The sequence below is a fragment of the Mustela nivalis genome (genome assembly GCF_964662115.1).
Source record: "Mustela nivalis genome assembly, chromosome: 8".
NCBI classification, from domain to species: domain Eukaryota; kingdom Metazoa; phylum Chordata; class Mammalia; order Carnivora; family Mustelidae; genus Mustela; species Mustela nivalis.
In genome coordinates, this window is record NC_139027.1 from 118,387,827 (window position 1) to 118,443,514 (window position 55,688).

The window sequence follows — 55,688 nt, forward strand, 5'->3', positions numbered from 1 at the left end:
GTTTTTTTGTTTTTTAAGATTTTATTTATTTATTTGACAGAGAGAGATCACAAGTAGGCAGAGAGGCAGGCAGAGAGAGAGAGAAGGAAGTAGGCTCCCTGCTGAGCAGAGAGCCCAATGCGGGGCTCGATCCCAGGACCCTGAGATCATGACCTGAGCCGAAGGCAGCGGCTTAACCCACTGAGCCACCCAGGTGCCCCAAGTTTTTGTTTTTAAAAAAGTATTCTGCTGTCTGGTCCACCCCAGTGGCTCAGTGGGTTAAAGCCTCTGCCTTTGGCTCAGGTCATGATCCCAGGGTCCTGGGATCAAGCCCTGCATCGGGCTCTCTGCTCAGTGGGGAGCCTGCTTCCTCCTCTCTCTCTGCCTGCCTCTCTGCCTACTTGTGATCTCTGTCAAATAAACAAATAAAATCTTTAAAAAAAAAAAAAAACTTTCTGCTGTCTTGCTGTCAACAATAGGGAGCTTTTTTTTTTTTTTCATGTTTGAGCGTAGATTCTTCGAATTCAGAACTAAGAGGCTGTCTCATCTGTGCTGTATCAAAAGCAAAAATTCACTCTAAACAGCCCTCACCTTCTCTCTCAAAACACTTCCAGTGATGGGAAAATTAGTACATGGCAACATAGCACATCCCATCCCTGGACTCCTGTCATGTTAGGAGGTCGTTTCCACTGCACCAGAATATACCTTCCACAACGTTTCCCCATCATCCCGATTTCTGCCCTTGAACAGCTGCAGAGAGGGAAAGCAGAAACAGCTCCGTGTCAAATACTGGAAGACAGCTACCGTGGGTCTCTTGGGTCTTTTCTTCCCCCGCTCACCATCCCAAATTTCTTCTCTCCACACTGAAAGCAGGGCAGCATGCTCTCTTCTTCTGGTGAGATCTCTCAACATACTTCTCATCCTTGGAGAGGATTAAATCCTTGGAGGATTTAATAAAGGAGATGTTTAAAAAAGGAGACGGCCCAGTAGCTTGCTTATACAAGTCCTCCCTCCAAATGAGAATATATTCTGGGTCTGGGAGAAAACTTATGTGGTCCTTTGATGTGAACCCCCACTAGTAACCAGGAACCTAAGAAAACCAAGGCACAGGTCAGATCAGGTAGGATCCTGTCGTGGTTAAGAGCCAAGGCATTGAGAGTAGACCTAGCCGGGCAATCTCCTAGGTCTGCCCCCCTATTAAGTGTGTGATACATACATCACTTAGCTTCCTTGAAATTTTTCTATCAATCAAATAGGTTGTTTTAGGTCCTGGAGGCTGAATCTGAAAGAGGGATTTGGGTGCACGTGATTTCTTAAGGAAAAAGGAGAGTGAGGGAACAAGACAGGACAGGAGAAGGAGCTAAGGAAGGATGTGATCCCAGCTGGAGAGCATCTTCAGTCTAACCTCACAGGGAACCTGCAGTGTGAATTGTACCAGAGCTGGTCCTGCCTTGAGGCAAGGAGACCCTCCTCATGTATTTCTGTATCAGTCTGTCTTGGTGACACACTGCCCCTGAGGGGAAGGTGCTAGAAGCCTCAGGGCAAAGCAGCACCCAATGCCATCTGTCCAGGGGCAGTTCCGCTGAAAAGGGGGCAGCTGGGACCCTCACAGCAACACCCAATGCAGCATGGGGAATGGGTGCCCTAGGCCACAAAGGAGCCTGGTCAAAGCATCAGCAACATCCATCACTGCTGATAATAATATCAGTAATAAAACAATAGCATATATTGCAAAAAATCATTGTGTCAGTTAAACAAAGTGGCAAACACTCTCTCCTAGACCAAAACTCTGCTCAGCCTCCCCTGAACTCTTTCTCAATTGGGTCTCAACTTTTAGGCTTCCTGGTTTGAGAAGCTATTAAGGCCATGACAGTAGAATAAGATACTGTTTTTAAAAAGAAGAAAAAAATGAATGAGAAAAAAAACTTGAGTGAATAAAAGTACAAAAACAAAACTCCCAGATATTAGATTAAATGAGAGAGATCAAAACAGTAGGGAAAAATGGAAGAAAATGAGAGACTTAGACAGGGAATCCCACATTGGAAAAAAGAGAATTCCAGAAATTGGGATCAGGAAACACAAAGGGCAGGAAATCATCAAAGACATAAGTCAAGAAAAAAATGTCCTAGAATTGAAGGGCCTATGTTCCCAGACTGATGGGGAGAGCTCAGCAGAACTGATTAAATAATCCTACAAAAATATTAGAACCATCATCATGAAATTTCAATACCCTATAGTGAAGAGAACATCATAAAAACTTTCAGAGAGAAAGTACAGTTTATATACAAAAGATGAGCTTCAGAAGGGCCTCCAATTACTCCGTGATGATCCTAGTTGTAGGAAGGCCATGGAGTGGCCTTTTGAGAGGAAATCATTTCCAATATGGAATGCGCTACCATGCTATTAGCTAAGTGTGAGATTGGTCCCCCAAGGTCAGACAGTTTCCAGAAGCCATTAGGAGGTGCTCTGCCAAAAGTAAAGGACTAGATTAGGAAAGGCCTTGGATCCAGAAAGCAGGTGTTCTTCTCAGGAGGAAATCAAAGAGAATCTTCCAGGGTGATGTAAATGGAGACCCAGGAGGACCCCAGGTCAGCAGGCATGGAGGCACCCACCTCAATGAGGAGTAGGTGCAGGGGTCTGGGGGCCAAGTCTCCAGGCAGATAAAATTGATAAGATACTAATGAGTCTGGACATACTCAGAAGAGATGACAGATAGCTAAATTCTCTTTTTTCAGAGCAGGAATTCAATGGGTAATACCTAAAACTAAAAAAAAAAAAAAAATAACCATAGCAAGTAAGCATCTTATTTATAGATATGGAAGTGACATCCAAAGAAACAACCAGAAGATATGAACGTGGTTGTCTTTGGAGAGCAAGAAATGGAGAAAGAGAGATGTGAGGCACATATACTTTCTTATTCAAAAGCTGACTCTGAAATAAGTCTCTTATGCAAAGCTGACTCTGAAAAGCATCTGGGTGTGTAGGTTTGATGAAAATTTCAACTAAGTATAAAAATTAGGGGTGCCTGGGCTCAGTGGGTTAAAGCCTCTGCCTTCAGCTCAGGTCGTGATCTCAGGGTCCTGGGATAGAGCCCAGCATTGGGCTCTCTGCTCAGTGGGGAGCTTGCTTCCCCCTCTCTCTCTGCCTGCCTCTCTGCCTACCTGTGATCTCTCTGTCAAATAAACAAATAAAAATCTTTTAAAAAATTAAAATAAGGGGCGCCTGGGTAGTTCAGTTGGTTAAGCGTTCGTCATCATCTGCCAGGCTCTGTGCTCAGCAGGGATTCTGCTTACCCCTATCTCTCTCACCCCTCCCCTGACTCACTCTCTCTCTTTCCCTCTCTCTCGCTCTCAAATAAATAAACAAAATCCTTTTTTTAAAAATCTAAAATAATATACATGGAGAGAAACAATGGACTAAGAATTGGACCTGGAAATAAACACAATTTTCTGCTTAACTCTTCAGCTTCTATAACTATCCCAGAACATAGGACCCCCTTGTCACATTGTCTATGCCAGCTTTTTATTGGAGAGATAAATACATACATAATAATACATAATACATAAATACAATATGTGTTTCTAGTCATATCAGTGACAGTCCAGGAGGCAAGGAGCTATTTGCAAGCCTGTGTGCAGCCCAACAGGTAATCTTAGCATCTCCTCGTGTTAGTTGTGTGAATGGCTAATCACTTCACCTGTCTGAGTCTCAGTTTCCCTATGCATGGAATACAAGTGGCCATAACTACCTCTCAGGTTGGTCTAAAGGAATAGATAAGGGAACAGGTGCACCCAGCACATAGTAAGTCCATTTCCTCTCCTGTACGTACTTCCTTACCCAAGCTTCTTCTACCTGAGTTTGATTAGCTATACTAAGAGACAAATACAGAAAACAGCCAAAGGCATTTTAATAAAGCTCAAGAATCTGCAGAGGTCAGACTCAGGGCAGGGTCTTCTTCATTTTCGTGCCCTCTGGCATCGAGAATCTTTTTGCTTCTGCGACACATCTAGCTGGAACCTGGGCTTCAGATTGCCCGGTTTCCCACTCACACAGAGGTTCCCACTGTCAAGAAGAGGACAACGGCCATTTCAATAGAGATCGTCACAATAGATTGGACTCACAGCTTAGAGCCAGGAGTCCAAGATGATATTTAGGAAAAACTAACTTCTCCAACTGAGACTGACAGAAAATGAATTCAGTATTTTGCGAGCTGACAAGCGAAGACAGGGTCAAGCATTTAGCCTGCCTCTCCTCTCTGAACCTCTAAATCCAAACGTACCCAAATAGGAGATGCAGGGGAAGTTTCTCTTCTGTTAAGAGTTCAGCTCATAGGGGCCCCTGGGTGGCTCAGTGGGTTAAGCCTCTGCCTTCTGCTCAAGTCATGATCCCAGGGTCCTGGGATGGAACCCGGCATCGGGCTCTCTGCTCAACAGGGAGCCTGCTTCCCCTCCTCTCTCTCTCTCTCTCTCTCTCTGTCTGCCTCTCTGCCTACTTGTGATCTCTCTCTCTCTGTCAAATAAATAAATTAAATAAAGAGTTCAGCTCATATATGTTTATTAAAAAATAAAAAATTAATTAAAGAAAAAAAGAGTTAAGCTCATAAATGAATACTCTTTCCTACACATTTGGATGGCCTACCCCCTGCCTTCCTTCAAGTCTCTGTTCAGATGTTCTCTTTTCAGGGAGACATTCCAGTAATATCCCTTTTTGAATTGCAAATCTGCCTCCCTTGGCATTTGCTGCCTCTTTCCTACTTAACTCTGTTCACCGCCTTCCCCACAGAACCAAGAGAACAGAGATTAGGCCTGGTTAGTTGGTTGGTTGGTTGGTGGTTGGTTCATTGGTTAGTAGGTAGATAAGTTGGTTGGTTGGCAGTTAGTTGGTTGGTTGATGGATTGCCCGGTTAGTTGGGTGGTTCACTGCTCTGTCTGCGGCACCTATCCCAGTATTTATTGAACAAATAAATTATTTAACCAAAAAAAGGCATATTCACTACCCCCAAAATTCAGCTGCAGTCATGGGAAGGAGAAGGGGAACAGGTAAAAGGAGAGCCCCTGGAAGACTAAACATTTACCCCAAGCAGAATAAATTCATCTAAGGGCTGCTTTAAACTGGAAAAGATGGATATAATTATCTTCTGAGTTTATGTACCATGGCACCCACCCACCCAGTGCCATGTCAACCTCCAACTGTCCCATCAGTGGGAGGGAAGTTCCTGGAAAATTCAGATGAGTTCTAGAAAATAGAGAAGCTACATTTGTTGCACAGCAGAATTTCAGTCTTGACCCCTCAACCTAATATAGGATTTCAAATTAGGAAATGAGTAAATTGGGGACACCTGGGTGGCTCAGTCAGTTAAGCATCAGACACTTGATTTCAGCTCAGGTCATGATCTCAGGGTTGTGAGACTGAGCCTTGTGTCTGGCTCCGTGCTGGGCGTGGAGTCTGTTTAAGAGTCTCTCTCTCTCTCTCTCTCTCTCTCTCATCCTCTGCCCCTCCCCCACCCTGACTTTCCCTTTCTCTAAAAGAGAAAAGGAAAAAAGAAATGAGTAAATTAGAACAGAATTAATAAATGGTGGAGCAAGGTCTAACTCGGGATTTGGAGGTGCTTCCCTCTTCCCCACGTGAGTGGTGTTTCATGCATGTGTCTACCATGAGCAAACACAAGCCGTCCATTCAGACCCTGACCCTGTCGAAAGATTGGAGTGATGCCGGGGGTGGCAAGAGTAGAAGCTTCTGTCAGACGGGAAAGAGGACTTGGTGCTAGCACCCTGGGCTGGGCGAGTTTGACAAGGACTCTTCGCTACTTAAAACCTTTCCAAGGCTATGGTACAGGGTCTGGCACAGACAGGCAATGGTGGTTGTGAGATCCTGTCTTCCCTAAGGCAGCTATGAATGGTGTGAAAGCCAAGTGATTTCAGGGACTAGTGTGAGAAAAGGTCGCTATTGCCTCCCTTGTTTCTTGCTTTCTCTGTCCTCCCCCACTCTCCTCACACACCAGACCTCCTTCCCTGACCCCTGGAGCTGACCAAAGAGAGGAGGTCTTGGGGGAGTGGGGGCTGACAGAAAAATCTGGAATTTACCCTTGGCACGTAAGGCTGGGTGCCAGCTCTCCTCTTATCAGGGCTTAGAAAATAAAGAGGTTACATTTGTTGCATCAAATTTCAGACTGTTCCACGTTGAGCCCTCAACCTGATTTATTATTCTAAACCAAAGAATGAGACATTGAAATTCAGAGGAGCCAAATCATTTGCTGAGGATGTCCCAGAGCTGACAAATGGTAGGGCAGGATCTCTCCCGGGATTTGGGGGCTCTTCCTTCTTTCCCAGATGAGTGGTGTTTCACGTTGCCACCCCGCCAGCCCTTCCTCCCAGGCGTCGGAGTGCCCTGGCTGAGATCCACTCTCTACCCTATCCCTCCCCTGAAGAGCTCTGGGTTACCTGAAATGACCTGGGACAAGAGCACCAGGACAGCCAAAGTTGGCATAAAAGGGCTTCGTCACTTCAGGCTCAGAGACCAGTCTCTGGTCGGACGAAGTGACAAGCCAAGGAGGAGAGGTCTGGACTCTCAGCTCCTTCTAATCAACTGGAACACACGCCATTTACACCCGCCTCAGTTTCCCAGGTTGTGCTCCATCCTGGAACAGCCTGCGTCCCTCAGAGCTCTCAGTCATCACCCTGACCTCACACCCACAGTGGGACCAACACCCCAGAGCTGACACGCCCCCCTCTATCCACTTTCACCTTTTAGAGACCAGCAAGGAGAAATCCCACAACAGCCAGAAGGATTGTTTTAATATATGTCAGCCCTCTTTATAACTCAACTTAAAACCCTCCAAGACTCCACTCATACACAGTCTTTATTTACTATGGCCCCGGAGTCCTGCATTATCCAGTCTAGAATTCCACCATTACCGCAGCTGGAATGTACGTGAAGTAAGCTCCTTTTTTCAGACGTAGTTTTCCAATTTGGGAGCAAAAGAGCAGAGAAGGAAAGACATTCATTCAGACCTTGGGAGGAATATGTCTATCAAATTTTTTTCCTCTCTAAGTGGCCCCACCATCCCCTGCTCTGTGTCAGGGAGGATTTGGGTATTGAGGGGGAGAGAGAAGTGAAAATATTCAGTTCCCGGTGCTGGCTCACCGGCAGTGGGACCCAGGGAGGGACACTGGTTCCCTCTCTGGGCTTCGGTCTCACCGATGAGCAGATTGGAAGAGCTGGGTTGTAGGGATCAAGCCAGTCCTCATACTCCGTTGTTCTCTGGATGCTGAAAATCAGGGCGAATTGGAATGCTACTGAACGTCATGTTTTTGCCAACAGAGGTCCTGTCTTTTCACTTTTGCTGGGAATGCAATGTCTGGAACAAACAGTACGGGTCATCAACAGTACCCTGAACGGGAAGAGTGGTCGTATTTTGAGGAGTCCAGAGAGGCTGGCGCTTCCGTGTTTGTGTAAAGACCAGGTTGCCTGCCCCTGACACTTGTGGTTTCTTCATCACCTTAAGGTACCCCATGGGCTACCAGCTCCTCCCACAGTGCACCTGTGGTCGCCGGCAGATGCTGCCTCTGATAACACCGGCATCCCCAACAAGCTGGTGTTGGAGACCCAGGCAAATGTTTTAAGGGAGGCACCCCAGCCTGAGTATCTTTCTGGAAAAGCTATAAACAGCCCCTCATTACCACTACCAACAGCTGCCCATGATCTCTTCTCGCAGTCGGCTTCGTGGAATCTTGGAGCTGTCCAGACCACAGTGGCATTCAGTCCTAGAGGCTTCTGTGCAGCCCAAAGCATGCCCGGGTCCCACTTGGGGCATTTCCCAACATTAACCCTTAGCACCTCTCATTTCCATATTTATTCAAGACTTGAAAGATGAAACAGAAATGTCCTCTTTTTCAACAACTTCCTTGGCTGGAGTTGGAGATGGGGGCAGATGGGCTAGAAAATGCGATCCTTCTTTTTTTTTTTCTTTCTTTTTCATGTGTTCAGAGGTCATTTCAACGTCCCAAAGAAAGCAAGTGAATACACTAAAAGCTTGCGTGCCTCCAACACGCATGCACTCTCCCCCCACTCCCCAACCCCCCAACCCCCACTTCTGGTGCTGCTTGGGTGCTCGCTCAGGGAGGACTTGGGACACCTCTTTGGTCAAGTGACACCTGAGACTCTGGCACTCACCATGACCATCGTAAAGCCCAGAGAAGGAGTCAAGACTGAGAAACAACGGTCCTACTAACTTGATGGTGGTGAGGCAGGATGGTTCACGGTGCAGTTTAAGATTAAGAGGCTACACCACTCAGTAAACTCATGAAAGCCCATTGTCAACGACAGGGTTGGTCTATGCGGCAGATCAGGTTCCAATTTGATGGGCAGCCAATCAATGAAGCAGACCCATGCGCAGCTGGAAACAGAGGATGAAGATACAACTGATGTATTCCAGCAGCAGACAGGTGTCTACTAAGAAGGGAACCTGCTATTTTACTCGAAGATTCAACTCTGTTCTTCCAGACCAGGAAGACATTCTCCATGAGAGAACTGCGATTTGGTTCCACCACATCCTGACTTAGTATCATTTTCTTGATTCTTTTATTGTCCCCTTCCCCATTCCTTTATTGTACATGAGGTGACTATGTACATGCACAAGCATATTGCATTTTCTTAAACTAAATGGCCAAGGGTGTGTTTTAATCGACATCAAATAGAGAAGGGATCCGGAAAGTACCCCATAATATGGAGTATTTTCTGTCTGTATTTAGCATCTGTGAAAATACCCCCTCTCTCTATTCGTGGCATGTTCATTCAGCTCTTATCTTTTTATTCTGGTAAGTTATTTTTCTCTCACTGTATAACAACAAAAACAAAAAAAGAGCAACATAAAAATCCTTACATACCTTGTTCAATTGGAGAATTTTAATGGTTTTCATTTATCATTATAAAACCAAGGACAATGTTATAACTTTTTTGTACATAGCTGTTATATGTAAGGCAATGTCTTTAAGCATGGATGAATTACTCTAAAAGAAATGAATCCTAGATCATTTTCCCTTCAAGTCAAGCATCCTGTTGTTTAAACAAACTTCTTGCTAAAAAAGAAAAAAAGAGAGAGAGAGAGAGAAAGTTTGCATGCCTAAATGACCTGTAGCACATTTTTTTTTTTCTTTAGGAAAGAAGGAACAAGGGCACAGATGTTTCCATTTGGGCAGAAACAACAATGTTCCTTGTTCATTGTCATAAACACCTAAAGATACATTAATGTCTTAGTAATAATAAACTTGACATGATGATGTATCTGTCTCCCAGAACTGCCACTGCAAAGGACCACAACCTGGGTTACTTAAAAGAATAAAATTTGTTTTCTAAGATGTTTAATTTATATATTTGAAAGAGAGAGAGCATGAGCAGGGAAAGGGCAGAAAGAGAAGGAGAAGCAGACTCTCCACTGAGCTGCGAGCCCCATTTTGGGGCTCAATCCCAGGACCCCGGGATCATGACCTGAGCCAAAGGCAGACACTTAACTGACTGAGCCACCCTCTTTTTTTTCTGCAAGGTGCCCCTCCCTTTTTTCTCCCCTTTTTTAAAGAGTATTTATCTATTTATTTCAGAGAAAGAGAGAGCAGAATTTTCTTCTCTCACACTTCTGGAGACGAAGTTCAAAACCAGTGTTGGCAGAATCACTTCCTCCTTGGGGGCTCCAAGGGAAAAATCTGTTCTGTGCTTCTCTCCTAGCTTCTGGCGGTTGCCTAGTGTCCCCTGGCCTGCAGCTGTGTCACCCCAGTCTCTGCTTCCATTGTCACATGGCTTCTCCCTGAGGGTCTCTGTCCAAATTTTCCTCCTTTCCCCGCCCAGTCCAATCCAGTACAACTTCACTTTAATGCAATTACATCTGCAAAGACCCTATTTCCTGATAAGTCACATTCATAGGTGCTTAGCGTTGGGATTTGAACATCTCTCTTTTGGGGGCTGGGGCGGGGGCAGGGGGCACATGCAATTCAATCCACAACAGACAGCTTTTTAAAATTCTTATTCTGAATAATATTGAACACCTTTTCACATGTTCACATGTCTTTTAATTCTTTTTTGGGAATTGTCTATTCGTATTTTTGTCCATTGTCTTTCAGACTTCTACACCAGCTCCCTTGTGGACCCCACTACCATCCTGAACAGATCTTCACTTTCCCAGCTCCTTCTGCAATTGAATAGAGTTTAATTCTGGGACGCCTGAGTGTCTCAGTGGGTTAAGTCTCTGCCTTTGGCTCAGGTCATGATCTCAGGGTCCTGGGATGGAAACCCACATCGGGGTCTCTGCTAGGCAGGGAGCCTGCTTCCCTCTCTCTCTCTCTCTGCCTGCCTCTCTGCCTACTTATAATCTCTGTCTATCAAGTAAATAAATAAACTCTGAATAAAGTTTAATTCTCATAATAAATTCCTTGGCCCCTAATACTGATAACGGTTCTGCTCCTTAACAGATCGAACCTCAAGGAACACACTATTTAAAGAGATGAACCTCCTTAACGGAAGTGAACACGGTAGTGGCAGGTTTCTAGCCTGTAGGCACTGTGTCCCTTTCTCCCCACTGACTCCTCTTCATCATCAAGGTTTCAGAAGGAGTTGTTTGGAGGGTTCTGGGTGGCACAGTTGGTTGGGCCACCGACTCTTGGTTTCCGCTCAGGTGGCGACCTCTGGTCCTGATATGGGGGCTCTGGGATCATGTCCCATGTCATCAGTCCCACACTGGACTCTGCACTCAGCCGGGAGTCTGCTTGGGACTGTCTCTCTCTCCCTCAGCCCCTCCCCACCACACTCCCTAGCTCACTCTATAAAATAAATAATCTTAAAAAAAAAAAAAAAGTTGTTTATACTTCCTGACCTCATTATTTCTATTTTTCAGTCTTCAACCTCCTCATTCTGTTGCCCCTACGGAAATAGTTTTGGAGTCATTTTGTCTTGTAAACCCTATATATGCTTTTGTACCCTTGACGCCAGTGAGGGTAGCATCTAGTCAGGAAATGGAAGGCAACAGGACGTTTAACTCCAGGAATTGGTCACACGTTGTTGGAAGACTGAAAGAACAAGAGAACCCTGAAAACAGAAGAGTGACTACAGAAAGAAAGGGAGACAAAGGGACTTTCCGGACCTGGGAGTTCAGAGGAGGGACCCCAACAGCTGATTCCTGGATCTCTGGGGAAGGACTCTGCCCCGGGTCCAGAAGACCTGCCCCCAAGGGTAAAAGGCACACGGCGCGGTTGGCCCTCGGATGGCGGAGGGCACCGCCAGTCTGGTGCTGGGAGCTTCATCTCTCACCGTTCTCCCGGTTTCCCTCCGGTCACATCATATTTCTCACTCTCATCCCCAACGTAAGCCTCAGGGCCGACTTCTTCTGCCTGGGACTCCAGGTGGGCTCACCTGCAGGTGCCCTCACCCTCTGGGCGAGGTCTCCCCAGTCCCTCTGCGGTCCGCGTGCGTGGCGCCCCCTGGCGGTCCTTCGGTGCAGGCGGTTTAGAGCTGGTGGAAGGACCTTGGACGCGGTTGCCAGCCCCCCTGCCCGCCCCCTCCTACTCCACTCCACCCCCACTGACCAAATGACCGCAGGAGGCGTGCCAGCTCAAAGTGTGTGGCTGCAGACCCTGGGCTCCGGGAGCGCGGGGGCTGAAGCCGTGGGCGGCTGAGGGCACGTGCGGGTGACATAGGTCCCGCTGAACAAAGGGACCTCCAGCCAGAGACCGGAGCCCTGTCCCATTCGTTTTGCCATCCCCTCGGACTTGCAGCCTCACCTTGGGCCACTTCCAGCCATGAAGCTCCTGTTGCTGACTCTGGCCGCTCTGCTGCTCTTGTCCCAGCTCACGCCAGGTAACCTGGACCCCCTTGGGGAGGGGCAGGGTGTGCAGACTGAGACCTGGTCCTGGAATCCCCAGGCCCGGGAGGTTGGGCTGCCCAGTTTCGGGAGCTCCCCTTTTGGAAGCACGGAGAGGAGGCGCCCTCGCCCACAGCTGGTGCCAGAGCTTAGGTGCCAACCACGACACCTAGAGCTTCTGGCCCAGCCGTGCCATCCATCTGCGCTCTCTCAGGAAGCAGGTGCAGGGTCTTGCACCTGAAAAAGAATGGAAGGGGTGCGCGGGAGAAGCAAGAAGAAGAGGGCAACCGTGGACCTTTTAGCAATAGTCCCCAGAATGTTCTCGGCTTTGTAAAGATCACAACCACCTCAACCAGAGAGAAAAACTCACATACACTGTTGCTGCCTCTGTGCCAGACCCTGTGTGGGAGCCTAGGGCCACAGAGATAAATGACAATGGCCCTGGGGGAGACAACGAAGGACATTTACGACCCAGGGTGGCATGAGCTCTGACAGAGGGGGTCTAGGGATCTGAGGTGCACATGGGAGGGACCAGCCCGGTCTGAGGGCCAGGAGAGTCCTCCTGACGGGATACCCTGAGTCCTGAAAAGTATGCTGAGATTAGAAGGAGACAGAGAAGAGAAGGAAGCAGGAAAGGTGGCCCAGACAGAAATCAGCTTTTGCAAAGAAAGATCCAGCTGTGGAAGAGAGCATGGGGCCTTCAGAAAACTGGCACACCACTGGGGCAAGGGGCATGGTGAGGGGGAAACTGAGGAAACATTCAAGGTCCAGGTCTGGAGGGGCCTTGTCTACCAGATGAGGGGGCCATGGGAAGACTAACCGGGTTCAGGCCATGTTCAGACTTGCCCATCCCCCACCCCACTTCTGGCCTCACTATCCGCCCCTCCCGTTCAGCTGGCTGAAGCTTCCCCCAAATGTGACAAAATAGTTTTTAATATCTTTGATGAATTTTTATTCATTGCAATCTTTATTGCTGCAGAAAGTCAAGTTGTCCCATCTTTGACTTGTGGTAGCCTTATTACATATATCCCTGCTGGTTTGTGATAGTTTCCTTGTGAGAAAACCCAGCTTAGAGACACCACAAGAAACACATTTGCAGTCCGATGGAGTTAGACATATTAACTTGGCACAAAGGAAAATACACTATAAAGGAACTGTGGGACAAAAGACGGAACAAATAAGGTTTTTATAGGATTAAAGAGAGGGACGGAGTTTGGGTAAAATGTAAACGAAGTTATGTGTTTTGTTTTGTTTCAAGTTTTTATTTAAATTGTAGTTAACTTACAGTGTAATATTGGCTACAGGAGTAGAATTTAGTGATTCATCACTCACATACAACACCCAGTGCTCACCACTTAAGCCACTTAAGCCACTCCTTAATGCTCATCACCCAGTTAGCCCATTCCCCCCCCCCAAAAGCCCGTCGAGCAACTCTGTTTGTCTTCCATAGCCAAAAGTCTCTTATGATTTGCTCCCCTCTCTCTTCTTTTTTTCTTTCCCCTATGTTCATCTGTTTTGTTTCCTAAATTCCACATATGAGTGAAATCATACGACATTTGTCTTTCTCTGTGAAGTAATGTTTAATAGACTTCATGTGAAAAGGGTTTAACACCAGGCCAAGACTGAGAAACGGATTCAGGGTTTCATTTCCATGGAAAGTACAAAATGAAGAGAGATGTGGAATTTTGTATCCCAAAATCCCTTCTCTGACAATCTGCTCTTGGCTCTGAAATCAAGGATACTTTTCTGTTTTGAGAGAATGGCTCCTCAGGAAAGAATGTAATGTTCCAGTCCTGCCCCTATGATTTCAAACACAAAATTTCTGAAAGATGTGACTTGAGACTTTGTCCTTTTGTTAAGTGACAAAAGCAGTTTCACTGGTTTGTAGCTGGTTATCTGGGGTGACAAGACATTCTAGGCTCATCTTGTACAATTCCTGCCCGAGGTCTTGAAATCTTCATTTCTTCAAGAAGCTCTGTGGTTTTTGTTGTTGTTGTTGTTTTTCTAAATAGGGAAGTGGTACTTCAGAACCGTGATCTAGATGCTAAAGATATTCAATCCTACTAAATTAGTCTTTCATTCCACGTCTTTTCAGTAGACAGAACTGGGTGGGAAAATCAACACATTGAATACATATAAAATATCTCATGAATTCATATTAATACTTCCTATTCAAAGTGACCTTGATTAGACATGATAGGGCACACTTAATGAGTAATATTCCTTTTTTTTAAAGATTTTATTTATTTATTTATTTGACAGAGAGAGAGAGAGATCACAAGTAGGCAGAGAGCAGGCAGAGAAAGAGGAGGAAGCAGGCACTCCGTGGAGCCCAATGCAGGGCTCAATCCCAGGACCGTGGGATCATGACCTGAAGTGAAGGCAGAGGCTTAATCCATTGAGCCATCCAGGCGCCCCAATGAGTGCTATTCCTATCAGGAGAAAAAGCACCACTAACAAAAGTGTGCACCCGGGACCAGAGTCCTGTTGGGAATATCCAGGAAAAGCCACCGGAAATAAACTCATGAGTGTTAGAAGTCAGACTATATGGTTCACTCAACAAATGCTTTGGTTGCTTACGTGGATGCCTTCACTCACACACACACACATCAGAACGCTTTCTGAGGGGGCATCTGGGTGACTCAGTGGGTTAAAGCCTCTGCCTTCAGCTCAGGTCATGATCCCAGGGTCCTAAGATCGAGCTCTGCATGAGGCTCTCTGCTCTGCGGGGAGCCTGCTTCCCTTCCTCTCTCTCTGCCTGCCTCTCTGCCTACTTGTGATCTCTGTCTATCAAATAAATAAATAAATAAATATTTAAACAAAAAAAAAAAAAGAAAGAAAGAAAGCTTTCTGGGAAATATGAGTGTAGCAGACATTACCAACAATTCCACATGTGTCTCCTTCACATGGCAAGATGATGTCTAATCCAAGCTGATGATGGACAATGGCTTTCTGCAACTCCTAGAATTGTCAAAAGACTATGGTAGTATTTTTAGTGACACTGTCAGCGCTCTGATGACTTCACAAAGGAGCACGTGGAAAACTCGGGTGCTGCCCTGAACTTCTCCAGTGCCCTCCAGACTGTTTCCCTAGAAATTGCCATCATATAAAACCTATCTCCAGGGCTAGTAAGCCCATCTAGCTTGATTTCAAGTTCTTCAGCTTCTTCGCGCAATTCTTTTCATCACCACATGAGAACAGGTGTTTTGCAGAAGAATATACGCATCCCCAACCACTGAGTTCAAGAGCGAGAGTTTGATTCCTGACATCAAAAGGCAATAAATTGGGACGCCTGGGTGGCTCAGTTGGTTAAGCAGCTGCCTTCGGCTCAGGTCATGATCCCAGCGTCCTAGGATCAAGTCCCACATCGGGCTCTTTGCCCCGCGGGGAGCCTGCCTCTCCCTCTGACTCTGCCTGCCACTCTGTCTGTGCTCTCTCTCTCTCTCTGACAAATAAATAAATAAAATCTTAAAAAAAAAAAAAAAGTCAATAAATTGTTCCAACTTAATCCAACTGTACTGCAAGGAAAGAAAAAGGATCTGGGCAAGATATCGTGACCTTCTACAATTTGCTGGGGGGAGAAAAACAGTAAACATTGGACCCATGAACAAATTATGAGTCACTTAGGCTCTTCGGGGCCTTGTGTCAGTTTAGCAAGTTTTAATTTCAACATACGGCAAGTTCTTTCTATTTTTTCTGAGGGTTGAGAATGATAAGGACGGCATGATTTTTGGCAAAACTGCCCTTCCTTAATTAATATCCCAGGAAAAAGAGCACCTCAGTCACTGGAAAGGTGGGTAGGCTTTCCCAAATAGGAAGACAAACTACAATTGTTTTTTTTTTGTTTTTTTTGTTTTTTTAAAGATTTTATTTATTTATCAGAGAGAGGAGTGGGGAGAGAGCAAGCACAGGCAGGCAGAATGGTAGGCAGAGGCAGAGGGAGAAGCAGGCTCCCCGCTGAGCAAGGAGCCCGATGTGGGACTCGATCCCAGGACGCTGGGATCATGACCTGAGCTGAAGGCAGCTGCCTAACCAACTGAGCCACCCAGGTGTCCCACTACAATTGTTTTTAATCACAGGAAACACTGTTGCTTTCTGGCAAGGAAAAGCCTCTGGTCCTCCACAGAAAAGGCAGACAGAAGTGAGTACATATTCGAATCCTTGAGATTTAGGCAGCCATGCAGAGTCCGTGAGACAGTGGTTCCTTTTCCTGTCCCACTTTTGCTGTTTTTCCGGGGGTTATTAAGCTGAAGAAAGGGACATATACTGGCGCTGCCCTCACTGATCAGTTCAAACTTCTCCACCAGTGTCGTCTTAGGCAAGTTTCCGGGGCAGCAGCTGGCTCCGTCAGTGGAGCACGTGATTCCTGATGGGGTTGGGTTCAAGCCCCATGTTAGGTGTAGAGATTACTTAAAAACAAAATCTTTTAAAAAAAGAAGAACAAGAGTCTATGGGTTTTCTTTATTGTGATGGGTCAAATGTTCCACCAAGCTCCATTTCGTACAATCCGGAAAGAAGCACCCGTTAGCCATTTTAGTGTCTGCATCACACGTCAGATTTCTCTCAGTGTATTTTTTCAGAACCTAGTTCTTGTGATGGTAGTCTGCTCAGGGTTCAAAAGATGTTTTAAAAGATAATTAAAAAAAAAAAAAAAAAAAAAAAAACTAGGGTTGCCTGGGTGGCTCTGTCAGTTAAGCTTCTGCCTTCAGCTCAGGTCATAATCCCGGGGTCCTGGGATCAAGCCCCACGTTGGGCTCCCTGCTTCTCCCTCTTCTCCCCACTCAAGTTCTTTGTCGTTATTTCTGTCTCTCTTTCTCTCTCAAATAATAAAATAAATAAAACCTTGAAAAAAACAATTCCTGGCTCATATATATATGTATGTATACTTATATGTACATATGAGCTCGTGTTAAAGATTTTATATAACTCATAATGAAAGAACAAGAAGATTTTATAACTGGATCAAAGCATAAATAGGAACTGGTTTTCCTGGGCGCCTGGGTGGCTCAGTGGGTTAAGCCTCTGCCTTTGGCTCAGATCATGATCCCAGGGTCCTGGGATCGAGCCCTGCATCGGGCTCTCTGCTCAGCAGGGAGCCTGCTTCCTCCTCTCTCTCTGCCTGCCTCTCTGCCTACTTGTGATTTCTGTCTGTCAAATAAATAAATAAAATCTTTAAAAAAAAAAAAAAAAGAAAGAAAGAAAGAAACTGGTCCCCCACCCCGCCATGGTGCAGGGGAAGAGAGGGAATCCACTGAACCTCTATGCAAAAGAATATACTTGAAAATAGAGAGAAATAATTTTTTTAAAGATTTTATTTATTTATTTGACAGAGAGAGATCAGTAGGCAGAGAGGCAGGAAGGCAGAGAGAGACTGAGAAGCAGGATCCTTGCTTGCGGAGCAGAGAGCCCCATGCGGGCCTTGATCCCAGGACCCTGAGATCATGACCTGAGCCGAAGGTAGAGGTTTAACCCACTGAGCCACCCAGGCACTCCTAGAGAAATAATTATTTTTGCCCTTTATTGTTTATCAACAGCTCATAGAGTCGTAAAATAATTCCCACATAATCAAAATCAGATAACCCTAAAGACTGTGATCTACCTAGACCAAGCATGATTGACACTATTGATCATTATTGACCTTTTGGCACTTTGGGCTAGATAGTCCTTTGTTGTGGCTGTCCATTAGAGGATATCTAGCGGAATCCTTGGCCTCTACTGACTAATTGCCAATAGCACCTCTCGCCAGTTGCAGCAACTAAAAATGTCTCCACACAGTTCATTCCAAACATCCCCTCGGGAGCAAAATCACCCCAGCTGAGAACCCCTGCCCCAGACGATGCATTTTTTCAATGAAGCACAGATTTCTCCCAAGACTTTCTCCCCTGTATTGTTCAAAAGGTCGTCTCAAAGAAAGCTTACTCCCAATTACAAAATACACCTGGTCAAAACCTACAGCAGGAAGAAGGAAATAATAAAATTTACAAATTAATGAAACTTAAAATTAACCTACAAAGGAAGGAAACGGAGAAGAGTCAGGGCTTTAACTGTCCGAAGAAAGTGGCTTAACAGACACAACTGGAGGTCCCAGGCTTCGTTCAGCTGCCAGAGCCCCTGAAAACCGAGTCAGAGCAGGCGTGGGGCTTTTCAGAACAGAGAAGGGTGTATAGGTCCTCATTTGGTTCAAGCAAAGGATTTCACCTTTAACTGCTGCAAAACCTGTGGCTGGAATAGAAAAACTGTCCCATATTCGTGTGCCTCTAGGTTTAGGTCATAGGTGCCATCCCACCCCAAAACTGTCAGAACACTTCTTCCGGGAGCTGTTTTGGCAAGTCTTGCAATCTGTTGATTGAGCAAGATCCTGGGACAGGAAAGGCCCCCCCAAAATATGGAAGGGCTGTTGCCAGGGGCTCCAGGGAAGGGGAAAATGGGGGTTACTGTTGAATGAGTAAAAGAACTTCAGTCTTAATGAGATGAAGAGTTATGCAGGTGGCTGGCGATGATGGCTACCCACCATGTATTTAACACCGTCGAACTGTGTGCTTTAAAATGGCTATGATGGCAAATTTTATATTATGTGTTCATAACTGTAATTAATGAGAAAAAACCTAAGTGCAGCCACCTCTTAATGATAGACTTTTGCAAAAAATATAAAAAATAAATAAATAAATAAATAAATAAAATTATGAAGAAAGTGTTGGAATGTTAGCCAAAAACAAAGCCAAAAAACAACCAGTATGGATGACCCATGAACACTCACTGAGTGAAAGAAGCTAGACACAAAAGGCCACGTGGTATATAATTCTGTTGGCATAAAATGTCCATAGTAGGCCCATCAACAGAGTGGAGGGCAAACTGGTGATTGCCCAGTGCTGGGGAGAGGCGTGCAGGGTTTCTCTTTGGGATGATTAGAAAGTTCTGGAATTGGATGATGGTGATGGTTGCATAACACTGTTAATATACTTAATGCCCCTGAACCATGCACTTTGAAATGCTTGATAGGTACCTGGCTGGCTCAGTTGGAGGAGCATGCTATCTTGATCTCGGGGTCATGGGTTTGAGCCTCACATTGAGTGTGGAGATTACATAAATAAATAAACAAATAAACAAACTTAAAAAAAAATGCTTACACTATAAGTTTTACATTCTTTGTATTTTACCACAATGTTTAAAAAGGGAAAGAAAGAAAAAGGAGGCCAATGGTCAAAGGCAAGGGAAACTAAATACCTGCTTTAATACTTCTTCTCAGGGCTGACCCTGTCTCCATTCTTCTTTCTTTTTTATGTCAGGCGGCACCCAAAAATGCTGGAATCTTCACGGCAGATGCCGCCAGAAATGCTCCAAGAGGGAGAGGGCCTACGTTTACTGTACCAATAATAAACTGTGCTGTGTGAAGCCCAAGTTCCAGCCAAGAGAAAAGCTATGGCCATTTTAAGTTCTTTGAAGCCTCAAGCCATGAAAACGCAGATGGAGCTGCCCTGAGTCTGACCGCAGTGGATTCCTAAATTCTGTCAATAAACACGTGTGGGGCGCCTAGGTGGCTCAGTGGCTTAAGCCACTGCCTTCGGCTCAGGTCATGATCTCAGGGTCCTGGGATCGAGTCCCGCATCGGGCTCTCTGCTCCGCAGGGGGCCTGCTTCCCTTCCTCTCTCTCTGCCTGCCTCTCTGCCTACTTGTGATCTCTGTCTGTCAAATAAATAAATAAAATCTTTAAAAAAATAATAATAAATTAAAAAAAAAAAAAAACACGTGCGGCTGATCTCTGTGTCCGTCTCTTGTCTACCCCAGCAGTACTCAGGAAATCCCCTTTCAGGTGAAGTCAAAATATTTTCATAACAATAATAATAAAAGGGTATTTGCCTTTTTCAGTCTCGCTGTCTCACAAGTGTGCAGTGGAATCTTCCGGAATCTATATGACATATGATGATATCATTGTTCCATGGGTTGATGAAAAGTGTGTTTATGTATCCTGACGTTCCTGGAATTTTTTAAGGTAGCAGGGTGTTCATTTTCAGAGATTAACTCAGATTGTTCTCGATAATTCTATTGTGCTCTTACAGCCATCTTTAGTCATTATTAATCTCTGTAACCTCATGATCATCTAATAATAAATCATTACTTTGAAGAGCCTCCTGGGTGGCTCAGTCCACTAACCCTCTGCCCTTGGCTCAGGTTGTGATCCTGGGGTCCTGGGGTCCTGGGATCGAACCATATGGTCAGCTCCCTGCTCAGCGGGGAGCTCTCCCTCTCCCTCTGCTACTCCCTCTGCTTATGCTCTCTATCTCTCTCAAATAAATAAATAAAAATCTTTTAAAAATCATTACTTTAACATTCCAAAATGTTCCTTTGTACCTGTATGCAAACCTGAGGAGAACCGAGAACACTTCACTCTCTTGGTTTGCAGAAGCTACAGTCTCCCTGAGTGAAAACAACACTTACTCTACACTCCACAGTTCCTTTAAATACAATTTCTAGCATACAATTGAAAGATATTAAAAGACCTTGACAAAGGAAGGAAAATAAGATGCATAACATAACCAACTGACTAAAAATAGCCAATAGCAGCAAATCCAAACATGGAACAGGTGTTGGACTTCACAGACAACTTTAAAGTAACTATTACAAACATGTTAAACTAATTAGAGGGAAAGGTTAAAAGGATGAATAATTTAAACTAATACACAGAGAAATACTATATCATTTTTTATTGCTACATGACAAATCACTCTAAAACCTAGTAGGTTAAAATAACAACTATTCATTAATTCCCAGGTTTCTGTGTGTGAATTGAGTGATTCTTCTTGTATTCTCAGCTGGGGTCACCCATATGTATGACTGCATCTCTGTCCATGTGACCTTTCTGTTTCAAGGAAGTTAACCTTGGCTTCTCACACGGATAATTAAGTCTAAGAGGGTAAAAGCCCCAATATGCAGCATTTTCAAACTTCCATTATCATGCTTTCTTAAATCCCATTGACCAAAGCAATATTTGCTTTTTAACTTATATTTTAGTTAGTTAACATACAGTGCAATATTGGTTTCAGGAGTAGAATTTAGTGTTTCATCACTTATATATAATACCCAGTGCTCACCACAAGTGCCCCCTTTAAAGCCCAATGCATTTAGCTCATTACCCCTCACTGCCCACCCCCCCCACTATCACCTCCCCACTAGCAACCCAACTTTGTTCCCTATGATTAAGTGTATTACACTAAGTGAAATATGTCAGTCAGAGAAAGACAAACACTATATGATCCCACTCATATGTGGAATTCAAAAAGAAAACAGAGAACACATGGGAAGGGGGAAGGAAAAAAAGGAGAGAGGGAAAAAACCTAAGAGACTCTTACTGATCGGAAAGGGAAAGGGGAAGGGACAGAGGGAAAGGGAGAGAGAGAATCATCAAGCAGAGGCCTCGCTGAGCAGGGAGCCCCAGGCAGGGCTCAATCCTGGCACTCGGAGATCATAACCTGAGTGAAAGGCAGATGCTTAAAGGATGGAGCCATCCAAGCGCCCCCAACATGACTTTTACTAAGGCATCTTTTCAGCTTCTGCTCATATTACAAACTGCTTATTCTCTGCATTTCCCAAGTCTGTTCCCAATTTTTTTTTAAGATTTTATTTATTTATTTGACAGACAGAGATCACAAGTAGTCAGAAAGGCAGACAGAGAGAGAGGAGGAAGCAGGCCTTCCGCCAAGCAGAGAGCCTGACGCCAGGCTTGAACCCAGGACCCTGGGATCATGACTCGAGCGGAAGGCGGAGGCTTTAACCCTCTGAGCCACCCAGGTGCCCCATGTTCCCAAATTCTTGGAATAGAATCTTCCTGATATAGTTCATCATTTTGTACCAAGCCACCTGGTAGGTCGCTGGCTTGGGGAGATCCCCACCTCTTATCCAATCACCTGTGTCTGGGGCATGCAGATGGCAGGGGGAGTGGTCTCCTGGCCTGCATATGACTGTCACTTCATATGACTATCACTGCATATGACTGTCAAGGCTCTGAGCAGGGGTGCAAGAACATATATGGATGGTTCATGCTGTGTTCACATTTCCGTGTATCCTTGCTATAAACTCCTATAGGGAGGAATATGTCTTCGTGAAACACTGAGCCCCTAGCTTAAGGAGAAATAGGCATCAGTGAAACACAGGTCTTCCTGGTGGAATTCTGAGGAAGGTTACCTGTGGCCCCTCTCTCTATCCTCTCATGAGTTCCCACCAATCTATTAGTGAGAGCTCGATGTTCCCAGGGTCCTATTAGACCCAATGCTCCTTTTTATAATAAGTATTTTGCAGGGACACCTGGGTGGCTCCATCCCTTAAGCATTTGCCTTTGGCTCAGGTCATGATCCTGGGGTCCTGGCAAGGAGCTCCTCATCAAGGAACCTGCTTCTCCCTCTCTCCCACTGCTGCTGTCCCCCCACTCCCTGCTTATGCTCGCTCACTCTTGCTCTCTTTCAAGTTAAATAATTAATTAATTAATTTTGAATGGGTAAATAAATAAAGATTTTGCAGTGCCCCCTTTCTGTCCCAAAATAAAATTCATAAATATCGTAACCTATCTACTCATATAATTGCAAGGAAAAAATCAAAATAAGCTCTAACCATAATACAAAGGAGAAAAGAGACTGTTTCATAATAATATGTATTTTGATATGTAAATACATTTAAAGACATAATGAAATATGTCAGACCTTGCGCCTATACATAGCATGAGTGCAAGAGCTACAAATGCAGACTCAAATGCATGGGTCCATATGCACAATTCCAATACTACTCCAAGTGTTTGCTCTCCGTATCCTGACTTTCCAAAACGGAAAACAGCTTGGGTAAAGTTCTAACCAAAACAAAGTATAATCATTCCTTGATTTATGCAGTAGTTTCATTCCAGAAAAATTCGATATACAAAAACAAAGCAAAACAAAACAAAAACTTGCAAAACAGCCTTAGATTATGGGCTCAGAGAATTATAAATGGGTTTCTCACCTACATAAATGTCTAGCAGGAGATCTGAATTTTGTTTGGGAAATGGGTCAATACTTCATTTCCCAGGTCAGTCACACACATAACATGCCATCTTGCATCCCAGGTCCCCCACCCACTAAATTCCAAAAAGGACTCCATTAATTTTGACTACAAAAAGAAAAAAAAACAAAAACACCAAAAACAAAAATCCACCAGCAATTTTCAAAAATCACCCCTAGAGAGCAGTGTCTTCCCATTGAGAATCTTCCATCTGCCATGACCAGAGTCCTTTCTGTCTGGTGGGTCTGTTTGTAAAATAAATGCAGCTGCATCATAAGCTAGAATAACTTACCCCAATGTAATTAAATGTGCTCCAAAGAAAAGATAAAGGGAGAAATGAGATTTTGGGTGGGTTTTTTTTTTCCAAAATTTTTCTTACCTTTATTTTATTTAATATTTTTTGCGGGGGGGGGGGGGGTTATTTATTTGAGAGAGAGACCACATGGGCATATAGGGAAAGGGGCAGAGGGAAATAATCTTCAAGAGGACTCCCTGTTGAGCTCCGAGCTTGACAGGGGCTCATTTCAAGACCCTGAGATCCTGACCTGAGCCAAAGCCAAGAGTCAGACACAAGCAACTCAGCCCCCAGGCACCACGCCCCTCCCCTTACTTTTTAAATCAACCTAGTTTTGCCTTTCTGAACGTGGTATATAGAGTCATTCAGTATGTACATCTTTGTATATGGCTTCTTTTGCTTAACATAATGTTTTTGAGATTAACTCATGTCTATATCAGAGTATATTGTTACTGTTGTTTATTGTTTATTATTGTTAGTGTTGTACTGTATAGATATAATTCAATTTATCCAGTCACTTCCTGGACTTTTGGGTTGTTTCCAGTTACGGGATATTAGAAATAAAGCTGCTATAGGGGTGCCTGGGTGTCTTAGTTGTTAAGCGTCCGCCTTCAGCTCAGGTCTGATCCCAGAGTCCTGGGATTGAGCCCTGCATTGGGCTCCCTGCTCAGCAGGAAGCCTGCTTCTCCCTCTCCCACTCCCCCTGCTTGTGTTCCCTCTCTCATTATCTCTCTCTGTCAGAAATAAATAAAATCTTTAAAAAAGAGAGAAGAGGGGCGCCTGGGTGGCTCAGTGGGTTAAGCCTCTGCCTTCCACTCGAGTCATGATCCCAGGGTCCTGGGATCAAGCCCCACATCGGGCTCTCTGCTCAGCAGGGAGCCTGCTTCCCCCTCTCTCTGCCTGCCTCTCTGCCTACTTGTGATCTGTGTCTGTCAAATAAATAAAACATTTTTTAAAAATCTTGTTTTGGAAGACTATCTAAGCACATATGGAAATGCTCGTGAGACATTGGTAAGTAAAAAACAAAACAAAACAAAGACAAAAAAACCAGGACACCGAAAAGTATGTGCAGTTTTATTCCTTTTTATTTGCAAATCCCATTTTACATATATTTTATTTGTGGGTATTTATGTGTAGTGAAAATACTGATAATGTTTGCTTTCTTATTTGTGCTTCTGTTTCCCAAGTTCTCTCCAATGAACATATATTGCTTGTAAATTTTTAAAAACACAAGTTAAGGGTGAATCTGGAAGATAAAATCAAGTGCCAGAGGGCCAGTGTGGAGTCCCAGCAACACCATTTACTGGATGTATGACCTGGACAACACTTCACTAAAAGCTTCAGCTGCCTTCCAGAAAAGGAGGGGATAATAGTACCATGACTATGATAATTAAATGAGATGAGGTGTGTAAAGCCCTGGGTCCTTACTAATAATGACCCAGTGATAGTATTGTTATCACTAGCTCAGCCATTCGATGACTCCCTGGGGAATGTTTGTGCTCTGACCTAGTGCTCCTGAATGCCAATACACAGCACAAATCCCTTCTGTAGCACCGTCCACCCCCCTGGCTCACCTTGCATATCTCCAGGGCCAAGGAGCGCTCTTGCTCCCAAACCTTCCCCTTCACAATGGCCTGTCCTACCCCTGTGTGGCTACTGTTTATCTGGGAAGAAACCTTGACCTGAAGTTCAAAGATTTAAGTCCACATCCCAGCTCTGCGCCTCAGGAGCTGTGTGGCTTTAGACAAGTCACTCCCCGTCTCTGAGCTTGGGAGCTTCATCTGTGAAGTATCTTGAGGAACCTTCCACCCTAGAATTGCCTCATCTCCTTGGCCTGTTAGGTGCATCCGTATGACCTAGGCGGTGGGGTGTAGGCTTAGACGATGGTCTGTTAGGGTGCTGGGTGGGAAACTGTCCTGCACATGTGAGGTGTGAGCTTCCAAAAAAAACTATCTAGACTGTTGGGTCTCAGTTCAGTCCCTAGAAGGGTGATGGCTGCCTTCAACATGATGCTCTGAGAGAAACACAGCATTGCTTCTGGAATATTCCTGCCAAAAATGCAAAAACTGAATTCAGTCATGAGGACACATCAGACAAACTCAAACTGAGGGACGTTCCACAAAATAACTGGCCTGACCTCCTCCAAGACATCAGTGTCACAAAACACTGAAGAACGGCTCCAGGTTAAAGGTCAAAGAAATTGACAGCTGCTTGCACTATGTGATCCAGAGGTTTTGTTGGGCTATACAGGACTTTTTTGGAAAAGCTGGTAAAAGCTGAACAAGATCTGAAGATTAGACCATAGAATTTTGTCAATGTGAATGTCCCGAGTTTTGTCATCGTACTGCGGTTATATTAAAAAAATGCCTTTGTTTTTAGGAAAAACCCACTGAAGTATTTAGGCCTAAAGAAGCTCATGTCTGACATACAGATAAATACACACACATATATTTATATTTTTTACATACACGTATAGAGAGAGAGAGAAGAATTGATAAGGTAAAAGTGATAAAATGTTAATTTTGGGAAAACTGGGTGAAGGATCTACGGGAATTCCTCGCATTGTTCTTGCAGATTTTCTGAAGTCTGAAATGTGTGGAGAAGAAGGCCAGCGGCGTGCCTCTGGCTCTGGAGAAGAGACAGTTTTACGGAGCCCTGACAGAGTACGGGAGAATCTCATCTGACCCCACAGCCACCCCATTCAAAGCTAGGACGCCCATTTTGCCGGGGAGGATTCTGACATCAGATGCAGGAAGGGACTTGCCCTGCGCTCACAGCCCAAGGCCTGGACGTGGCAGAGCTGGCGTATGAACTTGAATCTGACTCCTCACACCTCAAACTCATCACCATCTTCACTGCAACAAGGTCACAGACTCCCTGCACCATGTCTGAGACTGAGCAAAGAAAACATAGCTTCTCCACTCTTTGTAGAATAACACAGAGGGGAGGGGTCAGAGGGCAGAACTAAACTTAGTTCACCCCAGGATAAAACTTGGTCTGATTCAACAACTTATATATTCTCTTGAGGTTTCTTGAATTCGGAGAGACTCGGTCTCTTTGGTATAATTGCTCAGGCTTCCTGATTCTTCCTTTCCTCCCCTGCTTCTTCCAAATAGGACAACTGTGCTGGGGATGAGGAGTTTCAGTGACCGGCATCTGCTGGAATCTGGATGTTGCTGAAAACATCCACTGGCTTTCCAGTGGCAACTGGTTGCTGGTGAACTGTGCTCAGGCCCCCTGCTGACTCATCAAGGCCTACTGGTGATACTGGCTAAGGCCACCTCACATTGGCTTGCTGTAGTTCTGTGGCCGGCTCTGGGGTTTTTATCTGGTTCTCCTTCTAGGCTCCCAACACAAAGCCCACTCCATCCCACCACATTGGGTCCTAAAACAGGCCCAGAGGCCATCGGTTCAATGTCTAGGTCATCCAGAAACTGAGGGGGATACAAGGCTGATACTCAGGAAGCATGCTTCGTTATTAAAATAATTCAGTATTTTCCTCCTGGTTGGTAAAAAGCGGTTGCCCAAGATCCTTCCGTATCCCCTCCCCGCTCCTGCAGTCCAGCTGCCTCTGGCACCTTCCCAGGTCCCTTTCATACCAGCAACTAAAGGGTTAACACAGCAGCTGGCCTCCAAGACTCAGCTCTAGGCCTGAGACTCACTCTCTCCTGATGGTATTTTGAATAGCACCACTCTTCTTAGCAGGGGCCTTTCTCCTACTCCAAGACTACCCTGAACTCTTCTGAAAAGTCTCAAAGGACAGTGGGTGACAGCCCTTCTGTCCTTGGCATTCCCTTCACCTTATTGAACATGCCTGCCCCTTTCTGGGTCCACCCCAGGAAAAGGTGGGTCAACGGGAGGTCTTCCCCAGCTCCCTTCCCCCACCCCCAGGTCCTGTCTACTATCCAGGCAAATACATTCTTCCCAGCCTCCCTGACACCGGAAGCTGCCGGCCCATAGCCATGTGACACAGCTCTAGCCCCTGAGAAGGAGGCAGAAGTCTGCTACGAATAGTTCCAGGGACAGCGTTTGCTTTCCTGGTAAAAGTGAGAAACTTGCTCAGTTCAACCCTCCCCCTGCTTCCTGCTTTAAACAATGACGTGGCGCTGAAGTTTTGGAGGCCATAGGGGACCCAACAGGATGCTCGCCCGATGTGGTTTCTGCCTAACTCCAGATAAAGCCCCTGCAAGTTGAGATACCTATTTTTCAGCCAGATGTCTTCCTGATGCAGGGTAACTGGCATGTGACTCTGTCAGCCTACCTCCTAGACTGCTCCCGTTTTCTCCCTGCCTTCCGGCCTTCCCGTGCCCACGGTTCCCTGGGTCTGGCTGAGGCCCGCTTCTCCCCTCTCTGCTTACCCTGCATAAGTGAAAACTGTTGTCCTAAAAGCCTGTGGTCTTTTCCACCTGGCCAGGCCCTTGCAATACCAAAATAGGAGATAAAGGAACCTAGAGAAATCCTTTCATTCTTGAGGGCCTGCCTTTTAAAATGCCAAAGGATATTAACTCTACCATTATTCATTCTTTCTGGAATTAACTCATTATTATTACTAGCTCACATTGTTACTATTAACTCTAACCTCCTTTTTACATTCCTTCTATAAGGTCCAATTCTCCTGGTATTATCATTTATCCCCACTGTACGGATGAGAAGACTCAGGATGCTTGTGGAGATTGGGTAATTTTTCCAGAGTTGAAGAGAGCAGAAGGGATCTTATAGGCAGACGTGAAACCATTTACCGAGGTCATTAATACCCACTGGCCCCGGGCGCCTCGCCTCCCTTCACCAACCAACCCTCCATCCCGGCCATACCAGGACCTCGTGCACCCCCGTACCCCCAGCATGGGGTGGCCTGGTGGTGAGCAAGCAGCAAAGGAGACAGCCAGCAGCAGGTGTTTATTGGAGAGCAAGGGTGCCAGCCCCAGAACCAGCTCCACATATTAAGGCTTAAAGGCCAGAGGCCTGAATCCATAGGGGAGGCAGCACAGGGAGGCATCTGGGCACATGTGCATGTAGGTTTCTTGCCTTGTACAGTAAGTCCGGCAGGCCCCCTGGCCCTTCCAGCACCGCTTAAATTCACTTCTCCCTAGGCAGAGGAAGACCACAGGTCACAGGGCAGTCCAGGCATTGCAGGTTAGACTGCTGTGCACAGCATTGACCATACATCAGGGGTTAAGCCACAGGTCACAGATAAAACCCCTAACCACAAGCTAAAGCACGGGACCCACATTAGATCACAAGTCTGGTCTTTTGTTAGCTCTCCGGTCATTGTGTTGGGTGACTGATTACACAACAGCCCACAGGTCATAACTTAGGCCACAGGACACAAACTCTGACCACAGGTCAAGGGGTTAGATTAGATGGAACAGATTAGACTCCTAGTCACAGGTGAGACAACTAGTTACAAATGAGCCCTCAGATTTCAGTCCAGGTTAGCCCATAGGTCACAAGTTAGACCACTAGTTATAAGTTAAAAACTGATTTCCTTTTTTTTTTTTTACTTAGAGAGCAAGTGAGGGGAGGGGCAGAGGGAGATGGAGAAAGACTCTCAAGCAGACTCTGCATTGAGTTTGCAGCCTGACATGGGGCTCGACCTCACACACCCACCCCCTGCTCAGGTACACTCTAAGCACTTTTCATCACAACACTATGCAATTACAGTTGGTCTTATTATGATCCCTGTAATACAAGGTAAGGAAACTGAGGCACAGGAAAGTTAACAAACTTGTCCAATATTACAGAGACATGAGGAGCAGAACCACGATTCAAACCCAGATAATCAGGCTCTAAAGTCCACACTCCTAATCATGACATAAACTCCTTCACACACATAGGGACCTGTTAAATGTTAGTGGAGGAATTTCTAGCCATGGGCCATGGAAAAGGTAAAGTTTTGGAGGAACGGGTCCTCCTGTACCCCCTCTAAGGGTCTTTGGTCACAGCCTGAGGCATCGCCTTTGTTTATTCATTCAACAAACCTGGGACATTGGGAATACCACAATGAACAAGATGGGCCAAGGTCCATGCCCTCAAGGAGCTTCTAGAAGGAAAGGCAATTAATACCCTAGCGAATAAATACAATCACTAGAACTGTGGAAAGCATCCTGAAGGAAACCATCAGGATGTGGTGATGACCAGTTAGGACAGGTGTGCAAATGTGAGGAGAGAGGCAGGCTCAGTCAGACCTTTCTGTCCAGCAGTATTTCTAGGCATGTGACCCAGGTGGGCAGAGAGCAGCTCTGAAGAACTGGGCTGAGCAGGAGCTGGAGGGGAAAGGCTTCCCTCTCTCTTCCTCGATTAAAAGAGATCCCATGGCAGCGCCTGGGGAGCTCAGTCAGTTGGGCGTCTGACTCTTGATTTTAGCTCCAGTCATGATCCCTGCATTGGGCTTTGGACTCAGTGGGGAGTCTGCTTGGGGTTCTCTCTCTGCCTCTCTCTCTCTACCTTTCCCCACCATGTTATCTCTCTCTGTCTCTCTTTCTCTCTCAAATAAATAATTTCTTACAGAGAGAAAGAGAGAGAGAGAGAGAGAGATCCCACAGAACCCTCCCAATGGACCAACCCTGGGTGTTATTCTGCCCCATTGTCCAGCCATCCTTCCATTCTGCCAAGGTAGAGAATCTTAGAATGAGATAGACCTGGCCTCAAAATCTCTACAAGGTAGAGGATCCACCCTCTGAAGAACCTAACCACTACAGTATAGCGGTTAGCGGACGGCGTGAATCCAGCTCATATCCAAATCCCAGCTCTACCAGTTCCCCACTGAGTGACCTTGGCCTCAGATCCCTCCTCTGTGGAACTTCCCCCCCCTTTCAGGGGCAGCTCTACGGACTTTCATCATTCTAGCACAGTGCCTGGCCCATAGTAAACACCCCACACACGGCAAGCGAGATTATCAGAATGACAGTGTAGAGGGCGGAGCAACTGCAGCCCATTAGCCATCAAGCCTCTCCTTGCTAGGTCAGGACAGGAAGCGAGTTACCCAGCATTTCCCAGCCAGTCAGTGGGGGGTTCCAGAACCCAAGACTCTGACTCCCAGGTGAGGGCAGTTCCTATAACTACTCTTAACACATCATCACATTTCGACCTTCTGATGACCCGGAGACCCAGAGTTGCTATTTTCTCCTACATGATCTGTACCTCCTGCCCTGCTCATCTCTTTGACTTCGTCTTCTCTCCTGGTGTACTCCCACTCCAGCCATATGGGTCTCCTCAAGGCTCCTCAGGCACATCGGGCACCCTCCTGCCTCCTGGTGCCTGAGAAGATCTTAATATTCTCACCGCAGTCAAATCTCTGCTCAAAAATGACCTTACAGGGCGCCTGGGTGGCTCAGTGGGTTAAGCCGCTGCCTTCGGCTCAGGTCATAATCTCAGGGTCCTGGGATCGAGCCCCGCATCGGGCTCTCTGCTCAGCAGGGAGCCTGCTTCCTCCTCTCTCTCTCTGCCTGCTTGTCATCTCTCTCTGTCAAATAAATAAATAAAATCTTTAAAAAAAAAAAAAAAATGACCTTACAGGGGCACCTGGGTGGCTCAGTGGGTTAAAGCCTCTGCCTTCAGCTCAGATCATGATCCCAGGGTTCTGGGATCGAGCCCCACGTAGTGCTCTCTGCTCAGTGGGTAGCCTGCTTCCCTCTCCCTCTCTGCCTGCCTCTCTGCGTACTTGTGATCTCTGTCTGTCAAGTAAATAAATAAAATCTTAAAAAAAAAAAAAAGAAAGAAATGGTGAAGATACCTGAGACTGACTTCGTGATAGTTCACTAAAACCAAGCTGGTTCACGGTGACGATTGTTGAGATTAGGTGAAGGTACACCGGGGTGTGTTATACTATTTTTAAATTTATGTTTGGTATTTTCTAAAATGAAAAGGTTTCTTTTAAAAATACCATTACAGGGGTGCCTGGGTGGCTCAGTGGGTTAAAGCCTCTGCCTTCGCCTCAGGCCATGATCCCAGGGTCCTGGGATCGAGCCCCGCATTGGGCTCTCTGCTCGGCAGGGAGCCTGCTTCCTCCCCTTTCTCTCTGCCTGCCTCTCTGCCTACTTGTGATTTCTATCTGTCAGGTAAATAAATAAAATCTTTAAAAAAAAAAATACCATTACAGGGGCACCTGGGTAGCTCAGTGGATTAAGCCACTGCCTTCAGCTCAGGTCTTGATCTCAGAATCCTGGAATCAAGCCCCGCATCGGGCTCTCTGCTTGTCGGGGATCCTGCTTTCCCCTCTCTCTCTGTCTGACTCTCTGCCTACCTGTGATCTCTCTCTCTGTCGAACAAATAAGTAAAATCTTTCAAAAAAATAATAAAATAAAAATACCATTACAGGGGCGCCTGGGTGGCTCAGTGGGTTAAAGCCTCTCCTTTGGCTCCAGTCATGATCCCAGAGTCCTGGAATCAAGCCCCACATCAGACTCTCTGCTCAGCGGGGAGCCTGCTTCCTCCTCTCTCTCTCTCTGCCTGCCTCTGCCTACTTGTGATCTCTATCTGACAAATAAATAAAATCTTTTAAAAATAAATAAATAAATAATACCATTACATTATTCTCTACATTTGCATTTTAAAAAGACTCACCTTGTTCTTTATATTAATCTCTCTACATTCATGTAAATTTCAAGTTGCTCAGAATAAAAAATACACAGGGCCTCCCTTGACCATCCCCATCGGCTCTCCCATCCATACCTCCCCCCACCCCAAGCACACACCACACTGACCCCTGGCTCTGCTTCTATTCTGAACACTTACCACCACCTGATATATCATGTGTTTATTTGGTTCTTTCCTGTCTAAAATACCAGCACCATGAAAGCAAAGACCTTGTTTTCTTTCCCTGACAGATCCCAAACAGCTGTCATGGTGTCAACCCAAAGTAAATATTCTTCAAAAAATATTTGTTGCGTGAACCCCACTTTAAGGATTAAGAAACTGAGGTGCAGACTGATTTAGGAAGTTGCCCTAAGGGGCCCAGCAGGTAAGAGGTGGGACCAGAACACAAACACTGGTCTAGGTCTCCTCTATCCCCCAAAACCTTGGAGGCCATTACACACACACACACACACACACACACACACTTACCTGGAGGCAGATGACTCAGGGCCAGGAGAGCCACAATGAGCAGCAGCAGCTGTGTCATGACCACAGAGAACACCAGAGGAACCAGGCATACTGAGCACTGCTGCCTGCGGCCCAGCCTTTATCAGGCTGCAGATCAAGGCTGGAGTGTGGGCAACCAGAGGCCTGAGTGGGAGGCTGAGGCTCTGTGAGCCCAAGGATGTAGCTGGATCTCAGCCAGCTCTGCGGCAAACTGCTCAGCCACATGGTGAATGAGCGGCCGAGCGGCCGAGCTGGAACTAGAAGCTAAGTTGCCTGACAAGACACCAGTCACAGTCCATCTTGTAGGAAAGGGATGCTCAGAAGGCCAAACCACAGAAGGAGGCCAGGCGTGAGGGGGTACAGTGTCTGCCCCGAGCCCTGCGGGGGCTGAGCTAATCTACAAGCCTGCTCTGGGAGTTGCACTGAGCTGGACACCTGGATCCCCTCAGCCATGACAATGAACCCCACGCACAGGTACAGCCTGGTCTGCAAGGGCCCACATACAAGCCCGCCCCAGTCCTTCGAGACTTCAAAGGAAGCACCCTGCTCAAAGAGCCTGGATCCTGGTCCCTCAGATGGCCAGAATCACCAGTTCCCTACAGCCAACTGCCCTACTCTATCACAATGTGTCTCTCCTCCCCCAAGTGCCTAAGAAGAATTATTTTTAAAGCCATGGGTGGTGATGGAAAGGGACAGTCGGCTGAGAGGCAGAATCCTGAATGGCCAGCCCAGATAAGCTTCAGTGTAATCATCCTTCTAGTGTTGTGTAGGAATTAAATGAGGTAATAATCGAGGCAAAGTGCTCAAATCATACCAGTCACAGCCCAAAAGTCCAGTTAATATTCATCAGGGAGGGGACAGGCTTTCTTCCAGGCACAGGACCGCCTCTTGCATAAAGAGTGCTTAACCTAGAACTTGGTGAATGAACGAATGGAATGCCAAAATCAGATATCCAGAAGTCTTCAGTGCAGACTTCCTAGGCTCCCTCCTCCCATCTCCCCAGATTAATTCTCCATCGAAAGTTGAGTTTCTCAAAGTGGGGTCCATGAACTCTGCAAGATCACTGGGTATTTGTTTAATAAGCAGATTCCTGAATATGCAATTGTTTAATATGCAGATTCCCCCCAGAACGGGCTGAATCCGCCTCTCCTGAAGGGTGAGACCTCAGAATCAACATTCAACAAGCTCCCCAGGTAGATTCTGCGAGGGGTAAAGTTGGCGCGCCCCGTCGCTGGCGTGGATACAGAGGGGGTCTACACCCAGGAATTTAGAAATCCCTTCTTTCCTCTCTCTCGCCCCCCAGCCCGACCCTGCCACCACCACCCCAGGAGAAAGCAGTGAGTCAACTGAGCTCTGCGGAAAGTGCAGAAGTCGTTGCGCGGCGGAGTCCTCGGGGCGGGGACCCTAGGGCTGCCCTGACGGGGCGGGGCTGGACGGGGCGGGGTCGCGGCTCCTCCTCCGGCCCCGGCGGCTGGGCGGGACCGGCCCGAGGGGCTGCGCGCCGAGGCGGTGGTGCAGCCGGCAGCACCCGGCAGCTGTGGCAGCCGGGGACCCTGGACCCCTCCCCACGCGAGGTAAAGGCCCGCGCAGCCTGCCGCCAACTTAGTCAAGTTGGAGCGGAGTTCGCCAGGCGTCTGACTGGGGGGCAGTGGGCGGGGGGAGGCTCTGCGGCGCAGGCGGGGGCGAGGGAGGCCTCGAACCCACGTCCCGGGGTAAGGGTCCTCCGGCCGGGGCCTGGTGGGTTGGAGAGCCTCGGACAAGGAGCCCTCCCGGGATCAGGGGACTCACACCCAGGACCCGGAGCAGGGGAAGCTCGGACTCAGACTCCAGGAATGGTATATGCGCCCCTGGGCCCTGTAGGGTCCCTTCCCCGCCTCTCTCCAGGACCCTGTCCTATCACCGAAACTGGGTCCCCGCAGCCTCGAAACCCCCACCCCCCAACAGCCGCTGGAGGCCGTCGCGCCAGCCTCTCCTGAATTTTTCACGTAGGGGGCGGGCCGAACACGCCGTTCCCATGGCACCAGGGCGCTCGGGTTACAGCCAAGGGAACCCCCAGACTCCCCTCGCCCTTCGCCCTTCGGAATACCAACCCACTCCATCCTGCCTCTTCCTCAGCTCAGCCCTCAGGAGATGGGGCAGCGGAAGGGAACCCCCCAGGGGCCCTCAACCCTCCGACCCCGATCTGAACCTTGGAGAAGAGAACTGTGGGGAAGGGGAGGACCGGGCAATTAAAGCGACTTTCGGAACGTAGGTCGCATGTTCCAAATGAGAGGGGCATGTCTTTGTACACAGGTGTGTGCGTGCTTGTGTGGGCATGCCACCTCGCTGCTGCCCCTCTGTCTGTCTCCGTCTGTGTGTCCTGGGGCTTGGGGTCATCCTCAAGGCGTAGGAAGTGACCTGTGGGTGTGCAAGCGTGTGCTCGTAGCTTGCACACTCACATGTCCCAGCCTGACCCAGGTTTACTCTGGCCCCAAAGCCAGGAAGCCCCCACCCCAAGGAGCTGAGGCTCCTCCTCCTGTCATTTGAACAAGAGAAGGTTTGGAGGAAGTCCTCTTTGGGAGCTCATCTGGACCCTGCAGTGCCTGGTTCACTACCATTCTTGCTTCTTGCTTACAGAAGGAAGGAAGGAAGGAACAAAGCCCCTCCCACCCAAGGATGACACTAAACACCCAGCAAGACACAAAGACCCCCCTGCGTCGGCGAGCCAGCACGCCACTGACCCTGTCCCCCCGGGGCCACCAGCCTGGCCTCCTGTGTGCAGCACCTTCCACAAAATCCCAGCATCCCCGGCTGGGCCAGTCAGCCTCCCTCAATCCTCCCACCCGACAACCTTCGCCTGCCCCCAATGGTTGGTCCTCTGAATCCAGTGACTCCGAAGGCTCCTGGGAGGCCCTCTACCGTGTGGTACTGCTTGGAGACCCTGGTGTAGGGAAGACCAGCCTGGCCAGCCTCTTTGCCGGGAAGCAAGAGCGGGACCTCCATGAACAGCTGGGAGGTAGGGACCCTGTGGGCCGGGTTGGGATGTGGCCAAAGGAGTGAAAGGCCTGTCGTCAGGGGCACAGGGCTGCCGAGAAGAGTTGTGCAACTTACGCACAGCTCAACTTGAAAGGGCATCATTCACATAGACTATGAAGTGAATGGTCCCTACACACACCCCCACAAGACAGTGCAGTGCACAGTCCACACAATGGTCCATAGGAGGGAAATGCCTTGAATAGTCAGAAGGTTGCCCATTTCTCATGGATGAGGTATATGATTAATTTCCATGTCATAAGGGAAGCAATTCTGAGTTCCATGAATCTCAGATGGAAAGAAATGGCAGGCTTGCACCCCACTCAGAAACTCCCAGCCCTAACTTCCACTGATTCGCAGATCTTCCTAGCCCCACAGACAACCATCCAAGGCTACCACAACCTACAGCAAAACTAAGATCCTGCCCCAAATGAAGACTCCCCAGGTTCCCTTATTCCCAAGAGATGCAGTGAGCAGAGAGGGTCAGGGACCCCAGGATGACGGGAGACAGAGACAGGACAGAAGAAATGAAAAAGGGTTCCTACAGGACCGGCTGAGAGGACACAGGCTGAGAGCAGAGGGAGGTTGGTTAAAAGCAAAAAGAAAGTGGGGACACTCTGGCCAGGCCCCTTCTCTAGCCTTGACCCCTCTGAGTGTGAGAGCCCTAGATGAGAGGTGTACATATTTACTTGTAGGTGTGACAAATGGGGAGACTGAGGCCCAAAGAGGGTAATGTGACCTGCCCAAAGCATACACTAAGTTAGGGACAGAGAGAGACTGGGAGAATTCCCAGCCCAGCTTTAACCCCACCATCCCATGCTCATCAATCAACCAAACTGGCAAAAGCTTTCTCAGCCCTTACTACATGCCAGATATGATGCTGGGAGCTGGGGAAACATGGGCTCCTCGTGGAGCTTCTTGACCTATCAGGAGAGACAAGTGTGGAGCAATCAAGTGTGGAGCACAAGTGGGGCGGCGGTGGGGGGGCACTGTAACCAGAAAGCGAACTAGAGGGGCCACACCTTCCCCATGCCTGCCCCTCCTCCCTGAGATCTGGCTCTTTCCTCGATTGCAGAAGATGTGTACGAGAGGACCCTCACGGTGGATGGAGAGGATACCACGCTCGTGGTCATGGACACCTGGGAGGCTGAGAAACGGGTAAGCAGGACTTGGGGGGAGGGATGCTGAGCTTGGTACCAGACTCCTGTCCCCTCCTAGGACACGAAACAGCAGGGACAGGGCGAGGCCATCCTCAGCAGCCCCCAAAACCCACAGCTTCCAAGCGGCCTTTGCAGCAAAGGCAGAAGAACCTCATGACCCCAAGTCCTTTTCTCACTCCACTGATCCCCTCTGCAGCCATTCCAGGAGGTACAAACACCTCCACCTCGTCTTCAGCACCCTCATCCCACTGCCCCCCTACACGTACGGTGCAGAGGAACACTGCGTTTAGCACCAAAATGCCTGAAGGTAACCCCCTACACCTTTCTCTTCCTTACCAGTCGTGTGACTTTGTGCAACTGACTCACCACCCTCAGTTTTCCCACCTGATAAATGGGTTAATCATCCCTGCCTGCCTTACGAGCTGGTTGTTTTTTTTTAAGTTCTTAACCAATTCCACAGCGGTGACCACAGTTTGGAGCATGCAGCAATGCTGATCATAGGTGAAGAAATGTAAATTATGATCATTCTTATTCCTCATAACTTGGTAGCTAGTAAGGAAGGAAACCAAAGGATGTCCTCCCTTACCAGGTTCCAGAGTAGGAAGAAAACAACAGGCAGGGAGGGATATGCCCCTTGTTACTCTTTTCTTACCTTGTTTGAGTTTTCCTTTGTCTTGCTATGCAGATAATACATGCTTATTGTAGAACTTTGAAGAAATACAACCAAGCAGAGAGAAAGATATAAAAATCACCTGGGAGCCTATCTCCATAAAGGGTAGGCCCCGCCCCTAACATGCTGGGAGGCCACGCCTATAGGGTAGGGCTTAGGAGGGCACTGTTCCGTGATTGACAAGAATGGCTGAGAGCTCCAGTGACAGGCGGGAAGGATAGGAAAGATGCTAAGAGTCTGATTCCTTTCCACGAGGATAAAAGGACACTCAGTTCCAAATGAGCATGATAACGATGATGATGGTCCTCCTAGCAGCAGGTGACATTTATGGAGTACCCTTCAAGTGTCAGCCCCTGTGCTAAGCGCTGGATATATGTATTAAGACGTTCAGTCAAAACAAATACAATAGGTGAGTATTCTGATCCCCTCCTGCTGACAAGGAAATCAAAGCTCAGAGAGCAAGTGAGATTCGAACCCAGATCTATATGCCCCCGATCCTGTACTCTTATGCACCAGGACTGTCCCTTTCCATCCCCTCTGGGTACATCACCTTCTGAGCCTTCAGCTAGGGTTTTAGTCCTTCACTCATTCATTCACCAAGAAACACTGGCTGAGTATGAATCATGGGCCAGGACACTGAAGACCCAGCAGTGAGTAGGACAGACATGTCCCTTGGCCTCATGGAGGTCACAGGCTGGTGAGGGGTGAGGGGGTCACTTTTTGAATGCAGTTGAAAATACAGTGGGCAGAGTCCAGTGAATTAAGGAAAGTCATCAGCCTGGGAGTACGATTTGGGAGACCAGGGAGGAAGAGTACTGGAACTGGAATTCTGTGCCCAGCTGGCTTTATGGACTTGAGAATGTTTTCTCTTCTCCTTTGGCCCTTGGACTTCCTACAAGCAAAATGGGGAAACTGAACCAATTTCCCTGACTGGTGATAGTGGAGGTAATTTCCGTAGAGGGTCCGTGCAGTAGCGGTGCCACCAGAATAAGCATCCATCCTTTCGATAGATGGGCCCCTTTGGTGTCAGAGAGGCAGGATCTTGAGGTGCCTGGTGACTCAGTCGTTAAGCGTCTGCCTTCGGCTCAGATCATGATCCCAGGGTCCTGGGATCAAGCCCCACATCAGGCTCCCTGCTCAGTGGGAAGCCTGATTCTCCCTCTCCCACTCCCCCTGCTTATGTTCCCTCTCTTGCTCTCTCTCTCTGTCAAATAAATAAATAAAATCTTTAAAAAAAAAGAGAGAGAGAGAGAGAGAGTCAGGATCTGCAGTAGTGCCCTAGCTGGCCTGACCATCAGGGTCACCTGGAGAATATAAAAAAATCAAATATCTGGGGCACCTGGGTGACTCAGTCAGTTAAGCGCCAGACTCTTGATTTTGGCTCAGGTCACGATCTCATGGGATGTGAGATGGAGCCCCATAGGGCTTCAGGCTCAGCGGGGAGTCTGCTTGAGATTCTTTCTCTCCCTCTCCCTGTGCTCCTCCTCCCCACAACTCACATGCTCCCTCACTTTCTCTCTCAAATAAATAAATAAATAACCTTTTTAAAAAATTAAATTCTCAGGTCTCACCCCCAGACCTAATGAATAAGAACCTACAAAAATGGGGTCCTGTAACCTATATTTCTAATCACACACCTCCCCGAGTTCTACCCACAGATCCATGTTCCAATGGGCTTCTGTGATCCTAACTCATAGCAAATCCTTCATAAACATCTGTGCAATGAATCAATGAATGCTTAAGCCACACACTTTCTTTCTACAGATAGGGAAACTGTACCGATAGGGAAACCCTACAGATAAAGAAACTACAGATAGGGAAAAAGACCCAGAGAGAGGAAGGAACCTGTAAGATAGTAAGATAAGAACTCACATCTTACTCACCTAGTAAGATAAAGAACTCAACATCCATCTGACTCAGCCCATGGTTATTTGGCCTGGGGAAGGGTCAGCCAGGCTGTGGAGAACTTAATCTCTTTGACAGTGTGTTGACCATTGATCTGATGCTTTCCTACTCAACCATCTTACTGGGTTATCAGAAAATTCTTCTGGCTTCTTGCCCCCTCAAAAACAGTGCCTCTGCCACACTCAGTATTTCCTACCCCTGGTCTACTGTCCTCTCCTGTTCATTCCCTCAAACCCTACTCCCCAGGTCCGCTCTTGTGCCCTCCCCACACTGTACCAGGTTGATTTCTTCTGATCTCCTCCCCTCATCCCCCATGGCTCCTCCAGCCACGTGCTCCTGCCTCTTAATGCTACTTATCACAGGGCATCAAAATTCTTGACTTCGAGGGCCTCCCTTCCAGCCCATGAGCTTTTGGAAGATAGGAACGGTGTCTTACTAAACACTTGTAAAGTTGTCACCCAGCTGGTCCAGTCTCAGCATGCTGTCCCTGACAAAAGACTGCCACCCAAAACAGCATATCAAAATTGCTCCAGTTCTCCCCTTCCTTGTCAAAGAACTTGCAAGGACTCTGCTTCTTAAATACTCCACCTTGGGGCACCTGGGTGGCTCAGTCATTAAGTGCCTGCCTTTGGCTCAGGTCATGATCCCAGCGTCCTGGGATGGAGTCCCTGCTCATTGGGAAACCTGCTTCTCTGTCTTCCCCTCCCCCTGCTTATGTTCCTGCTTTCGCTGCCTCTCTCTGTGTCAAATAAATAAATAAAATCTTAACAGGAAAAAAAAAAAATACCCGCCTCTCCCACCCCTTCCCTTACATTCCACAGTTGCTCCTCCACTTCTCTCTTCAACACTGGCCTGGAAAATGCCTCCCCTTGAAATCAGCCTCCCTTCTCACTTCTCTCCCTTCCTTTTGCCTCTCTTTTTAAAAGATTTTGTTTGGGTGAGGCTCTGTGGCTTAGTTGGTTAAAGCGCCTGTCTAGTAAAAGATTTTGTTTGGTTATTTATGTGTTTATTCATTTAGAGACGTAGTGAGTGGGGGAGGGGCAAAGGGAAAGGGAGGAAGAATCTCAAGCAGACTCCGCATTGAGCATGAAGCCTAATGTGTGCCTTGATCCCATAACCCCGAGACCATGACCTGAGCCAAAATCAAGAGTCAGATGCTTAACCCACCGAGCCACCCAGGCGCCCCCACTTTGTCTCTTAATTGGACTACAGAAGGCCACAAGAACTGTCTAGCAAGGCTGAACCCTTCTCAGAAACCAGACAGAAGAGCTGAACCCTCCTTAGCGGGAAGGGGAAACCAAGAAATCTTTTGACTCCGGTGCCCGGCCTCCAGAAGCAATCAATGAATGAGAAAATGTAGTGAGGTATTATTAGCCCAGCTTTCCATACAGAGAAACCAAGGCTCAGAGAGGACTAGTGGTTTACCCAAGGTGACACAGAATAATGGCAGAATTTGTCCCCCACCTGTCCAGAGTAAAACCTCAGCCCCAGCGCCCCCATCAGACCATTCCAGCCCCACCTTTCTCAGCCAGGGCCCTCTGGCTGAGAGGTAGGTACCCTTGGAGAATGGGCCTGGGGTCGCTCTGTTGCAGGATGAAAGCTGGAGCCAGGCTTCGTGCCTGGAGGTGGGCAGCGCCTATGTCATTGTGTACTCCATCGCGGACAGAGGCAGCTTCGAGAGTGCCTCTGAGCTCCGCATTCAGCTGCGGCGCACACATCAAGCAGACCACGTGCCTATCATCCTGGTGGGCAACAAGGCTGACCTGGCACGCTGCCGGGAAGTCTCCGTGGAAGGTGAGCCCTCCACTCCACCCTCCTTCCCCAGCTTCCTCTCAATCTGCTGTCACTGCTCCTCCTCCTGTGCCCTCCATCTCAGGGATTGTCACCCCACCCTCGCCCCCATCACGCATCTACATGCCTAAGCCTGAAAGCTAGGAACTATTCTTGCTTCCTCTCCCACTCCCCCAAACCAGCCTCCAAATCCTGTCAGGTCCACCGCCCTTAACCCCGCGTTCCCTTCCCCCTGTGCTCACAATCTCTGCCCCATCCTGGCATCTCCACCTTAGCCTGGGTCAGCCCCTGTACTTCTCTCTCCCCGTTCAATCCTTTCTCCTTACCAGCTGTCAAGAGTTTTCTAAAACCATATCTGACATTGTCACTCCTTTGCTTTAGTCACTAATTTGCTTAAAAATTCCCCTATGGGGGGAAAAAAATCCCCCTATGGTTCTCCCATGCCCTTAGTCAGAGATACTATCCACCAGGCATGAGAGGCCCGGTGCCTATAAGCTCTCCAAAGGCTTACATCTGGGTTCTGAAACAATTATTAGCTCCAAAACACCATGAGAAAGTTGCAAATTAAAATTTCACAAAACTTTAATCATCTACAATATACAATATTGTGGCAGCTGACAACTACAAACCAAAAGGTTTAGTTACAGATAATTTGTACTCAAGGTGGGGTAGGGAATATTTCAATATGTTTCATAATATCGTATGGGACCCCAGAAAGATCTCAAAATGGCCCTTCTTGCGGGGCAAAATCTAAAAATGAAGGAAACTGAGAGCCAGAGCGTATAAGCCAGTTCCACGGGGTCACCAGCATCTAAGGACTAGAACCCAGGCCCCTGTCTCCCCGCCTAATGGCTTTCTGAAGATGGAAGACCATATGCTTTGTGAGCAGACAGCCCCATACTCCCCAGCATAATCCCCAGGAGATTTTGTAAAACTCTGGTTCACCGACCTCATCCCAAACCTACCGAATCAGATCTTGCCGGTGGGTTCAGGAATCTGCATTTTAACAAGCTCCCCCAGATAACCCTGATGCACAACTCAGACCCCTTACCTGGCCTTCAAGCCCCTTCCCAGCCTGTCTTCCCAGCCTCATTCTGCTCCCAGTATCAGTCACTAGCCTGTGAACTAACTCCTCAGAGCCACGTCTCATTTACCTCCGACTCCCCTGGTACCCAGCACAAGGTAGGACCAAAAGAAAAAGCGCTTAGCTTGAGACTAAACACAACTCTTCCTACCTTTATGTCCCCCTCTACCTGGCCCGCCTGACCCCGCCCCTCAGAGGGCCGCGCCTGCGCAGTGGTGTTCGACTGCAAATTCATCGAGACATCGGCCACGCTGCAGCACAACGTGGCCGAGCTCTTCGAGGGCGTGGTGCGCCAATTGCGCTTGCGCCGCCGGGACAGCGCGGCCCCCGAGACATCAGCCCCCAGAAGGCGGGCGAGCCTGGGCCAGCGGGCTCGTCGCTTCCTGGCCCGCCTGACGGCCCGCAGCGCCAGCCGTCGGGCACTCAAGGCCCGCTCCAAGTCTTGCCACAACCTGGCGGTGCTCTGAAGCCGCGTGCCCCTCGCCCCCAGGGCTAGCGGAACACTGGGCCGCAATCTGAGCTCCACCGATGCCATCGAGAGGCCACGACGTAGTTGCCTGGAGTCTGCACAGTGGGCGGTGCCTGCCCGCTGCCCCGAGGGCTGGAGCATCTCCCCTAGCCGCAGCTTCAGGCACCCCTCTGCCCGGGGAAGCAGTAGACAGACTATGGGACCGAAGCCTCAAAGTGGATACAGAGTAGGTTTTTGTTTTTGTTTTTATGCGCCGCAAGCCTTTTTGTAAAAATCTTTGTCCCTGGGCTCTGGCCAACTCCCCATAATAAACCAGACCAGAAGGGTATCCAGTCTGAATGCCCAGACCTCTTCTTTTGGGCTCTTCCAGGCATCTCCACGTCCCACTGTCCCATCTACACTGGCTGCAGACTGGGTTAGCCTGCTGACCTGGATTCAAGGTCAGTCAATCAAATCACTGGACGGGTTGCATGTTCAGGCCTTTCTCCCAACCACTGGGCATGGCCCCTGGCGCCGGTCTTTGTGGGAGACCCAGTGGTGCACAGACAACCACAATTCATTGTGATGGCCTCCTATTCTTTTCATCAACCCATTTCTTAGAGTATAGGTTCATAAAATCTTATTTGGAAGGAATCTCAGCATTCATCCTCACAATAGAGTAGCTCTTGTTTTTTAGGAGCTGTGGTTTAAGCTGTCACAACTAGTAACTAGTCTTCACAAACCCTGTGTACTAATTAGAAAATTAGAGGCACAGGATGGTGACGGTTCATACTCAAAGATCATAGAGCTACTATAAGGGAAGTTGTCAGGATTCCAGCCCCGGCTTGTCAGGCTGGAGTCTGTGCCCTATCCACAGTCCTCTCGGAGAATGTGACCAAAAGTTATAGCATTCCAGGGAAATGAACTTTCAAACACAGGTTTGCTTGTAATTTAAAACAGAGGGGAATGCTAGCCCCGTGAAACTCAATTGACTAATCTCCAAGACAGCCAGCCCATTTCATCCATCTCACTCATTTTTCTGATGTGGAAACTGAAGCCCATCGAAGGGAAGTGAGCATCCCACGGTCACCCAGCCAGAGAGGGTGAGGACTGGACCCCAGGGCCCAGCCTCCTCCTTTGTCTGTGCAGGAAGTACGAGGTAGTGAGGCATCTGGCCTGGCTGGGGCTGTGAGGCTAGGGCTGGGCCTTAGGGGTCAGGTCAGGAGTTTCCAGCTGAAGGGGAAAAGGGGTGTCACTGCTTTGAGAGAACAAGATGCAAATGGTTTGGACCATCATGTCCCTGAGGCCTGACACCCCTGCCCCCAACCAGCTGTCCGCCCACATGCCTCAGCCACCAGGACCACGGTGCCAAAGAAGACGGGAGCCTGGGCAGATGGGCCATACCCTCTGTCCTCAAGCCCCCAGTCTTGCCACCTGGGCACTGCTGGCATTATTTACCCATCCTAACTCCAGTTTGGGGAAGGGAGGAGGAGGGGAGGTCTTCCCCCACCCCAAGCTGTCCCTGGCCTGTAGTCGTGGGGGAGGGGCTATAGTTGTGGAAAGTTGGCAGAGGCAGCCGGCAGCAGCCGGGGAGTGGAAAAAATGATATCAAACCCGGAAAAATGCAGGCCGGATGAGGGCCTGAGTCGGCCCTGGGAGGTGAGAGGGAGGGAGGCAGGGAGGGAAGGGGCCCCACAGGCTGAGAAAGGAAGAGGGGCCAGGGAGAGAGCACAGGAGCTGGTTTGGAGAAAACTGCAAGTAATTGCTGTCATCCCTTCCTTTCCTCATCCACAAATATTTATTGAGGGCCTACTAAGTGCAGGGCACAGTGCCAGGCTCCAGGGAGACAGATGGGAATGGAAGCAGTAGGATGCTCTCCCTGGAGCCACCCACCCCCCCAATCTGGTGGGGAAAGCAGACTGGGAAACAAATGAATAAAATAATTACAAACCGATAAAGGGGCTGAAAATCAGCATAGTCGTTGAAGGGCCAGAGGATAATCCAGTGCAATCCTCAACGTCTGCAAATGGGGAAACTGAGAGCCGGGGTGGGGGCACTTACCCCAGGCCACTCAGAGTGTGGAAGAAGTCCTTGAGACCAGGACTGGGGGTTGCAGGGGAGGAAAGAAAGAAGGAAAAAGTGCAGACCAGGGTCAAGGGGAAGGAAGAGCAATGCAGCCAGGACGGCAGGACAGCTCAGAGATTGAGGCAGGTCATGGGCCCTGAACCAGAGGGTCTGTGCTCAGTGCTCCATCTCTCTGTTTCTTAGCTTTACCATCTATAAGACAGGATTCACGGCAATTCCCTCCCTCAGGGTCAGTGTGAGGATTAAATGACTTAAAATGTTGGGCACCTGCGTGGCTCAGTCAGTTTAGGTGTCTGCCCCTTTGGCTCAGGTCATAATCTCAGGGTCCTTGGATCTAGCCCCATGTTGGAGTCCCTGCTTAGTGGGGAGTCTGCTTCTCCCCTTCCCTCTCACCCTCCCTGCCTCTCTCCCTGTGCTAGCTTGCTCTCTCATAAATAAATAAAAACCTTTAAAAAATAAAAATAAGGGGCACCTGGGTGGCTCAGTTGTTTGGGCATCTGCCTTCTGCTCAGGTCATGATCCCAAGGACCTGGGATCAAGCCCCGTGTCTGGTTCCCTGCTTAGTGGGGAGTCTACTTCTCCCTCTCCCTCTGCCCCTCCCCTCACGTGCATTCTCTTTCTCTCTCGGATAAATAAAATCTTTTAAAAATTAAAAATAAAAACGACTTAAGATGTGTAAAATACTTAAAACAGTTCCTGTGTCTAGAAAGATTCAGTACATATTGATTCCCACTAGCGTATCTTAAGACCTTGGGGAAACCAGGCCTTGTTAAGGGTAGTATATTCTGGGACTGAGAACACTTGCTTAGAAGTCTTTGCCCTGCTATGACACCAGAGGACTTTAGGAAAATCTCTTCCCCTCTTGGGCCTCAGTTTTTCCATCTGTAAAATAAAGGGATTGAATGTAAACTTGTATCCTATATTCATGAACTCACCCATTTACTGCCTGTCTCCCCCATAGGAATAAAAGCCCCATGAAGGTAGGGCCCTCAGTGCTGCTCTCTCCCCAGCACCAACAACAGTGCCTGGCTCATAGTAGGTAATCAATCAGTAAATATCTGTTGAATGGATTGATGAACTGATCTGTAAAGTGGCCCTCCCAATCCTGACCTCTCTAATGCCAGGAGTCTGTGACTAAGGCATGGCTAGACAAACATTTGACAAAACCACAATAGTCCTCCCAGGGACATGGCCCATTAGAGTTCAGAAAGCTCTTTCTCATCCATTAAAATAAATAAATAAATAAAATTGCTGTTTTAGCTCTTTCTATGTGCTAGGCCCCTTGCTACATGCTTGGTACACATTTTCTCATCTAATTATCACCACACCCATCTACTTAATAAGTGTCATTTAACAGATGAGCCGATTAACAGATCGAAGCTAAGAAAAACCAAGAAATTTGTCCGAGAAAGGTTTGTGAGGACTTGTACTCGGGTCAGGTCGCAACTGCTTTCTTCATTGTACAGTTGGGGAAACTGAGGCCCAGAGAAAGGAGATGAATTGTCCAAAGGCATGTACTAACAGCAAAGCAATTACATCACTCTTCTGGTGTATTGGGTGCTGTCCCAAGTGCTCTTCAGATATTAAATCCTCAAGAGTGGTCATTGCCAGTTTTCGGATAGAGAACCGTAACACAGAAATGTGCAGGACCCCACCAAGGCTGCACAGTTAGCAAATAGCAGAGTCAGGGTTTGAACCAGGGACGTCTAGAGGTCTGTGGTTTGTTAAAGGCTTGCCTACATTTCACCGGCTGTCAGGACAGCAAGTCCAGAGCAGGCTGGGATAAAAGAGGAGGTGGCTTTGCCCAGCACCCCACTGCCTGGACTGGGGACAGGGCAGAAAACAAAAGCGCATTGACAGTATCCTCAGCCGCCAGCTGGGACTTTCCACCTTGAAGGGAGAGTACTGTTATGGAAAAAATGATAAAGCTCTAGAAAGATGAATGTCTCCCGAGGGGCCCCCAGTCTCTTCAGAGTCCCTCCTCTCCTTGCAGGGGGAGAGGGCCACAAAGTGTGTCGGCCGGATCCAGATGAGATGAGGGCCACCTGGAACCCGACACACCCCAGACAGGCTGCTTGAATACCGAGGATCACTGGCCTTGATGGAAAGTTCCAGTTTCCCAGCCAAAGGGCACGAAGCTTCCACTCGGGGACCCTCCTCCCCCGTCCGTGTCTCTTCCCTCCCGCCCCAGCCAAGTAATCAAGTTCCGGCTGACACTGCTTGTCCTTGGATGGTGGGAAATTCCCATCTCCCAGGGGCGGTTCAAGCCTCCTTAATTCGGCAAACTTTGAAAAGGGTGCGCGCTCTGAAGGAGGGTAAGAGAGTCAAGAGTGTCAGAACCGGCGGCTTTATAAAGACTAAAAATCTCTCAATTCTGCCATGACCATGTGGCTTTAAGCAAATCAAAATATACAGAGTTGAAGGCATTAGGGTAGAATTCTCTACGTGACTCTGTCTGTCTCAAGAATATTTGAATATTCTATCTGGTTCACCAGCTTGAAAAAATATACTTGTTCAGTTTCAATTTCAGCAGTGTTCCCTTCTGTTCGGACCAGGGTTCAGTTAAAAATAATACTAATGATGGGATGGGAGTTCTGGGCTCAGCAATGTGTGCAATTTTCCCCAGTTCCATGTGGTTCAAGTTCAAGGTTAGGATAGGTCACCGTTTCAGTTACTAGGCTGCCTAACGAACCAGCCCAAAGCTTAGTGGCATAAAAACAATCATTTTATTATGCTTCTAGGTTTTGTGAGTCAGGAATTCGGGCAGGACAGAGCGGGTTCAGCCCCTTTCTGGGGGTCGCAGCTGGGAAACTTGAAGATTGGAGTGACTGGAATCACCTCGCAAGTCTGGAGGTTGAGCTGGGATCTCACCTCCCCGTGGCCCCTCCAAGTGGCCCGGTATCTTTACTTCCTGTTGTTACTGTAAGGAAATCCCCGCAAACGCAGTGTCCTAACACAGCACAAATCTATCTTCTTACGGTTCTTTATGGTAGAAGTCCAACGCGGGTCTCACTGGGCTAAAATCAAGGTGTCACCAAGGCTGCATTCTTCTCTGGAGGCTCTAGAGGAGAATCTGTTTCCTGGCCTCCCCAGCTTCTAGAGGCTGACCACTTTCCTTGACTCATGACCCTCCCTCCATCATCAAAGCCGACAACTTTCAGGCCAAGTCCATCTCTTAGTTCCATCCCTCTGATTCTCCCTCGTCGGCCTCCCTCCCCACCCTTGTGATCACATTCAGATCACCTTGATAATCCAGGATAACTTCCCTGGATTAAAGTCAGCAGATTAGCAAACAATTCTATCTGCAAACTTACCAGGATAACTTCCTATTTTAAAGTCAGTGTGGGGGACACCTGGATGGCTCAGTTGGTTAAGCGTCTGCCTTTGGCTCAGATCATGATCCCAGGGTCCAGGCATGGAGCCGTGCATTCCCTCTCCCCACTCCCCCTGCTTATGTTCTCTCTCTTGCTGTTGTCTCTCTCTCTGTCAAATAAATCAAATCTTTTTTAAATTAAAAAATAATAAAGTCAGCATATTAGCAAATAATTCTATCTGTGACCTTAATTCCCTTTTGCTATGTAACATAACATATTCATAGGTTCCAGGGAATAGGATATGGACGTTTTGGGGAACTGGTTTTCTGCCTATCGCAGCAGGATAGAATGGAGGATGTAGCAAGGTAGTGGTTGGGTCTGCGCTCTCCCCCAACACACACATATTACACACACTCAGTCTTGGTCCAGTGAATAAATAGAGAAAACTGTAACCTGAAGGGCTTCCCTCCTAAGGAGGTGTTGGGGGGCAGTAGAATACCATTCCTAGAATCTGACCTCGCCTCCCTTCCTCGGTCTCATGCTTCTTTCCAAGAATACCAGCTTCTTCAGACCTCCACTGGGCAAATCTCCATCTACTTTTCAGAAAACCTTACTCTTTAGCCACAGATGGCGGTCTTGCCTCAGAATTACCCCTCTTCCCCAGCACTGCATCTTCAGAAGTCTGGGTTAGGACCCCAAGTGACACAGCAGGGCAGTTAAGGGTGCCCTTAGCTCTTCTAGTTTTACAGAACAGCCTAGAGAACAGCCTTCTCCAAATCCAGCCTTCTGCAAGATGTGCCCACCTATGTGAATGAGGATACATACCTTGTACATGGCCAGTTGCCTAGGAAGCAATTGTTGAATCTTACATACTACATATTGTGCCTTAATTCTAAACCCCAAACCCAGGGGTCACTAGCACAAATGCTCACAGAGTCAGCTAGGTAATATACATCAGTGAAATAGACTGGAGAAGCAGACATTAGGGAGCACCAAGGTCTGTGGTCTGTGGGGAGCACCTGCCTTGTGTAAAGGGAGCAACAGATCAAAGCTGGCAATTACTGCGGCTTGAAAATGAACCCAGCATTGCCTGAAACTTCAGTTTTTCCAAGAAAGCCAGCAAGCCAAATAGGTATGTGAAGTATCCTAATTCTTAAATACTGATTGAGTTTCCAGGCTTCCCTCTGAGCAGGGAGCCTGATGAGGGGCTCGATCCCAGAACCCTGGGATCATGACCTGAGCTGAAAGCAGACACTTAACGACTGAGGCACCCAGGCACCTCTAATTGCTAATTTTAATTTTTAGAAATCCTGGGCAGTATAAGCAAAACATGTCCACCAACCAGATTCTGACCAGAGGCCCACAGTTTGTAACCTCTGGTCTAAACCCAAATAGTGATAGAGAAATGTATTCTCAGCCATTCCCCCCATCTGCAAGGTCAACTCTCAGACCATGAAGCTCGTACTTAATTATAAGGAACAGCTTGTTCCCTTTGTTTAACTCCTCCCGCCCCTCCTTTCCAAGAGTGACTCTTCAAGCCTATTGGGATACCAAAGGTGCCCAATGCCAAGTAGTATATTTTTTAAAGTGAACTTTGAGTTACAAACATAATGCCTCTTAATGATAAGAATAAATCAAAACAACAGAAAATATATGGTAAAAAGTAAAGATGCATTTATCTGCTAAGCTGCCCTCTGCTACCCAGGACAGAACTCCTTATAAGGATATTTTCTAACAAGATGTCTGGAGGCCTTAAAAATGCCAGGACACTGGGTCTGCATCTCCATAATTATCTCAGCATTTCTTTCATGGTTACCCTATGGCTGCAACAAGTCCAAACATTACATCTTCACACCTGTATCCCAAGCAAGAATGGAAGGGGAAAGGTCAGAAAGAGTTTGTTTTTTTTTTTGTTTTTGTTTTTTTTGTTTTTTTTAACCGAAGGGGAATTCATTCTTCCAGCGGTTTCCCTTCATATCTCACTGGCCAAACTGTGTCTCATGACCACCGCTAGCTGTAGCGGAGCGGAGAGAGAGACTCTGTGGAAAGAGGTTGCCACAGTGGGTTTGCGCCAGTCATGAGTCATCCCTTTGCTGTCCTGACAAAATGGCTTTTGTGAAGAAAGGAGAAGTGGGGAAGATCGCTGAAGAGGCAACGTTAGGATTTGCCACTGAATTCCTTTCTCCCCCAGTCCCACTTCTCTCCCCCGGGGGTTCCCACCATGAAAAGTTCAAGGCTCCTTACGGATTTTTCAGCCCATATACATATATAGCAGACCTTTGGCCATTTTTCTTTTCTTTCATACTGTAAGAGCCACGATTTTGCTTGGTTATTCTCTTTTTGAAGGGATCAAAAATAAATCTCAATTGCTGTAAACCAGAGACTGGTTTAAAGATGGACTTACAACCCAGCTATGGCCAATAAGATGTGAAGGAAGTTTTGCAGGAAGGTTTTAGAAAAAAGTTTATTTTCTCTTAAAAAAGAGCTGGAAAATAAACAGAGCTACATCAGGAAGAAACCATCCTTTTCCTTCTCTTGGTCATTGTAATTTATCAATGTAATGCCTGGAACTGTAGCCCCAGTTCCCAGTTGCAACAGGATCTAATCAAGAGGACGGCAAGCTAGAAAGATCCTTCATGATGAAGTCAAGTCACTGAATTACCCATCACTGAATCAAGCTGCTCCACCTCTGGACTTATTGTTATGTAAGATAATATGTCTTCGGTCCAGAAGCAAATTATCTTGGGGGTTTCTGTACCAAAGTCAAAATCATCTATTTGATCTATATATATAGGTTTGCTTGCTATTTTTCACATAAATGGAATCATAGTTATACGTGTGGGCACTAAGTTCATTGGCAAGAAATGAAACCTAACATAGCAGTGATGGAAATATATTTCTCCATCGTTGTAAAGGAAGTTCAGAAGCAGGCAGCCCAAAGCTGGTGTGGCAGGGACAACAACTGCTTCTATCTTGTGGTTCCACCGTCTTAAGTCAGTAAGGCTGCTCAAGCTTTAACAGTCACGTCCACAACCCCGCCAGCAGGAAGTGGGAGGGAACAAGAAGGGAGGGAGGGGCACAGCCTCTCAGAAGGTGACTTCTGATTACATCTCATTGGCCAGTGCTCAGTCACATCTCCACAGTTGATTGCAAAGGGGTCTAGGAAATGTATTTTATCTTGAATAGTCACGTGTCAGCTCAAAATCAGGGATTCGTTGTTTAAAGAATGGGAGAATGGACATTGAGAGGCAACAAGCAATTTCTGCCATGATATCTATATATTACATATAATTTGCTTTTTTCATTCAATGTGCCCTGGCTTTCTATTGAAGCTGGTACATATAAATTTACCTTGTGGGGCACCTGGGTGGCTCAGTGGGTTGAGCATCTGCCTTCAGCTCAGGTCATGATCCCAGGATCCTGGGATGGAGCCCCACATAGGACTCCTTGCTCAGCGGGGAGCCTGCTTCTCTGTTGTCTGCTGTTCCTCCGGCTTATGCTTTCTCTCTCTTCCTCTCTCTCTCTGTGTCAAATAAATAAAATCTTTAAAAAGATAAAATAAAATAAATTAAAAATTTACCTTGCAATTTTGAGGTTTATTTTTTTCTTTTTCTAGCTTCCTTTTTTTAAAGATGTTATTCATTTGACAGACAGAGAGAGAGAGCACAAGCAGGAGGAGTGGGAAAGGGAAAAGTAGGCTGTCCGCTGATCAGGTACCCATGATCAGGTTAAGCATCAAGAAAGATGCTTAACTAACTGAGCCACCCAAGGACCCCTTTTTACCAGCTTCTTAAGATAGGAAATTACGTCATTTATTTGATAACTCTCTCTTCTAATATGAGCCTTTAAAGCTATTTTAGAAAAAAAGCTATATAATTTATATAAAGCTGTAAATTTCCTTCTATGCACTGCTGTAGGTGCAGCCCAGAATTTTGGATTGTTGCGTTTTCACAATCGTTCAGTTCAAAATAGCCTCTGTGATTTCTTCTTCCCATAGGTTATTCAGAAGTATGTTGTTTAATGCCCAAATATGGGGGGGGGGGCTCTAGCTATCTTCATGGTCATTATTTCTAATTCCATTTGATTGCAGATTTGAGGCTTGTTTTATAGCTCACCATCTGGCCTACCACAATCCATGTTCCCTAGTGTACTTGAAAAGAATATTCATTCTGGGGGCACCTTGTTGTCTCAGTGGGTTAAGCCTCTGCCTTTGGCTCAGGTCATGATCTCAGGGTTCTGGGATCGAGCCCTCCATCGGGCTCTCTGCTCAGCGGGGAACCTGCTTCCCCCTCTCTCTCTGCCTGCCTCTCTGCCTACTTGTGATCTCTGTCTGTCAAATAAATAAATAAAATCTTTAAAAAAAAAAAAGAGTATTTATTCTGCCATTACTGGATGTAGTGTTATAAACTGCCAATTAGGTCAAGGTAATTACCAATGATGTTCAAATATTCCATGTGCTTAATGATTTTATCCCTACTGTTTCACCAATTGCTGAGAAAGGCACGTTGAAATCTCTGATTATAATCGTATTGTATCTATTCTGATTTCTGTCTGTCTTGTTTTTTTTTGTTTTGTTTTGTTTTGTTTTGTTTTTAAGATTTTATTGGGACGCCTGGGTGGCTCGGTTGGTTGAGCGGCTGCCTTCGGCTCGGGTCATGGTCCCAGCGTCCTGGGATCGAGTCCCACATCGGGCTCCTTGCTCCGCAGGGAGCCTGCTTCTCCCTCTGACTCTGCTTTCTACTCTGTCTGCCTGTGCTCACTCTCGCTCTCTCTCTGACAAATAAATAATTAAAATCTTAAAAAAAAAAAAGATTTTATTTATTTATTTGACAGAGAGAGATCACAAGTAGGCAGAGAGGCAGGCAGAGAGAGAAGAAGGGAAGCAGGCTCCTCACTGGGCAGAGAGCCCGATGCAGGGCTAGATCTCAGGACCCTGGGATCATGACCTGAGCCCAAGGCAGGGGCTTTAACCCACAGAGCCACCCAGGTGCGCCCACTGTCTTGGTTTTTTTTTAACCTTGTTCTTTTTCGTGGGTATAAAATATTCCACATTATGGATGTACACAGTGTACCCTTTGAAGGACATTATGTTACCGTAAATGTTTTGCCCTTGCAAACAGTGTGGCAGTGACTATTTTTGGACAAAGAGGGAAAATTACCAAATGCAAATCTACTAGGTCAAAGAAAAAGTACATTTTATATTTTATCAGACACTGCCAAATTGCCCTCCAAAAGGGCTGCTTTTTTTGTATATTCAGACCAACAGTGCCCAATTCCTCACACCATGACCACACTACATATAGCTAGTTTTTTCTCATTTGACATTTTCTTGGGCACAGGCAGAGGGAAGGTTGGAAATGAAGATGTCTCATTGCTTAGTCTGTAACAAAGTTTAGCAATATTTCTCTCAATGGCTGTGCCCCTTAGATGCTGAAAACCCCAGCTGAAACTTTGAAATTACAGCTTGAAGGGCTGGATTAAAATCTCAGCCAAACCCGTTCTCCTTTTCATTATCTGCCTGAAGCAAATAGGTGTCCTTTCTTCCAGTTATCAGAGCCTTGGTTAGAGAAGGAAATCTGGAATCAGATCTGAGTTTGAATCCCTCTGCTCAGCCATTTGATATCTGCGACACGTTACTTAGCTTCTCAGAACCTTTGGACCCTCAGCTTTACAAAGGGCATGACAAACACTTTGCACAGGTGTTATATGGCTTAGGAATCAGGTACGTAAAGCCCCTGACATCTGGTACCAAGAAGGCTCCGATAACAATTAATTTTTAAAAACACGTCTTCGGGGCGCCTGGGTGGCTCAGTGGGTTAAGCCTCTGCCTTCAGCTCAGGTCATGATCTCAGGGTCCTGGGATCGAGCCCCACATCGGGCTCTCTGCTCAGCAGGGAGTCTGTTTCCCCGGCCCCGCTACCTCTCTGCCTACTTGTAATCTCCATCTGTCAAATAAATAAATAAAATCTTAAAAAAAAAACAGGTCTTCGTTGAGACTTGCCATGTGCAGGGCACTTTCCGCAGCTTATTGCATTAACACCCACAACAGTTAAGAGACAACACCATTTACAGATGGGGAAAACTGAGGCTCCGAGGTGTTGAGTATCTTGTCCAAAGTCACACAGTTAAGTTACCAGCTGAGCTAAGGATTAAATCAAAGAATGTCTGACTCCCGGAATGCCTGGCTGGCTCCATTGGTAGAGCATGCAATTCTTGATCTCCAGGCTCCAGCCCCATGTTGGGTGTACAGTTAACTTAAGAATAAAATATTAGGGGCACCTGGGTGGCTCAGGGGGTTTAGCCTTTGCCTTCAGGTCAGGTCTTGATCTCAGGGTTCTGGGATCGAGCCCCACATCAGGCTCTCTACTCAGCAGGGAGCCTGCTCCCCGCCCTCCTCTGCCTGCCCCTCTGCTTACTTGTGATCCCTCTCCTCTCTCTGTCAAATAAATAAAATTTAAAAAAAAAAGAATAAAATATATATTTTTTAAATGACTGACTCCCAAGCCTGCTTCTCAGATAGATTAAGAAACTGAGGCCCAAGAAGATAAAATGGCATACAAAATTAAGGGGTCAGGAAGTAGCATCCAGCAGACCAAGTATCTCCCCTCCTTCTAGGTCCCGGTGACCAGCTGGAGGAGAAGCTGGAGAGAGAGGAGGCAGGGACAGCTACCCAGCAGAGGAGTCAAGAGTATGGAAAATGTCTCTTTCAGCCAATTTTCCTGAGGAACCCTGGCCAAGGCTCAGGGCTGGGAATAGAAAGTGTGCAGGGAGGAGGCAGCAGCCGCGTCCTTCCGTCCATCCAGAGACGCTGTTTGCAAAGTCCTGCTGAGAGAGACAAGCGGGCTAGGAGTGCGTGGAAAGGAACAGATCCCGGAGGCCAAGGGTTTGGCATCTGCCCAGGGCCTGGTCTCCTGGGAGAGGAGGAGCAGGCGTCCCCTGAGCTCTCTGCTTCCTCCTTAGATTCCTCTGCTCTGCCAGTTCCTGCTGTGCCCTCCCCACTGGTCTGGGCACCAGCCATCCTGGAATCAAGACACTGGCAACTCTGACCCTCCAGGGAGCATGCACAACCCAATGAGAAGGTTCGGAGACCAGGAAGAAGGATTTTGTTCCTGCTCTCAGATGAGGGCAGCGTTTGAGAGCCACAGACTTCCTCCATGGCTTGATCATGTGGACATCAGTGTGGTCCCTCCGCTCAGAACACCAACCTTCGCTACTCACCGTGCCTGTAATTCCACCATTATAGATACAGCAGAGGCTCGTGTTCAGCCAGTATGGGAAGTGACAGCCATACCAGTCGCCAAAATATTTTGGTTATTTTTCTCCTCATTGTTCATAGCCCCTGCCCTGGGTGCCCTCCAGGTACCCCTCAAGCATGCCAGCCCCTCTGGACTGTCCTCCGGGACTCGCCTGCCCTCCCCTCCTCTGGCCACTAAACGGGTAACCCCTGCCTAGAGGGGCAGTCCCGGCCTGGGTGGGCAGGTCAGGGAGTGACGGTCAGAACAGTTGTTAGAGCTTTTCAGATCATTCCTGGAAACAACGCTTTGGCTTGAAACTTTTTCTCCCACATAAAGGCAAATTGATAGGAATCTAGAGTGAGAGGGCCCTTGGGCAACCTCTTCATTTTCCAGATGTGGAAAAAGGCCCAGAGAGAAGCAAAGTCTTAGTTGAGGTTACACGGCTCATCAGTAGAAAACAAAGCACTGAGATGCAGGTCCCCGGATCCTGACGCCTCTCTAGCCCCACAGATGCTGCATTTTAGGGGAGATGGAAGGAGTGACGGGGAGGAAGCTGTCTCAAGGCAGAACTGATAACCAGTCAGTTGGCTCTTGGACCTCGTGACCATAGTCATGGCGACCGTGTCCTTGGTCACTGTCTCCTCAGAGATAGTTGTCACAGCAACCACCACCCAGGGCCCCAACTCCCTGACACCAAGAGCTTTAAGATAAACCAGAAGCAACTCTTTTCCAGCGCACTGATCCAGATCAGAGCTCCAAGGA

General features: G+C 47.4%; 3 protein-coding genes and 1 pseudogene across 5 annotated transcripts; 3 read left to right on the top strand and 1 right to left on the bottom strand.

Moving 5' to 3' along the window:
- Nucleotides 1-8,152: 8,152 nt before the first annotated feature.
- LOC309870800 (small ubiquitin-related modifier 2-A pseudogene) lies at nt 8,153-8,434 on the top strand (annotated as a pseudogene). The gene has a single exon. The product of its transcript is annotated as a small ubiquitin-related modifier 2-A pseudogene (transcript).
- A 3,128-nt stretch (nt 8,435-11,562) lies between these two features.
- DEFB123 (defensin beta 123) lies at nt 11,563-19,343 on the top strand. The gene is made up of 2 exons (XM_082743837.1): nt 11,563-11,820; nt 19,111-19,343. The coding sequence occupies exons 1-2, from the start codon at nt 11,763-11,765 to the stop codon at nt 19,254-19,256; spliced, it is 204 nt and encodes a 67-aa protein (XP_082599963.1). The 5' UTR covers nt 11,563-11,762; the 3' UTR covers nt 19,257-19,343.
- An 8,675-nt stretch (nt 19,344-28,018) lies between these two features.
- DEFB124 (defensin beta 124) lies at nt 28,019-32,474 on the bottom strand. The gene is made up of 2 exons (XM_082745915.1): nt 32,205-32,474; nt 28,019-28,227 (listed from the first exon to the last, which is right to left on the bottom strand). Exons 1-2 carry the CDS (start codon nt 32,260-32,262, stop codon nt 28,082-28,084), a joined length of 204 nt encoding a protein of 67 aa, XP_082602041.1. The 5' UTR covers nt 32,263-32,474; the 3' UTR covers nt 28,019-28,081.
- Nucleotides 32,475-33,690: 1,216 nt separating this feature from the next.
- Nucleotides 33,691-42,641, top strand: REM1 (RRAD and GEM like GTPase 1). 2 transcript variants are annotated; one of them, XM_082745886.1, is made up of 6 exons: nt 33,691-33,796; nt 34,338-34,473; nt 34,839-35,217; nt 36,310-36,392; nt 40,562-40,763; nt 42,040-42,641. In XM_082745886.1, the coding sequence occupies exons 3-6, from the start codon at nt 34,878-34,880 to the stop codon at nt 42,309-42,311; spliced, it is 897 nt and encodes a 298-aa protein (XP_082602012.1). In that variant the 5' UTR covers nt 33,691-33,796; nt 34,338-34,473; nt 34,839-34,877; the 3' UTR covers nt 42,312-42,641. The 2 variants fall into 2 exon arrangements, with proteins under 2 accessions (XP_082602012.1, XP_082602011.1); XM_082745885.1 differs by lacking the exon at nt 34,338-34,473.
- Nucleotides 42,642-55,688: the final 13,047 nt, after the last annotated feature.

Coding starts and splice junctions, on each gene's coding strand:
- DEFB123 (XM_082743837.1), top strand. CDS start 11,763: ATGAAGCTCCTGTTGCTGACTCTGGCCGCTCTGCTGCTCTTGTCCCAG. Junction 11,821..19,110: donor CTTGTCCCAGCTCACGCCAG/GTAACCTGGACC, acceptor TTTTTATGTCAG/GCGGCACCCAAAAATGCTGG.
- DEFB124 (XM_082745915.1), bottom strand. CDS start 32,262: ATGACACAGCTGCTGCTGCTCATTGTGGCTCTCCTGGCCCTGAGTCAT. Junction 28,228..32,204: donor CCTGAGTCATCTGCCTCCAG/GTAAGTGTGTGT, acceptor TCCTCTGCCTAG/GGAGAAGTGAATTTAAGCGG.
- REM1 (XM_082745886.1), top strand. CDS start 34,878: ATGACACTAAACACCCAGCAAGACACAAAGACCCCCCTGCGTCGGCGA. Junction 35,218..36,309: donor CCTCCATGAACAGCTGGGAG/GTAGGGACCCTG, acceptor CCTCGATTGCAG/AAGATGTGTACGAGAGGACC. Junction 36,393..40,561: donor CCTGGGAGGCTGAGAAACGG/GTAAGCAGGACT, acceptor GCTCTGTTGCAG/GATGAAAGCTGGAGCCAGGC.